This window comes from Triticum dicoccoides, chromosome 6B (assembly GCF_002162155.2).
Source record: "Triticum dicoccoides isolate Atlit2015 ecotype Zavitan chromosome 6B, WEW_v2.0, whole genome shotgun sequence".
In the NCBI taxonomy this organism is placed as follows: domain Eukaryota; kingdom Viridiplantae; phylum Streptophyta; class Magnoliopsida; order Poales; family Poaceae; genus Triticum; species Triticum dicoccoides.
Genome location: NC_041391.1, coordinates 669,633,938 through 669,704,427, shown reverse-complemented (window position 1 = coordinate 669,704,427; position 70,490 = coordinate 669,633,938). Strand labels below are relative to the sequence as shown.

Genomic DNA, 70,490 nt, shown 5'->3' with positions numbered 1-70,490 from the left:
CCGATGGAGGCCTTTTTTGTAGGGTCCGTTGGATGGACTTGGAATTTGACTATTTCGTCTGCCGGTTTAAAGGAGGTGGACTTGGATCTTTTGTCGAGTATAACGTCATCCCTGTTCACCGTGGAGCGCAGCGCAGTCAGTTCCTCGGCCGCTAGGGCTTCGGATAATGCCTCAAGGGCCAGTGCGGCTGTCTTGTTTTTGGCGCAGAGTGGTATGTCCGGGTCACTAGCAAGAGTGATGATTCCGTTGGGTCCGGGCATTTTGAGCTTCATGTACCCGTAATGGGGTATAACTTGAAAAATTGTGAATGCCTCTCTCCCTAACAGAGCGTGGTATCCGCTGCTGAACGGGGCCACTTGAAATGTGACCTCCTCGGACCTGTAATTATCCGACGTGCCGAACACCACATCTAGTGTGATTTTTCCTGTACAGCACACTTCTCGACTGGGGATTATTCCTTTAAAGGTTGTGTTGCTTCGCTCAATGCGGCTCCAGTCTATTTCATTTTTCGAAGGGTTTCCTCATAAATGAGGTTCAATCCGCTGCCACCGTCCATGAGTACCTTGGTAAGTCGAAAGCCGTCCACTATTGGACTGAGGACCAATGCGGCTGGTGCTCGGGCTGTTCGGAATTTAGGTTCATCACTGGCGTTAAAGGTAATAGCCGTGTCACTCCATGGGTTTATTGTTGCTACCTGGTAGACTTCGGTAAGGCTGCGGAGTGTTCGTTTCCGCATATTGTTTGATGCGAAAGTCTCGAAGACTGTTGATACCATACTGGTATTCCTGGGCTGGTGCTCTGCGGATTCTGGGGTTAAAAGCTCCTCGCCACTTATGGCCACCTGCCAGAGTATCCAACATGCTCTAAGGCTATGAGTTGGTGTGACGCCCTCTGTACTATGAATTTTACAGGGTCCGTTGAGCCATCCCTCCAGAATGGTTCCATACCCTATAGAGGGTTTTTGCTTTTTGGTGTTTAACCCAGGTGCCTGGCAATAATGCGCCCTTTTATTTCGGATTGGGGTTGTATTCAGGGCCGGATCGTCCTAGAATTTTATTTCGGTTTTCCGGACGCTTTCCATCACACAATTTTTTCGTACCATGGATGCCAAGTCAGCGAAGCGTGTAATATCACGGCGACTTATGGCGTTGAGGATTCTGATGTCCGTGCAATTATTGCAGAAGAATGAAATTGCATCCTCCTCGCGGCAGTCCTCTATCCTGTTCATAACCAGGAGGAATCTGGCCCAGTAATGATGTACTGTTTCCGTGGGCTCTTGCCGAATTTGGGATAGATCCCTTATGTTAGGGTGGGCGGGTGGAGTTAAATCCGGAACCTCGCCCAATCTGAGGCTCAGGGGCCAAGGAGTTTCCGAATTCGGAAGCTTGGGTTCTTGGATGTTGCCCAATGAATCTGGCCCGCTGCCTGACTTTAGGTTCAGGGCTTGAGTGGCGTCCTCCCCTCCGCGGGTACCCGGCTTGGAGGGATCAGGAATCCGAACATATTTGGTCCTTAAGATGGGTATAGATTCGCCGCATTGTTCCTCCACCACTGCGACGTGGTGGGTGACCTAGGGAGAGTCAATTTCTCTCTGATCAGGTTTAAGCCCAATCTGATCATAGTCTATAGCGACTCCTAGGGCGGCGATGCGATCCAAGAGCTCGTTTAAGGAAGAGAGCTCCATCGGATCTAACTGCTCGGCGAGTTCCGAGTTGACGTGGAGATTGCTTTCGATGACCTGAGAAGTCATCATCAGCGCGACGGCCGAACAGGCGGTCATAAGAAAACCGCCTAGCCGGAGAGTTTGGCCGATAGCAAAAGCTCCTTTAGCAACAACGCCGTCTTTAAGGACGGGATGCGGCATCCTTCCTGATGGCGACGGCACAGCGGAACTCTCAATGACAACACCAATGTCGGTGTCAAAACCGGCGGATCTCGGGTAGGGGGTCCTGAACTGTGCGTCTAGGCGGATGGTAACAGGAGACAAGGGACACGATGTTTTTACCCAGGTTCGGGCCCTCTCGATGGAGGTTAAACCCTAATCCTGCTTGATTAATATTGATGATATAGGTAGTACAAGAGTAGATGTACCACGAGATCAGAGAGGCTAAACCCTAGAAGCTAGCCTATGGTATGATTGTTGTTCGTCCTACGGACTAAATCCCTCTGGTTTATATAGACACCGGAGAGGGCTAGGGTTACACAGAGTCGGTTACAATGGGAGGAGATCTACATATCCGTATCGCCAAGCTTGCCTTCCACGCCAAGGAAAGTCCCATCCGGACATGGGACAAAGTCTTCAATATTGTATCTTCATAGTCCAGGAGTCCGGCCAGATGTCATAGTCCGGTCATCCGGACACCCCCTAATCCAGGACTCCCTCAGTGGCCATTGGGGTAATATTTTTCCTTCAAAACCTTAGCACACAAAGAATCTGGGTTCACCAATAGACGCCACGCCTGTTTGGCCAAGAGAGATTGATTAAATAACCTAAGATCTCGGAAGCCCATGCCTCCCTGTCTTTTTGGATTAGTGAGTTTATCCCAAGCTAACCAATGAATTTTCCTCCTATCTTCTTCGTCTCCCCACCAGAAATTCCTTATAATCTGAGCCAACTCATCACATAATGAGGCTAGAAATTTGAAGATGCCCATGGCGTACACTGGGAGCGCTTGCAACACTGCCTTGATTTGATTTTTCTTAATACCACTTGAAGCATATCTTTGGTCGATTGGAAGTTACCAACCTTCATTCTACCCTCAGGTACCGGTAAACCAAGGTACTTATCCTCAAAACCTTCTGCAGTAATATTGAGAATGACCATCGTGGCCACCTGATCTTCCATACTACACTTTTTTTGCCAAATTTAATCGAACACTTATCAGGGCTCAGAAGCTGACCAGTTCCCCCCTCATAGGTCGATAGGATATTTTTAATGATTAAGGCTTGATCAATGGATCCCCTAAAGAAAAGGAGGCTGTCATCCGCAAACAATGGATGAGATATACCTGGAGCTTGTCTGTTCACATGAAACTCTTTTAGAGCATCTTTTTCACATGCATCTTTTAACAGCAAAGAGAGGGCCTCAGCCACAAACAAGAACAAATACGGGGATAAGGGATCCCTTGCCTGAGACCATAAGATGGATAAAAAGGTTGCAACAACTGGCCATTAAACCGAACTAAGAATCTCACTGATGTAACACACGACATAATCCAATTAATCCAAATTGGCGCAAAACCAAAAGCCCCCAACATGCTCTTTAAAAATTTCCAATCCACTCGACCATACGCTTTTGCCAGGTCCAACTTATATGCACAAAACTCTCCACACTGTTCCTTTAACGTACTCAACAAGTGCATACATTCGAAGGCCATAAGTGCATTATCAGAAATTAACCTTCCTGGAATGAAGGCACTCTGAGTGGGAGAAATCATACCATCCAAAAGAGGTCTCAATCTATTCACCAGGCACTTCCAAATAATTTTGTAGATGACATTACACAGGCTGATGGGTCTGAACTTTTTGATGGATTGTGGGTTCTTCACCTTGGTTGCTGATAAATGAATTTTAAGCTTGAAGGTAGGTGGACTTGTTTTCCCATAAATACAAAGTATAGTCCTCTATCAACTTAAAAAAATGTAACCCTATATTAAATAAATATTGACATGGGTACATAACACGAGAGATATCTAAGATCGATAAGATATATTTTCAAAAATATATAGTTCATGAAGGAGTTCCATATGTTCCGCTATGTTAATTTGAGCTATTGGTGTGAAAACCGAGTAGCTGGTGTTGTCTCAATGGCGTCTCGTTTTAAACTGAGCTACAAAGAGGCTCGACATTTTCATTTCAATGCACTATTGAGTCAAGCCAGTGAAACGATTTGATCTCAAATGAATCATGAGCTCAACCTTTTATTGCAACCCTACCTACACCAACTCGAGCTCACCACCACTGCCTCTACACAAGAGGAGAGGAGGGGGAGGGGAGGGGTCTCGACTCTGCTGGTTGTCGGATTTGGTGGATATGTGAAAGATCGAGAAGAGGCACTACAAAAAAAAGACACATTTGTGACATTTAGGGCCGAACAAATTTTCTTCTGTCATGCTTATGACACTTCTATGATGATAATTGTGACAAAACCCGGTATCATCATAGATGTGGTGGGCTCCTACTTCTATGAAAAAAAATCATGACATAAAATGGGATTTTCGTCCTGGGCGGGCCGGAGACGCAACTGCATGACATTCTTTGGGCCGTCCATGACGGAAAAAACCGTGGTAGAAGCGAGGGCGAGGAAAATATCGGGGAGTTCCCGGTTACGGTGGGTGGTCGGGGGCTGAGCAATGCGCGTTTCTCTCATACACGTACGCGCGTGGGTGCGAGGCGTTGGGCTCTAACTGAATCCGAGTGAGGCATTCGCCTAACTGAACCCGAGTGATTGCACTGCAGGCTACGCATTACTGAACCCGAGCGATAGATCGATGACTATTAACTGAACCTGATCGAGCGATTCCTTCGTTCGCTACTGCTGCTAGCTGAAACCGATCGAACCTGCTCCCTCCTTCCCTTGATGAATAGTGAGCATTGTTGGGGGGGTGAATAGTTCCTGGTGGGGGGTTGGATGAACAAGACCCCGTGGTGTTGCCGCTAGATGAACATGACCCCGATCGATCGAGCCGGTTGGGCGTGGATGAACAGGACCCCATGGAGGGCTGGATGAACAAGACCCCGTGGAGGGAAGGTTGAACAGTAGTCGGTGGAGGGCTAGTTGAACAGTAGCTGGTGGAGGGCTGGATCAATAGTAGCCCGTGGAGGGGTGGTTGAAGAGGACCCCATGGAGAGGGCTGGTTGAACAGTAGCTGGTGGAGGAGCGGTGGAGGCTGGATGAACAGGAGCCCATGGATGAACAGTCGCATGCGGAGGCTGGAGGAGGTCGACGGTGGATGAACAGTAGCCCGTGGAGGCTGGAGTAGGTCAACAGTGGAGATGAACAGTATCCCATGGAGACCCGTTTTACGGTACGCCACACTCTTCGCGATGAACATGACCCCCGTTTCGACCGTAGTGCTCCAACACAAGTCCATTTCTGTCGGATTACGGGTTCCACAAACCCTTGAAAGGTTCGAACTTTGGGGTACGTGTGGAGATCTCAACCTACCCACCTGCCTACTCGCAATCCTCCTAAGCCTAGCGTGGCGGTTTACAACTATGGGTCCTAATCCGCCTTTGGGCTCTGGGCCTCTAAGCTTCATCAGTAAAGCGCCATCTTCTTGGTCTTCATGGGCTTCAATATAGTTGAGGGTGAACCGGCCCCTCTTGGGCGGTTTACACTCAGTAGTTATATCCCCAACAGTAACCCAAGATAAAATTGAGTCCCTTAGGAAAGCCAATACTATTAAAAGGGGGTGGGGTATTGTTGATCAGGTTGTTGCTCAAAGTGCTCAGTGATATAGCTCCAAAAACCCTCTGTCACTTTCCCAGATCACATGTGTCCAAAACCCTAATTCATCATTTCGGTCCCATCGATACATTCCATTCCGGACCCACCAAGATGAACCTTCTACCACCACAGCCAAAACCCTAACATTTCAGTCTGACTGAAACGGCTCTCGGTCCCACCAGATGGCCTGGCCAAGTTTCTGTGATGAAATCACTTCATTTCGGAATCACCGATTGAACCAGATCAAAATTACCGAAACAAGGCTTTGCCTTTGCCATTGCACTTCGGTCCCACCGAGATGGTATAATCAGTCTCACCAAAAATGCTAATGGTCAGTCTTTTGCACTAGTCGGTCTCACCGAGTTTATCACCGCGGTCCCACCGAGTTAGGTCAAAAGCTTGTAGCGGTTGGATTTTTGGTGTTGCCTATTTATATCCCTTCACCACCACTTACTCTCTAAGAGAGCCATTAGAATGAAACACAACTTCCACCATTCATTTTCTGAGAGAGAACCACTTACTCATGTGTTGAGATCAAAAGATTCCATTCCTACCACTTGAACCTTGATTCCTAGCCTCTTCAAGTTGCTTTACACTCCAATCCTTCTCCTACCAAACCAAATTTGTGAGAGGGAGACTGAGTGTTGAGGAGACTATCATTTGAAGAACAAGAGGAAGGAGTTCATCACCAACACAACATCTATTACCTTTTGGAGAGTGGTGTCTCCTAGATTGGTTAGGTGTCACTTGGGAGCCTCCAATATCATGTGGAGTTGAACCAAGGAGTTTGTAAGGGCAAGGAAATTGCCTACTTCATGAAGATCTACGGAGTGAGGCTAGTCCTTCGTCTACGTAAGCCATGGTGGAATTGTTGGGGAATGTTCCATGGAAAACAAAAAATTCTATGCACACGCAAGATCTATCCATGGAGATGTATATCTATGAGAGGGGAAGAGCATCTACATACCCTTGTAGATTGCTAAGCGGAAGCGTTCATCAACGCGGTTGATGTAGTCGTACACCTTCGCGATCCATCCCGATCAAGTACCGAATGTACGGCACCTCCGTGTTCAGCACACGTTCAGCTTGATGACGTCCTCGCCATCTTGATCCAGCAAGAGGGGCGAAGTAGTAGATGAGTCCCTGCAGCACGACGGCGGGGCGACGGTGGTTGTTGGTGTCAAAACCGGCGGATCTCGGGTAGGGGGTCCCGAACTATGCGTCTAGGCGGATGATAACAGGAGACGAGGGACACGATGTTTTTTCCCAGGTTCGGGCCCTCTTGATGGAGGTAAAACCCTACGTCCTGCTTGATTAATATTGATGATGTGGGTTACAAGAGTAGATCTACCACGAGATCAAGGAGGCTAAACCCTAGAAGCTAGCCTATGGTATGATTGTTGTTCGTCCTATGGACTAAGGCCATCCGGTTTATATAGACACCGGAGAGGGCTAGGGTTACACAAAGTCGGTTACAAAGGTAGGAGATCTACATATCCGTATCGCCAAGCTTGCCTTCCACGCCAAGGAAAGTCCCATCCGGACACGGGACGAAGTCTTCAATCTTGTATCTTCATAGTCTTGGAGTCCGGCCGATGATGATAGTTCGGCTATCCGGACATCCCCTAGTCCGGGACTCCCTCAGTAGCCCCCGAACCAGGCTTCAATAACAACGAATCCGGCGCGTATGTTGTCTTCGGCGTTTGCAAGGCGGGTTCTTCTTCACGCTCCATGTGTTTGCCGGATAGTGTCCGGTTGCTTCATAAATGCTGCGCTCCTTGGCTTCCGCGTCCAATAATGGTCTTCTTCCACGTGTCGCACGAATGCGAAAAGCCAGGGTATTTTTATGTTTTACCCCCTAGCTGCGCAAATAAGCTGCCTATAAGAGAGGCGAGGATCCAGATCCAAATCACATCATCCTCCTTCCGCAAGTACTCATCGAGGCGCATCTGACACCAAACCCATTCCAACATGGACAGTCGACGCGGCTCCTCTTCTCGCGCTCCCAACCCTAAGCCAGGAGATTGGAGGAGATGCTCAGTCCCGCACAGCGAGTTAGTGACGCTCCAAGCAGAGGGATATCTTCCCCCGGCCTTCATGGTTCTGGTTCGAGCCGGACTGGCCACCTACAAAGGTGGGAAGCAGGCGGAGAGCGCCCCCAATCCCTCCAAAGGAGAGCGGGTGTGCTTCGTCTCCTACTTAATAAGGGGACTCGGATTTCCTATACATCCGTTTCTCCGGGGGCTCCTGGAGTTCTACGGACTCCAGCTTCATCACCTTACACTTGCCTCCATTTTGCACATCGCGGGCTTCGTAGCTCTGTGTGAGCTGTTCTTGGGCATTGAGCCCCATTTTGCGCTGTGGAAGAGGCTGTTTTGCCTCGTACCCCGCTCTCACGAGGGGTCGATATATCAAGTGGGCGGAGCCGAAATATGGCGCATCGCCGGGACCGGATACCTGTCCGGGACCCTGAAGAAGACGTCCGAAGATTGGCCTTCGGAGTGGTTTTATATGGAGGACGCTCCGCTGCCGGATCCAGTCCGGATCGGCCTTCCGGAGTTCAGCAACGCTCCCCTGGAGAAATGCCTAAGTTGGCGCCCACGGAGCCCTCGACGAGAAGATGATAGTAGCGTCCATTACTTGATGGGCCGGATACGGCTGCTAGCCCATTCCGGATTAACCATAGTCGGAGTCATGGCCACATGCATTATGCGTGGGGTGCAGCCGCTCCAATATAGGGGCCACCCCATGTGGGACTTCAACGGAGACGACGACGCCACCCGTCACGGCCGCAAGGGACCTGGTTCGGCCGACGATCTAGTGAAGATCCTGTCCGGCTTGTACAAGGGGGAGAAGGAGGACTTCCTCCGCACGAATCCTCTGAACGGATTTTCCATGAACAACCCTCGGAGCTGGGTAAGCGGTCGCATGCATATCTGAACCGTGCCTTTAAAGGTAATTGTCTTATTGTATGATTTTGACACAGGAACTGCGTCGGGATGTGGAGGGCATAAAAAGCCCAGCCCCACAACCCGAAGACCCAGAAAGGTCCCTTGATCCGGCCTCCGAAGAGGATCCGAACTTAGCGGTGGAACTGATCGACGGGGTGTACCACCAGCTCAGCATAGATAATGCTTTAGTCGCCATTATGACTGACTACCCCGGTTTGTGTCCGGCTTCCCCGGTGAGTACGACCGAAGTCCTGGCGCCGTTACTTCTTTAATGCTTAGTTCTGACCACTTGCACCAATGGTGTTCGACAGGAAGCGCCTTTACGGCAGGAAGTCGAGCCTGCGGCGACCGGCCAACAAGGGTCAGTCTGGCCCAGCAGGCGGAAGAGGAGTGCGACGCGAACTGAAACATCGCCGCAACGGTACGGAGCATCGCTATTTTTTAAGGGAAGGATTCCTAGGAGGTATATTAATGCTCATAACTTTTCCAGAAAGAGCGCTCGCCGGACAGTGTCCGGTGAGGTTGCCAATCAAACCTCCGCCAGCCATGCTCCAACGCATGGCCCGGAAGGGGAGGCGAATACAAGGGATGAGTCGGACGCTCCTCCGACGGAGGATGCCGACAGGCTGTCCGCCACCCGGTCTGAGGTGGAGAGCGCCATGAATCACAGGCGCCGCCGGACAGTTCTTCGTGACGCGTGTTTCTCCCCGGAGGCGTTAAATGCCTTTGTTGCGGGAAACGCGCACCTCCGTGCCGCTCAAGATGGGTTAACCAGAGCCATGGAGCAGTATGTGAAAGACATACGTGTAAGTAATTTTAATAGTTATATATGCCAGTAGCCCCCGAGACTTAAAATGGTTAAAATAACTGATTTAAGGATCAATTTTTATGCAGGATCTTACGGAGAAGAATACCCATCTGTCCCAGGAGCTCCAAGAGTGCAAGGCCCAACTTGAGGCCGCACTGGCCGCCACAGGGGGAGCCACAGAGACCCCCGCTGGTAAGACGTACTTTGAAAAGATAATTAATTAACAAAGTGCGGCGTGAATCTGACTATAATAGTGCGGAGGGCGCCGGACTAGATCCGGACAAGCAACAGCTACTGCGTCAGCTAAAGGTTGGCGAGAGGGTGCTTATGAAGGTGTAGCAGGAGAGAAACAAGCTCCAAGATGCCCACACCCAGCTAGGAGAAGAGCTGAAAGGTGTTCGGGCCCAGCTGTCTGGCTCCTTGAAGGAGAATCAGCGACTGCGTCGCGGCATTTATAGTAAGTGCTTGAGCAAATTCCTTTGAAAAGAAGAATTCGGCGAGGAAGTCGTTTGACAGAAATATGTCTTTAGGTGTGCTCATAGGTCGCCCTGCGGAGGAAATGCCTGGGTCAACAGGTGACCAACTTCCCGAGCTGGCGCAATTGTTCGAACGTGTTCGGCAGGCGATGAGTGGCGTCGTTCAGGCTTTATGGCCATCCGTCTCCCTACCCGAGGGCCTTGGTGAGCTTGCTGAGAACCTCCAGGGAGCACGGCGGCGCCTCCGTTTGTGGAAGATATCGGCCTGCCGTCAGGGCGCCAGGGAGGCCTGGGCCATGGTGAAGACGCGCTATCCGAAGGCTGACCCAAACCACATGGCCGAGGTCGGACCTGCGGGGCCTGATGGGAAGGAGATCCCTGTGAGCTTGATGTATGGCCAAGTAGAACTGGCCGTGAAATATTCCCAACAGGACTGTAAATTAGACAACCTGTTAGATGGGATTGAGGAGGAGTACAATTAGTCGGTTTGACGATGTAATTTGAAATGACATGTAAGATGCCTTCTAGCCGAATTGTAGATCGTTTGTCTTTGCAGACCGTTCCGCTTCAACCTCGGGACCCAACAGTCCGGAGTGTGTCCGAATACCCCTACGGTTATAAAAGAACCGGGGCATGCATGGAGACAAGGCGTCGGGGTCATAATTGCTTTATCAGACAAGTGCCCAACTAGTTATGTTATATTACATGGTTAGTAAGAAACATCTTCCAGGGAGAATAGTTCCGTTAAGGGTTCCTTTCCCTGGGAGGCATGCCCTAAGGTGCAATGCCGGACTACGAAAAGAGCAGAAAAAGCATCTGGGGGCTTATAAATAAGTAAGTAATAAATCATCTTTCAAGTCACCGACCGAATATTCTCTTAAGAACGCTAGCTTTCGGCTTCACCCAGTCTGAGGTACACATCCGGCTGACCCAACAGTAACAATCGCAGAGGTGCTCCCTTTACCTCCTAGCCGAACAATCGGGAACGTAGGGGTAAGCACAGGAGCCAGGCAACCCAGCTTGGCCAAAACTTAAGTCATATCGATGCATATAATGGTGAATAAAAGGTACATGCGGAAGTATGACACATGTATTGGGCATGATGCCCATATGAATAAGCTTCTGGTAAAGAAGCCCCCGGGTATAATGAGCTCTAGGAGCACATCAAGTGTGTGCGAACAAAGCACAAATCAGCCTATAAAAGGTATTGAAAAAAAAGTGGGAATAAGGAGGGGGACAAGAGACAGTAAAAAATATAAAAAGGTGGACGGGGGAGTGAGACGAACTCTGAGTCCGGTGTTTAGGCGTAGAATCTTCGGAGACGGGCTGCGTTCCATGGGTTTGGCTCGAGTCGGTTGTCAGATGCTTTACGAAGACGATATGCTCCGCCGGTCAGGACTTGGTCGATGATGAAGGGACCTTCCCACTTGGGCTTAAGTTTGTCCTTTTTCTTGTCCGGCAGGCGTAGAACGAGTTTGCCGACATTATAAGTTTTGGCCCGTACTTCTCTGCTTTGATATCGTCGAGCCTGCTGCTGATAGAATGCGGAACGAGCCTTTGCCACGTCCCGCTCCTCCTCTAAGGCGTCCAAATTGTCCTGCCGATCCAACTCGGCTTCTCTTTCTTTGTACATGCGCACACGAGGTGAGTCATGAATTATGTCGCAAGGCAGAACTGCCTCTGCGCCATACACCATGAAAAATGGTGTGAATCCAGTAGTTCGGTTTGGCATGGTCCGCAGCCCCCAGAGTACGGAGTCGAGCTCCTCTACCCAGTGCGTGTTAGATTCCTTGAGGGACCGCACTAGTCTGGGTTTGATGCCGCTCATGATTAGACCATTTGCTCGCTCGACTTGACCGTTAGTTTGGGGGTGATAGACTGAAGCGTAATCGAGCTTGATGCCCATGTTTTTGCACCAGAGTTTAACCTCATCGGCAGTGAAGTTCGTGCCATTATCAGTGATGATGCTGTGGGGGACGCCAAAACGGTGTACTACCCCGGATAGGAAGTCTATCACTAGTCCCGATTCTGCCGTTTTAACCGGCTTGGCCTCAATCCATTTGGTGAATTTGTCCACCATGACCAATAAGTATTTGTGCTTGTGGGTTCCCCCTTTAAGGGGTCCAACCATGTCAAGCCCCCAGACCGTGAACGACCAGGTAATGGGTATAGTTTTGAGGGCGGTGGGTGGCATGTGGCTCTGATTAGCAAAGAGCTGGCAACCGACGCATCGTTGGACTAAGTCCTGAGCATCTGCCTGGGCTGTCGGCCAATAAAATCCTGTACGGAAGGCCTTGCCTATGAGTGCCCCGGCTGCAACGTGGTGCCCGCCGAGTTCGGCGTCAATTTCAGTCAGGAGATTCCGCCCCTCCTCTTCGGAGATACACCTTTGAAGGACTCCGGTTATGCTTTTCTTATAAAGTTCTCCCTCATGGACCTTGTAGGCTTTAGATCACCGAACTATGCAGCGGGCCTCATTTTGGTCTTTGGGAAGTTCCTGCCGAATTAAGTAGGCTAGGAATGGTTCTGTCCACGGGGCAATTACTGCCATTATTTCGTGAGCTGAAGGTGTTATTTGGTTGGCTGAGCCGCCGATTATGTTAGAATGGTCTGAGTTCGGTGATGCAGCTGGCTCCGGATTGTTATTTCCGGACTCCTCTTCCCATAACACGGATGGCTTGAAGAGCCGTTCCAGGAAGATGTTTGGAGGGACGATGTCTCGTTTCGCGCCGATGCGTGCTAACACGTCTGCTGCCTGGTTATTATCCCGGGCTACATGGTGGAATTCGAGTCCTTCGAACCGAGCTGACATTTTTAGGACGGTGTTGCGGTAAGCTGCCATTTTTGGATCTTTGGCATCAAAGTCTCCATTTACTTGGGATATTGCAAGGTTTGAATCCCCGCGCACCTCTTGGCGTTGAATGCCCATGGAGGTTGCCATCTGGAGGCCATGTAGAAGGGCCTCGTATTCGGCTGCGTTATTGGAGTCCATGTACATTATTTGAAGTACGTATTGGATTGTGTCTCCAGTTGGGGACGTCAGGACGACGCCAGCCCCCAAGCCAGCCAACATTTTGGATCCGTCGAAATGCATGATCCAATTGGAGTATGCACCGTACTCTTTAGGGAGTTCGGCTTCGGTCCATTCGGCAACGAAGTCGGCCAGAACCTGCGACTTTATAGCTCGCCGTGGTTTATAGGTTATGTCAAATGGTAAGAGCTCAATAGCCCATTTTGCAATCCCACCCGTTGCGTCGCAATTGTTTATAACATCGTTGAGAGGTACTTCGGAGGCCACCGTTATGGAACACTCTTGAAAGTAGTGTCGCAGCTTCCGGGATGCCATGAACACCGCATATGCTATCTTTTGATAATGTGGGTACTGGGACTTGCATGGAGTTAGAACACTGGATACGTAGTACACTGGTTTTTGAAGAGGGAATCTGTGCCCTTCTGTCTCTCGCTCGACGACGAGTACCGCGCTGACAACTTGATGTGTTGCTGCGATATATAATAACATAGGTTCGCCCAGGTTGGGCGCGGCCAGGACCGGATTTTTTGCCAGTATGGCCTTTATTTCTTCGAGTCCGGCTGTGGCAGCATCCGTCCATTCGAAATGTTCGGTGCGCCGGAGGAGGCGGTAGAGGGGCAGAGCCTTTTCTCCCAAACGGGAGATGAAGCGACTTAAGGCCGCTACGCATCCGGTTAGTTTTTGTATTTGCTTGAGGTCTTTTGGAATATCCAATTGTGACAGAGCTCGGATTTTGGCCGGGTTTGCTTCAATTCCTCTACCGGATACGATGAAGCCCAAGAGCTTTCCGGCTGGTACGCCGAAGACGCATTTTTCCGGATTGAGCTTAATGTCATATGCTCGGAGGTTGTCGAATGTCACCCTCAAGTCTTCTACTAGAGTTTCGACGTGTTCGGTCTTGACGACCACATCGTCTATGTATGCCTCTACTGTTTTGCCTATCTGGGTAGCCAGACATGTTTGAATCATGCGCTGATATGTTGCGCCGGCGTTTTTGAGTCCGAAGGGCATTGTGTTGAAGCAGAATGGCCCATATGGAGTAATGAATGCTGTTGCGGCCTGGTCTTTCTCCGCCATCTTGATTTGATGGTATCCGGAGTATGCATCGAGGAAGCACAATGAATCGTGCCCTGCGGTAGCATCGATGATTTGGTCGATGCGAGGGAGGGGGAAAGGGTCCTTTGGACAGGCCTTGTTAAGGTCTTTAAAATCGACGCAGAGGCGTCAGGATTTTTACTTTTTTGTTACCATTACTAGATTGGCTAGCCAGTCCAGATGTTTTATATCTCTGATGAATCCGGCTTCTAAGAGTTTGGCTAGCTCTTCTCCCATTGCCTGTCTTTTGGGTTCGGAAAATCGCCGGAGAGCTTGTTTGACCGGCTTGAATCCTTTTAGGATGTTTAGGCTGTGCTCTGCCAGCCTGCATGGGATTCCTGGCATGTCTGAAGGGTGCCAGGCAAAAATGTCCCAATTTTCCCGAAGGAATTCTCGTAGTGCGGCTTCGACATCAGGACTTAATTGTGCCCCGATGGAGACCGTCTTTGTAGGGTCCGTTGGATGGACCTGAAATTTGACTATTTCGTCTGCTGGTTTAAAAGAGGTGGCCTAAATGCCCCTCAATGATATGACCGTTAGGTGGATAAGATATTTTGGGACAGCTGGCGTGCAGCACAGCAACGGTCGGAAATTTGACTCTCAAATTCCTCAGGGCTATCATGTTCCTCACTGTGTAGGCAATCCGCACTGGCGAATTCCTAACTCCTCAGTCAGAGCAAATTCATCAGCGACCAGAAGAATTTCGTCTCTGTCACTGAAGAAAGTGACTGAACTGTATGAGATTTCCAAAGGCTTCACTCGAAGGGATTGGTAGGTGTAGGATTTTGAGTTGAGCATCACATGGAAATTTTTCCTTAGTATTTCCTCGACCCCCTTTAACAGTACGGTGTTTCCTATGACTCAAAAAAGAGAAAATGAAACTACGAAAACAAAAGTCTTCACGCTTCATGTTCCACAAATGAATACCAAGTCTTCAAGGTCATACCAATTTCTTCACTTTCAAAGTCTTCAGAAAGTCTTCAGAATATCAAAGTCTTCAGTTGAAGAACTTCATTTTTAGGGATCGACTTTCTCTGTAAATATCAAACTCCTCATAGACTTATAGACTTGTGTATACTCACAAACGCATTAGTCCCTTAACCTATAAGTCTTCAATACACCAAAATCACTAAGGGGCACTAGATGCACTTACAATCTCCCCCTTTTTGGTGATTGATGACAACATAGGTTAAGTTTTCAACGGGGATAAACATATGAAGTGTATACACTGATATTGAGGAATTTGATTACAAGATATAGTAGAACTCCCCCTGAAGATGTGCATAGTGAGGAATTTGCTTTTGAAGCAATGCACACTTGAAGAGTTAAATCATGGAGGTCTCCCCCTATATCTTGTAATTCATACACGCATTTGATATATAATATGAAGAATTTGAAATGCATGATGAAATATGGTGCCTGATGAGATTCAGCATGCGTGCAATGTCATTAACGAGGAATAAGCATGCAAAGCATAATGCAACAAAAGTATCAGCGCACCATCGGGTTTAAGATTACAACTCGATCCAAATAAAAGTTTCTGAAGAACGAGAGTTGTAACTTAAAAAATGCCCTTAATATAAACTCGCTTGAAGACTAACTCAGATTTCTCCCCTTTGTCATCAAATGACCAAAAGGATTTAAACTGAGGACTAACGCCCCTGAAGAATATCAAGTTGATGGAGGAGCGCCAGCGTTGTTGGGGTTGTTTGTTGTAGTAGGGCCTGCCGCAGTGTCGTCCAAATCTTCATACTCATTAGTCTCGCGTGATGAAGAATAGGAGCTGGCCACCAAGGAAGGAACTTTGACTTTCTTGAATTTCTTCGGTGGAGGTGCAGACCAGTCAAATTCTTCGTTGAGACCCATTTTCTTCAGATCTGCAGCGCTGTAGACATGAGAGAGAACAGCCCAGGTACGGTTGAAGGTTTCATGGAGGTAGTATTGGTTTTTCTTCACTGCATTGTGTGTTGAAGTCATGTTGTGAAGAATTGAACCAAACTGACGCTTTACCCAGTTATGATTGTGATCAACCTTCTGATGAAGACTGAGGAGTAACTCACGATCAGTCATCACCCTGGGAGCTGTGGCTTGAGGATTTTGCTTGGCTGAGGTATTTGCGGCAGAGTCATGTGTGGCAGAATCATCATTGGTAGAGTAAGATGCAGCCTTGCGAAATTGACCATCCAATGTACGAATGCCTTCATCGATCACAGCAGCGGCCTTGCCTTTTGCATCAGCTGATGAAACTGTCCGTTTGAGGACTTCAATGGGAGGCAAGTAGCTACCGTGGTTCAGAGTGTCAGCTTTGTAATTCAGTGAAGATCTTGCCCTGATGAATCTCATAATCCAAGGAGCATAGGGCTTCAGCTCGAATGGTGACATAGCAATATTGGCCAGAGTCCTCATGAAGAAATCATGGAAGTTGACGGGAACGCCATGAATGATGTTGAAAAGCATATTCTTCATGATGCCAACGACTTCTTCATCATTTGAGTCGTGGCCTTTGATAGGACTCATTGTCTTCGTCAGAATTCAATAGATAGTCCGAGGCACATAGAGTAATTCCTTGACGAGGAATTTGGTTCGTGGAGCCTGCCTTGGCTTCAAAGGCTTCATCAGTACTTGCATATAGTGATCTGACAGTTCTGGTTCGTTGTAGATGCAACGAGCACCATCAAGTGGAGGACTGAGAGGAAGGACACGAAGCAATTCAGTTGCTGGTGCCTTGTAGTGAGTGTTTTCAGACATCCAGTCCAACACCCATGAGTTCACGTCATCAGCGTCTCCGGTGATGTGCAAAGTTGCATAGAATTGAAGATTGAGTTCTTCATTCCAGTCACAGATATCAATGCAGAAATTCAGAAGTCTTGCGTCGTGAAGAACACTGAGGACTGGCTCAAAACCGGGCAGAGATTCCATGTCCACATGAGGAATATGTGCATGATCGAAGACTTTGTCTTTGGCGAAAAGCACTGAGGAATAGAAATTGGCTTGGCTGGCAGTCCAGAAACGCCTCTTCCTTATGCGAGCAGAATCATATGGATTATAGTCTGTGAAGAATACGTGCTCGGCAAAGAAAGCTTCAGCCTTGAACTTTTGTTTGCTTGAGAACGGATCCGTTGGCTTTGGCAGAGGGGTGTCAGTGAGTTGCATTACTACCTCAGGAATCGCGAGCTCAGGTTCTTCAAGCTGAGGAATTTCTTGTTCCTCAATAGGTGTAGTCTGGGGATCAGCAGCAGCAGGTTCATCAGCACTAGTGGCTGGAATTTCTTCATGGACAGATGTCGTGGGATGAGTTTCTTCAGAGACCATTTGAACTGTTGGTGCAGGGGACTGACGTATCTGTTGGAGTGGGGTGAAGAGTGGAGAATTTGGATGCTGACTTTCCCAAAAGTCATCGTTCATCACAGGTGTGGTGCAGCCAATATCCACATCTTCATCTTCAATTTCCTCAACACCAGCCTCTTCAGCTGTGAACTGAGGCATAGGTGAGGAAATGATTGGCGTTGAAGGGATTGCGTCCACTTCAATTTCTTCATCAATCTGCTCTGACGAAGCAGCAGAATGATTTTCTTCATCAGATCCGCTTGGGATCTTATAGTCTTCTCCAAAAGGAACAAGGTCCTTTGATGGCATGGAGGAAATCGGAACAGCATCAATTGGATTTTCGAGTGAGCTGGTCATTGGCTTCATTTTCTTTGCAGCCGAAGAATTTGACGCAGCTGATGCCTTCCTTTTCTTCACTGCAGCTCACTCTGCAGCCTTGGTCTTCTTCACATCGAATGCACATGGAAGAATTGGAGTTGGTGTAGGCGCAGATGGAGCTGAGGAATCTGGTTGATTTTCTTCAGGCGCAACTGATGCAGTTGCCCTGATCACTTCAGTTTCTTCAGGCGCACCACTAGTGGATGCCCTGGCAATTTCTTCAGCGGCTTGAATTTCTTCACCAGCCCTGGAACGAGCTTGTTCATCAGCAGGCTGAAAGTCATCAGCGGTGCTGGCATGTTCTTCAGCAGGCTGAGCAGAGTCTGCAGCCTGAAGATTTTCTTGTTGCGATGGGGCTGCAACATTCGTGAATTTCTTCGTCAGATTGACGAATCTCACTTTAGCTCCTTGCCAATCAGCATAGTAGGCATCAAAGTCTTTGCTGAGGGCTTGAATTTCAGACTGAGCCTGGAGAAGTTCCTCAGGTGTCATTCTGACAACGTTTTTCTTCAGGAGCTTCTCCTTTCTGTATTGAGATTTCGTGATCTCTCTTGCCTTCTCAAACTTCCATTTCTCTTCAGTGATGAAATGGGACAACATATGATTCTGTCCAGGAGTCAGATGAAAATCAGGCATTGGTGTGTTCGGATCCTTGTGCCAGAGATCAATGTAATCGAGGATTTTCCTCGGATCCAACAGCAATGGCACAGATGTGCCTTTGGCTCTAGCGGCCTTCACCTGTCTGTCTCTGATGATTTCTGTGAGTTCTTCATCAGACGCTTCATCATCAGAAGGCACATGGAATACAACCTGTTTCTTCTTTGGACTTGGCCGAGGACCTTGTCCAGCTGTTGCTTTGGTCTTCATCAGTGTCGGGCCAGATGATGAAATTGGTGCAGCTGAGGAACTTGCTGAGACACCAGATGCAATCGAGAAACCAGCAGTCCTTTGACATGTAGCCAGATGCACAGGAGCTGAGGACTTTGAAGGAGCTGTTGAGGACTTTGGTGGAGCTGTGGCAGTGTGAGGAATTTGCCGTGAGGGCATTGCTGAGGAACTGGGCCGTGAGGGCGCTGTTGGTGAAGCACTTGGCTTACGAGCAGGCTTCTTTGGCATGGATTTCCTCGGTTTGACCGAGGCCTCAGCAGCAGCAGCAGTGGCAGAATCCTCATTGAATTTCTTCACTGCCTCCTTGGCCAGTCTTGCCAATTTTGCTTGGCGCTTAGCCCATTCTTCAGGAAAGTCCTCACCACGTTTGATGCTTGTGAGGTCAGCTACTTGGCCAGGTGCCAATGGAGCTCTTGGGCATGGAGGATTGAGGGCGAATTTCTTCATGTACTTTGGAGTCACATATCTGTATTCCCTCCATTCCCTTGCCCATCTCCGTTCAATCTTCTGAATGCGCACCTTGCACTGATTTTTATTTTCTTTGCCAAATTTTGCTTCATCAGGTGTGCAATAGTCAGCATAAATTTCCTCAGGGATTTCAAAAGCAGTCATAACCTCAGGTTTCTTTCCTCCTTTCTGCGGCTTCTTACCGTCTGCCATATTCTTCGGTTGAGGAATTTGAACAATCGAGTTTTCTGAAGAAGTATGCCGTTTTTCTTCGAGGAATGCTGCAAATGAGTTAAGTTGATGAGAACCTAGTGATTCAGCAGCAGACATGAGTACCTGTGAACAGAGTACAGGTGCGAGGAATTTGGAGAGGTCATATGTGTTCTCAGAAGATTTTTCGAAAAGAACAAGTTTTGAGGAATTTGACCAGATGAGCCTTGAGGAATTTCACTAAGCGTTCTTTGTCTTAGGTTCCAGAGTTGTACAGATTGAAAATCCACACAATTGAGGAATTTGAAGAAAAATGATGCTTAGAAAAACTAATCAAGAGCATATAACGTGTGAGGTGTTCATGTGTGTGAAGATTTGAAGAATAAACACCTTTGAAGATTTTCAGGAAAGCTTGAGAATCAAGGCGAGTAATAAAAGTAACTTTTAATTACCCGAAGTGAAGAACACGACGAACTGATAAGAACAGACGGGAAGTTCGTCAGGTTAGATCTCCCACGCCCTAACTTGGCAGAGGAAGACAGCTACGGCGGCGGCGGAGTGAAGATTTCCGCGGTCGGTGTGAGTACGACGGCGACGAGGTCGAGGCAGCGAAGCTCTTCCTCACCGGCGACGATGGATTAGCGGCGGCGCTAGGGTTTGAGGAGCTCGAGCGAGAGAGAGAACAGTCGAGCAGAGTAAATGAAGTGAGGAAGGGAAGAGGGGTATTTATAGACACGGTGAAAAACTGTTCGCTCGAAGATTTAGGACGAACGTGCCCCTGCCCTTTCTCCTTCACGCGACAGGTGTCACCCATGTACTGTGTAGTGTAGATCGTGTACGATCGTGGATGAATAGAATAATGCATCGTGGGATGCGGAACAGTTTGTGCGGCAAAACCGAAAATTTGGATAAGATTTGTTTTAAAGTTTCGTTCGCAATTTCTTCAGCTGACAAGGACACAGTGAAGATTTTGAACGAGTTTCAAATAGAACGCACATGAAGAATTTGTGAATAGATTGGGTTGAGTATAGCATAGAGGGGGAAGGGTCCGATCACATTCACTTAGCAGAAGAAGCAACTTGAAGAATTAGTTATAAGTGAATGCTGTAGAGGACATAAACTTATATATATATATAGCCAATGAAGAAAAACGATGGAAACAGTGAAGATTTTGTGGTGGCGTGACCCACCGTATAAGAATGATGATTTCAGACACCGCGTACAATTGTCGTAGGGTTCTGAGAATCAAATTCTTCATTAATTTCTTCACACTTAGAGTGTTATTCTTCATTGATTGAAGAAAAACGTTTCTTCATGTGTTGCACATCTAAGTCATCAATTTTGCATAAGTGTTAGGATGTGTGTCCTTTTCAAAGAACATTCGAAGATTCGAAGATATTTAGCTCACACCGCAACTTGCTAAATCTCTTCTCATCCAAGGGCTTAGTGAAGATATCAGCTAGCTGTTCTTCAGTCTTCACGTGCTCGATGGAGATGTCGCCCTTCAACACATGATCACGAAGAAAATGATGACGAATCTGAATGTGCTTTGTCTTCGAGTGCTGAACTGGGTTGTGAGCAATCTTGATGGCACTCTCATTGTCGCAGAGGAGAGGCACATTCTTCACGTTGATGCCATAGTCCTTGAGTGTTTGCTTCATCCAAAGCAGTTGAGCACAGCAAGAGCCAGCAGCAATGTATTCAGCTTCCGCAGTGGACAGTGATACGCAGTTCTGTTTCTTCGAGGACCAACAAACCAAAGATCGTCCGAGGAAATGACAGGTGCCAGTAGTTGACTTGCGGTCCACATGATCACCAGCATAGTCAGAGTCAGAATATCCAATGAGATCAAAAACAGAGCCCTTGGGGTACCATAGTCCTAGTGTTGGTGTGTGAGCTAGATATCGAAGAATATGCTTCACAGCCTTATGGTGTGATTCCTTCGGTGCAGCTTGAAATCGAGCACACATGCAAACACTAAGCATTATATCTGGCCTAGATGCACATAAGTACAATAAAGAACCAATCATGGAGCGGTATACCTTGTGATCAAAGTCAATACCATTTTCATCAGTGCCTAGATGGCCATTTGTGGGCATAGGAATTTTGACGCCTTTGCAATCTTGCATGCCGAATTTCCTCAGAACATCTTTGAGGTATTTCTCCTGAGATATGAATATGCCATTGCGCTGTTGACGAATTTGAAGACCTAAGAAGAATTTCAACTCTACCATCATAGACATTTGATATTCTTCACTCATCATATATGCAAATTCATCACTATAACGTTGGTTAGTACAGCCAAAGATAATATCATCAACATATATTTGGCACACAAACAGTTCACCATCATAAGTTTTAGTAAAGAGAGTAGGGTCGAGTGAACCAGGTGTGAAGCCATTCTTCACGAAGAATTCCTTCAATGTATCATACCACGCCCGAGGGGCTTGCTTGAGGCCATAGAGGGCCTTATTAAGTCTGAAGACTTTGTCAGGATTCTTTGGATCTTCAAAACCTGGGGGTTGAGCAACATATACTTCTTCCTCAAGCTTACCATTGAGGAATGCACTTTTCACATCCATTTGATATAAGATGATATCATGATGGTTAGCATAAGCAAGTAATATGCGAATAGCCTCAAGTCTAGCAACAGGTGCAAAAGTTTCATCGAAATCAATTCCTTCAACCTGTGTGTAGCCTTGAGCTACCAGTCGTGCCTTATTCCTCACCACAAGGCCATTTTCATCTTGCTTGTTGCGGTAGATCCACTTTGTGCCAATGATATTATGCTTGCAAGGATCTGGACGTTTGACCAGTTCCTAGACATTGTTGAGCTCGAACTGATGTAATTCTTCTTGCATAGCCTGAATCCACTCCAGCTCCAGAAATGCTTCATCTACCTTAGTGGGCTCTGTGATAGAGACAAAAGCATAGTGCCCACATAAGTTAGATAAATGTGAAGCTTTTGAGCGTGTGAGAGGACCTGGCGCTTCAATGTCATCGATGATCTTGTCAACTTGTACTTCTTTTGCAACGCGGGGATGAGCTGGCTGTCGCTGAGGAATTTGATCAGCATTTTCTTCAGCACCATTTTCTTCAGCATTATCTTCAGGTGCATCAGCTCGACGTTCTTCACGTACTGGAATGAATTCTTCAGCAAGTTCTTCAGTAGGAATGACATTCTCAGTTGCCTTGAACTTGATAGAATCCTCAGGTGCTGGTTCATCTAACACAGAAGGTAGGTGCTCTCTTTGCGAGCCATTAGTTTCATCGAACCGCACATCTACAGTTTCAACAACCTTGTGAAGAGCATTGTTGAAGACTTTGTAGGTGTGCGAGTCCTTTCCGTAACCAAGCATAAAACCTTCATGTGCTTTCGGTGCAAATTTAGAATTGTGGTGAGGATCTCTAATCCAACATTTTGCACCGAAGACTTTGAAATAACTCACATTGGGTTTCTTGTCAGTGAGGAGTTCATAGGCCGTCTTCTTGAAGAATTTGTGAAGATATACTCTGTTGATGATGTGGCACGCAGTATCAATTGCATCAATCCAAAAATGATGAGGCGTTTTGTACTCATCAAGCATAGTGCGAGCCATCTCAACAAGAGTTCTGTTCTTGCGCTCCACGACGCCATTCTGTTGTGGAGTATAGGGAGCAGATAACTCATGAGTAATACCAAGTTCATCAAGATAGCCATCAAGACCGGAATTCTTGAACTCAGTTCCATTGTCACTCCTGATGTGCTTGATCTTCACACCAAAGTTGGTTGAAGCCCTCGAGGAAAATCGTTTGAAGACTTCCTGCACTTCATGTTTGTAAGTAACAATGTGTACCCATGTATATCGAGAGTAATCATCAACAATGACAAAACCATATAGAGATGCAGCATTAGTGACTGCTGAGTAATGATTAGGTCCGAAGAGGTCCATGTGAAGCAATTCGAATGGACGAGTAGTGGTCATGATAGTCTTTGCTGGATGCTTGGCCTTGGTCATTTTTCCAGCTTCACAGGCTCCGCATAAGTGATCCTTGAGGAATTTGACATTCTCAATGCCAATGACATGCTTCTTCTTCGCAAGCATGTGCAAATTCCTCATGCCTGCATGACCAAGTCGTCGATGCCATAGCCAGCCTTCTGAAGCTTTTCCATGTAGACACACGGCTGGTTGTGGTCCTGTAGAGAAATCAACAATATACAAGTCTCCTCTCCTAAAGCCTTCGAAGACTTTGGAATTGTCAGCTTCCATAATCACAACACAGCGATACTTGCCAAAGACAACAACCATATCAAGATCACAAAGCATTGAGACTGACATGAGGTTGTATCCTAAGGACTCAACAAGCATGACTTTGTCCATGTGTTTATCCTTAGAGATTGCAACATTACCAAGACTTAATACCTGACTTTTGCCTTTGTCAGCAAAGATGATGTGCTTCAGATGAGATGGTGATAAGGGAGCATCCATCAAAAGATTCTTGTCACCAGTCATGTGATTTGTACATCCACTATCGAGGACCCACTCAGTGGTTTTGGGTTGATCGTCCTGCAGATGAATTAGTGTAACTTACAATCTCATATGCTTCATCAATGAAGAATATGATATCAAGTTCATCAGATGAATTTCATCAAGCAGTAAACAGATATAGCAGTATGAGGACGTGTGAAATGAAAGTTCATTTCATCATGATTAGCCTGCGTCCTTTCAGGCAATTTTGTCAGGTCCCCAGCAAATTCTTCAGACGTTAAAGCACGTCTGGAGACCTGACCCTGCAGAAGAGATTAGTTCTTTTTCTTCACCACCCACATCTGAAGGGGTGGCAAAGAGTTCATCACTCTGCGAGCACCATATGAGAACGGTGGCATAGAGGCCAAACCATTTCGTTTCACATAAGAGGGGTTAGAGTAAGCATATGAATAAGCAGAGAAATTCTTCGAGGACTTATGAACATAATGTTTTGAAGAATAATGTGCATATTCATAGCCCTTAGCTCTACCCTGCGAAACAGAGTTGTTAGCACGATGATAATCATATGAGGACTTTGATCCATTTGAGGAATTTGATCCACGTGAGGAATTTGGTCCATATGAGGATTTGAATCCATATGAAGAATTAGGTCCATATGAAGAGTTTGATGTGGGGTTCCTATTCTTCACAGGTGGTGTCATGAGGACATTCACCTGAAGACTTTCAACATAACTTTTGGGAACCCAGATTTTCTTCATAGGGGAACCGTTCCTGCAGTTAGTCCCAACATATCTAGCAAATACTTCACCATTCTGATTCTTGAACAGTTTATAGTTGGAGTCAAATGACTCATCAGAAGAATGAGAAGATTCACATGTAAAGCCAGATAAGTTAGATGGATCAACTGGAGGTCCCTTTGCAGCAAACCATGAGGTTTTGGGGTACTGCTCAGGCTTCCAATATGTTCCATCAGCATTGAGTTTCCTCTCAAAAGCAATACCCTCTTTCCTCGGGTTTCTGTTGAGGATCTGCTTTTTGAGTACATCACAAAGAATCTGATGCCCTTTGAGGCTTTTGTACATGCCTGTTGTGTACAATTCCTTCAGCCCTGCATCGTCAGTGATACTAGCAATGTCCTCAGATGAGGAATTAGTGATAGCAGAGGCAGGTGAAGAATTTGTAACAGTTGAAGCATTTGAACATTCAGGTGAGGAATTAGCAGATTCACGTTCAATGCACTTTAAGCATGGAGGAACAAATTCTTCCTGAGAAGCGCTGATTTGTTGAGCTAGTAATGAATCGCGCTCCTTCTGAAGATCTTCATAACTCACTCTTAGCTTCTCAAGGTCTTGCTTTCTTTGAAGAAATTCATAAGAAAGTTTCTCATGATCAGATAAGAGAGTGTTATGATGACTTTGAATGTTATCAAACCTAGACTGAAGTCTCTGAAGATTTTCAGTCAGGGCTTTAGTGCGATCCATTTCTTCACCCAACATATCATCACTTTTGTCTAGCATGTTTTGAACCTTTTCAAAAGCCCTTTGTTGTTTTACAGCAATCTTAGCAAGTTTAGAGTAGCTGGGCTTGAGATTATCATCAGATTCATTTTCACTGGATTCAGAGGAGGTGTATTTGAGTACCTTTGCACCTTTTGCCATGAAGCAATAGGTGGGAGCGTAGTCATCATTATCTTCATCAGGCTTGTCGGTGGGATCAGTTTCTTCAGTGTTGAAGATGGACTTGCTAACAAAAGAAGTAGAGAAGGCCAGACTCGCCACACCGGATTCAGATTCTTCAGACTCCTCCTCTTCCTCATTTTCCTCAGATTCAGCCTCAGAGTCTATTTCCTTGCCAATGAATGCCCGAGCCTTCTTGGAGATGCTCTTCTTGTGAGATGAAGACTTTGAGGATTTTGATGATGAAGATTTTGACGATTTCTTCTTCTTCTTCGCATCATCAGAACTGTAATCCTTGTATTTCTTCTTCTTCAATTCCTTTTCCCACTGAGGACAATCTTGAATATAATGACCAGGTTTCTTGCATTTGTGGCACAGCCTTCTCTTATAGTCACTTGATGAGGAATCACTGCTTCTTGAGGATTTTCCAAAGCGACCACGCCTTGAGAACTTCTAGAATTTCTTCACGAGCAGTGCTAGCTCCTGGCTCAATTCTTCAGGATCACCAAGGCTACTACCAGAATCCTCACATTCAGACTCAGACACAGCCTTGGCCTTCAGGGCACGTGGTTTGCCATAGCATGAACCATAGAGATCTCTCTTTTCAGCAAGCTGGAACTCGTGAGTATTTAGCCTTTCGAGGATATCGGCAGGATCAAGAGATTTGTAGTCAGCCCGTTCTTGTATCATCAGACCCAGAGTATCAAATGAGGAATCAAGTGATCTCAACAGTTTCTTCACCACCTCATGGTCAGTGATGTCAGTGGCACCGAGGGCTTGAAGCTCATTTGAGATGTCAGTGAGGCGATCAAAGGTTTGTTGGACATTCTCATTGTCGAGTCTTTTGAAGCGGTTGAAGAGATTCCGAAGAACATCAACTCGAGAGTCGCGCTAAGTTGAGACTCCTTCATTCACTTTGGACAGCCTATCCCAGATAAGCTTAGCAGTTTCCAAAGCACTCACTCTTCCATACTGTCCTTTACTCAGATGGCCACATATGATATTCTTCGCTTGAGAATCGAGTTGCTTGAATCTCTTCACATCGGTAGCGTTCAGTGAGGGTGTGACAGAGGGAACACCATTTTCCACAACATACCAGAGATCGTTGTCAATTGCCTCGAGATGCATTCTCATCTTGTTTTTCCAGTAGGGGTAGTCTGTTCCATCAAAGGTAGGACACCCAGCCGAGACCTTGATCATACCTGCGGTCGACATAACTAAAACTCCAGGCGGTTAAACCAAAATCACATAGAACAAGGGAGTACCTTGCTCTGATACCAATTGAAAGTGCGTTATGTCGACTAGAGGGGGGGTGAATAGGCGATTTTTATGAATTCTTCACTGAGGAATTTGCCGGTGAGGAAATTCCTAAGCGAAGAACTATTAGCAGCGGAATAAGTACTCAGAAGTAAGCATAACAGAATACAAGCATGGTCATCATGATGAAATGAAGACTAGCACAGAGTACAGAAAGCGTAATCACAGGATAACACAAGATGAAGACAAACAGACTGAAGAAATTGAACTCAGGAAATTGAGAAAGTCTTCAGTCAAAGTCTTCAAACACAGATATGAACAAACACTCAACACAGTAATGAGGAAATGAAAGGGTTGAGGAAATAGAACCAGTTAGGTTGGTGAAGACAATGATTTGGTAGACCAGTTCCAACTGCTGTCTCAGTTGTACGTCTGGTTGGAGCGGCTGAGTATTTAAACTCGAGGACACGCAGTCCCGGACACCCAGTCTCTGAGCATGCAGCTCAGGACACCCAGTCGTCACCGTATTCTCCTTGAACTAAGATCACGCAGATCTCGTCCAATCACTCGTGGTAAGTCTTCAGGCGACTTCCAAACCTTCACAGACTTGGTCACTTGGCAATCCACAATTCCTCTTGGATGCTCTAGACCTTGACGCCTAACCATCTGGAAGAAGCACAGTCTTCAAAGGTAACAAGCGTCGGATCCACGCAGGATCAATTTCTTCAGTGATGCTCAATCACTTTGGGTTTGGAGGTGTTTGGGTTTTTGGGATTTTCCTCACTCGATGATTTTCGCTCAAAGTCCTCGGAGGATGGGTTGCTCTCAAATGACAAGTGTCAAGTTCTCTTGGAGCAGCCAACCAGCTAGTGGTTGTAGGGGGCGGCTATTTATAGCCTAAGGAGCAGCCCGACATGATAAGAGATAAATGCCCCTCAATGATATGACCGTTAGGTGGATAAGATATTTTGGGACAGCTGGCGTGCAGCACAGCAACGGTCGGAAATTTGACTCTCAAATTCCTCAGGGCTATCATGTTCCTCACTGTGTAGGCAATCCGCACTGGCGAATTCCTAACTCCTCAGTCAGAGCAAATTCATCAGCGACCAGAAGAACTTCGTCTCTGTCACTGAAGAAAGTGACTGAACTGTATGAGATTTCCAAAGGCTTCACTCGAAGGGATTGGTAGGTGTAGGATTTTGAGTTGAGCATCACATGGAAATTTTTCCTTAGTATTTCCTCGACCCCCTTTAACAGTACGGTGTTTCCTATGACTCAAAAAAGAGAAAATGAAACTACGAAAACAAAAGTCTTCACGCTTCATGTTCCACAAATGAATACCAAGTCTTCAAGGTCACACCAATTTCTTCACTTTCAAAGTCTTCAGAAAGTCTTCAGAATATCAAAGTCTTCAGTTGAAGAACTTCATTTTTAGGGGTCGACTTTCTCTGTAAATATCAAACTCCTCATAGACTTATAGACCTGTGTATACTCACAAACGCATTAGTCCCTTAACCTATAAGTCTTCAATACACCAAAATCACTAAGGGGCACTAGATGCACTTACAGGTCCCGAACTGTGCGTCTAGGCGGATGATAATAGGAGACGAGGGACACGATGTTTTTACCCAGGTTCGGGCCCTCTTGATGGAGGTAAAACCCTACGTCCTGCTTGATTAATATTGATGATGTGGGTTACAAGAGTAGATCTACCATGAGATCAAGGAGGCTAAACCCTAGAAGCTAGCCTATGGTATGATTGTTGTTCGTCCTATGGACTGAGGCCATCCGGTTTATATAGACACCGGAGAGGGCTAGGGTTACACAGAGTCGGTTACAAAGGTAGGAGATCTACATATCCGTATCGCCAAGCTTGCCTTCCACGCCAAGGAAAGTCCCATCCGGACACGGGACGAAGTCTTCAATCTTGTATCTTCATAGTCTTGGAGTCCGGCCGATGATGATAGTTCGGCTATCCGGACACCCCCTAGTCCGGGACTCCCTCAGTGGTGGTGAAGAACAATCTCTACAGGGCTTCGCCAAGCACAACGAAAACTATGACGGAGGATAAACTAGAGGGTGCGGGGTTGCCGGCACACGACTTGGTGAATCTTGATGTGTTCTTGGTGCTAGCCCTGCCCCTCTATTTATATGTTGAGCCCTCGATTCGTTTCTTGGAGAAAGAGCCTCCTCAAAGCCGGTTTAGCCCGCAAGGCAAGAGTCCTTCTCGAACTCCAGGACCAAACACCAGGGTCCCTGGCATCTGGCCCCTGGCCTCCGCAAAACTTCCTTTTGCACCTTCCTTAAACCCCGTGCGAGAACACTTTACCCCTTGGCCCAAATAAAGTGTTCTCGCACCACAACATTTCAGGAATCAACATGGCAATGGGTACCCGCTACCCGCGAACCCGATGGGTAAAAACCCTATTAGGGTAAGGGTATGGGAAATAATAATACCCATGGGTTTCTAAATGGGAAAAATTTATACCCATCGGATAAGGTGGGTATGGGTACGGGAAGGAAATACCCATACCCGAGAACCTGCAAACCTGTATACTAGTACACCATGTCAAGTAGGTCTCATGTGTCATTAACTAGATTGAGAAAAAAAACCTAAGCTACCAGGCGCTAAGTACAACTTGTCAAGTATATTTGTTGTTATCTCCCTCCTCGCACCTCCATCCACATTCTAAAGGGAAAATGCATGTGCGCCGCGATGACTACAAGGTGGGGCATGGTGGTGGTCATGGCTGCCCAATGCAACATCTGGCTACTCCTACAAGGAACACATGTGCTCCACCAATAAAAAGGGTGAAGCATCAGAAGCGTCCAATTTGGTGAATAATTTTGCACTCCACACTTCACACTTTTTTTAGTTTCTATGATGCATGAATGTGTTGATGAATGTGTATGATATATGAATGGGTTGTTTGAATGTCTTGATGATTGTTAGTCAACTTTGAACATGTTGAAATATCAATGCTGAGATGGGTATTTTTACCTGCGGGTATTACCCGTATGGGAACAATTTAAAACCCGAGGTGTGGGTACGGGTACGGGTTTGGCCAAAAAAAATTGAGACGGGTGCCACTTATGAAATACATGAATATAATGGAATCACATGTGGAAAACAAAGGATTATGAAACACACAAAACGAATATACACAATCAGGTGTTTGATCAGCAGCAAGAGGAAAACCACAAGAGTCCTAAAAACACGTTGAAATGAAATATATTCAAAGATAAGATGAAGTTTATATTATGCCACTTACCGCCCTTGCTTCGCCCTTTGTGAACAAAAATGTGAAAAACTGGTTTGGGTGCACTATAAAAATTGTTTGTTTTTCCTGCGAAACTTAGTCTGAACGGAAAAATCCTCCATCTCTTTATGGTCCATTCTTTTGAATAATATAAAGAAGGTGCATAGTGTCACCATAGAAAATTTTCTACTCCCTCCATCCCGAATTAAGTGACGCGGCGGTGTATTTGCAAAAACAACCCCACCGTTTTAATTAACCACAAATGAGGCCCCCACCCCTGCAGTCACTCATCTCCTCCCCTGCGTCACTCGTCTTCCCCTGCGTCACTCGTCTCCCCCCGCGTCCTCTTCCCGTCCTCCTCGCCGCCGCCCTCCTGCCCGCCGTCCTCCCATCCTCCTCCTCGCCTCCACTCCTCATGGCTCTAGGGAGCTGCACCTTGCCCCCACCTCACCTCACCTTGCCTCGTGCTCCACCTCCAGCACTCGGTGGCTGAAAAAGCTTCAATTTTTTGACACATCCGGTGGCGGAAGTGCCAGATCCTGTGGCGGCGTTGTAGATCCGGTGGCAGCGAAGCTCGATCCGGTGGCGTGTCCTGGTGCTCCTCCTCACCGTGCAGGGACGGCGGTGGCGCTAGTGTTGCTGCCGATCTGTGTTCTACATTGGCTACAGCCACTGTTAGTAAGTTCTTCCTCCCACTTCTCTGTCCTATGATTCAAACTCATGCGTTGTTGCTCCTGTTGATGCACTGCTTCTTCTACTGAGCACAATCAAGCTAGTCTAGCAGCATACAACGAGAAGAGAAGCTACATGCATACGTCCACACTTCCCTAAAAGTGAAACTGAAGAAATCAGCAACATTCAGTTTCAAAACCTCAAACTGACCTGCCAGTTTTCATTAGATTTTGCCTCCATTCATTTGCACAAGGAAGAAAGATTACATGGGGGATAATATAGGGGGAATGGGGGTCAACTGGGCGCAGAGGGAGTTCACTCGAAATGGGAGTTAATAGGCCATTTGTTAGGAAAATGGAACATGGCTCTGCCTTTTTCATTTCAGTAGGATGGTTGGCTGGGTCAAGCACACAAGAACATGGAACTTGTCAATTTAGCATTTAGTTTATGGTTTGTGTGTACTGCTATGATGGCCCTGTGTGGTGGATGTTCTGTTTACTCCTAGATGAGTACAATTACTCCTGGAGTACTAGGCTAATTACTATGTGCAATCCTGCTGCTCCTGGATGCTCTGTTTACATGAGTAAGTTCCATGGAGTAGCACTATCCATGAGTAGATAATCATCAATATCCAATACTCCAAATTCTAATAAATTCCAACAAATTTAAATAAACAAGACAAGACATGCACAATACTCCACATTTCTCCAATTATCTGAATATAACAATACACAAGATAAAACTCCTCTCTCTCTCCTTCCCTCACTCCTCTCAATCTCTCCTTCCCTCACTCCTCTCTCTCTCTCCTTCCTCTATAAGGGCCTTGGTCTTAGCAACTAGCCGAGCATCACAAGATAGAAAGATTGCTGGCCTTCCTTCATTTTGATGGTGATCTTTATGCAAATGCGGGAGCGTATACTCATTGCCTCCTTCATTTTTCATAACCTCAATCATAACTGCCTGGAGTGCCACAAAGCTTATAAACAACTTATGAACCTCATAGTTCTCGAACTGTTCCTCCACACCTTCTACCAATTCCTGAATATTTTTAGGTGATAAGCAATCAGTTAGGGATTGAAGAGAATTGTGCGAGCATAGGTCTAAAACATTCATATTGGGGTTGTTGGGTGGCTGTTGTAACAACCGAATATCAAGATCCGTTTGTGCTACAGCCTCTTGAAAACCCACGTCATTAGGCAGGACATGTGGCTTGGCATTATCCTATTGTATATAGATGGTTCTTCCAATATATTCGTCAGGCCATTTGTCTTGTATAGCAGGGATCACCTTGTTGCATAGATAATCCCTCATCACATTTCTGTTCACTTTCACATTTTTCAGTTCTTTAGTTCCCCTAACTCTGTTTTGACTCGTTCTGACTGCCGCCTTCTCTTCGACGAAGGCCCAAGTCTCGATCTTGCCATCAAATATGACCTCCCCATCATCACTATATCTTGTCTTGGCCACGGCTGTCAGGAACATGACCTTGCCAATGTAGTTCGTATTCGGCACGGGGCGCTTAGGTGTATGTTCTTCTGGGAGTAGATAGTACGTATTATTCACTCGTGTCATATCATACCATTTTTCATCTATATGGACCATGTCTGTCATTGGCTTGAAAAGAGGACATGGAGTTGAGATCCAAAGCTCATCGAGCATGGACATGCAAAATTTCAGTCTTGCAAGCTTATTCTTTGGCTTGAGGGTAGGCTTCACGGTGCTAGTGACACGCTTCAGCTCACCTAACTTGAACCTCCTGTGTAGGGTTGAGCGGGGAATACCAAGAGACTTTGCTAGAGCTCGAACTGTTCTCCTTCTGTTGAGTGGGATTGTCGATGCCCTTGACAGATCCAAGTTCTTTCTCTTTCTTCCAACTCTACCTGGTCTTTTGCTTGCGACAACCACTTCTTGGCCTTCTGCAATTTGTTTATTTGCATCTTTCCATATTCTTTCAACAGTTCGTATGCCTGTATTCAATAGGCTTGCAATGAGTATCTTGTCCTCTGGCTGAATAGCTCCATCTCTGCTCTTGATCACTTTCAAAGCAAAATAAACAACAAATCTTTCCTTATGTGACAGGTTCACTGAGTCTTATTGCTTCCCGATGAATTTCTTCTTCCTCATCCAGCAACATCTCGTCTCCTGTTAAATAAGGAGCAAATGGTAAGTCATCTAGCTATTGCAAAGGGTAAATCATGCAAAGAGTCATCTAGCTATTTCAGCAAGGTATTGTTAAGCAATAAATTTACTCAAATTAGTAAATTTAACTAAATGTTCGCTGAATTTTGACAGTAAATCTAACTGAATATTTTGAAAAACTACCTACAGGTATGTGCTGGTTACTGCTGCTGCTGGTGTAGCTGTTGCTGCTGGTGGTGATGTTCATGGGTGCTGCTGCTATTTCTGGAGTGCTGCTGCTGCTGCTTCAAACTTTTGGAGTAAACTGCTGCTGCTTCTTCAAACTGTTGGAGTATATTGGGTCATCTAGATTAACAAACCTCCCTGCAAATAAATTTAGCCATGCCTGCTCCCATTCGCCTAGTGATTTATTCAATAGCCTTTTGGTATCTAAAAACAAAAGAAAGATGATTATATTCTGCAAGTTTCAAAAGAACTTGATGGACAAACCGTGTCTGATGGAAAAACAAATGCGGAAAAGAGGGAGTAGATGCTCAATGTGGTTACTTCACGAGTTTGTTATGTTTTATTGAATCGCTTGGGAATGTCATGTCCTTCTGGACATTGACCATCTGTTTATCCATTCTCACATTCTGGCATTCTAACTAGTACTGTTAGGACATGCTTATCGTTGCAGCATTTCGAGCTCATGCAGTACTACTGTTTATATCTAATCAAGAGCTTGTGATTCAGAGCTCATGCCATACCACTTCTTATCTCTAATCAAATGATTGCTCTGATGAAAATTATCTGACGATCCAACATGAACAGGATGCTGCGATCGACGGCCTGAACAACAAGACCCACATGAAGATCCTGCTCAAGTGGATGTGGGCGAAGAGGATCATCAAGCTCTCCTGCACGCAGCTCGGCAACACCAAGAAATCCTTTAACTGTAACTATGAGCATTTTACTTCACCCTTACAAACCTGACTGACATGAGCATTAGCTAGGTTATAAAATACTCTTGCATCTCTGTTTTCATATTACCACCTTATAAGTGGCATTGGGGTTTACTTGCAATTATTATTCGACTATTTTCATATTTCTAGTTTTTGTATCCTTGAAAATTGTTGTAGCAAATCCACTTTTTGATTGCCGAGCACACATAAATTTGACTATCACTGTACTAGCCACCTGTCTTGTTAGTCCATCTGAAATTATGCATGCAGTCATTTTTTTATCTCAGGGAAAGTTACCTCTAAAATTGAGTTGCTGCTGGAATCACCAAATTCTGTCTAAATTTGCAAAAGGTGAACTGCAGGTGCTGTGGAGGAGAAGCACCATGAGCCTAGAGCCTCGGCCCTGGAGTGCAGTGAATTGCAGGGGCCGTGGGGCAGGGCGAGCAGGAGCTCCACTGACGGCAGGGGTAGAAGGAGCTCCGGCGAGCAGAGCCTGGAGTTCGAGCAGGAGGCAGGCGGGGAGGTGATCCGGCGAGCAGAGCCTCCAGCTCGAGCGGGACCTTGAGGACGCATGGGGGCAGGAGCTCCACCGGCGGCAGGGGGAGAAGGATCTCTGGCAAGCAGATCCTGGAGTGCAAGCAGAGTCTCGAGCTCGAGCAGCTTCAGGAGGGAGATTTGAGGGGCGCCAGTAGGAGCTTGAGGGAAGCGAGCAGGAAGAGGATGTGTCGGCGAGATCCTGCCCCGGCGAGGTGCTAAGGATCGTTGAGGTGGAGGGAGCTTGAAGACAAAGTTTGAAATGTACTAGACTATAGTGTAAAACTGACATTAGTGCAAAAAAATTCTCTCCCGCGTCACTTAATTCGGGACGGAGGGAGTATTATGAACCAAAGAGGGCATACAATACACGTTTCTTAAATTTGGACGAGAGAAATCACAAACATTTCTCAAACCGGCAGAAAAAGTTTTCATTGTATTTCCGTACTGTGTACGTCGACTCCCGTACAGGCCGGAGAGTAGGATCTCTCGTTGTCTCCCACCTGCATTTCTCCCCGCATTTACACGCGCCCGTCCAAGAGAAGGAGAAACGGAAGTGGACTGGTAGAAAGCAGCAGCAGCATGGCATCCAAACCCAACCTTCCCATCCATCCTCCCTCCCCTCCCTCGACACGCCACACAACCAGACCAGACCAAACCAAACCAGACCGAAAGCAGAGCCAGCGAGCGAGAGAGAGGAGGCCCGGCCAAAAGGAGCGGGGCGCCTCCCTCATAAGCGGAGGCGCGGAGCGCTAGCTGGCCGGCTCTCACGTTGCGGAATTCCGAGGCCCCCAGGAATAGCCAGCCAGCCGTTCCCGGAGGGCGGAGGGCGGAGGCGGAGGCGGAGTCCCGAGGGGATGGGGAACGTGACGTCGTCGGTGGCGGCGCGGCTGGCCTTCTTCCCGCCGGAGCCGGCGACGTACGAGGTGGCGGCGGCGGAGGGCGGGGCCGGGCTGCGGATGACGGGGGTGCTCCCCGACGCCAACGTCGACGTGCACGCGCTGCCCACCAGGGCCGGCACCCGCGTCGTCGCCGCCTTCTGGCGCTACCCCTCCGCGCGCCTCACGCTGCTCTACTCCCACGGCAACGCCGCCGACCTCGGCCAGATGCTCGGCCTCTTCATGGAGCTCCGCTCCCACCTCCGCGTCAACATCATGTGGTCAGCCACCCCACCCCACCCCGTCCCGTCTCCCCCTCTCCCTCCCCCTCCTCCGTAGCCTCCAGTTTCCCTCAACATCATGTGGGTTATGCTCCTGCATTCACCTGCGACCTGCGCAACCGATGTTCAGGTTCATCTTCTGCGTTCGTCAATATCTCGCAGCTCCTCCGCACAGCCTCCTTCCGACTGGATTTTGGCAGGCTGTTGCTGGTCGTATTCCTCGTAATATTCCGTATCTGGAGTTGTTTTCTGGCATCAACGCATGCTGATCCGGTTCGAGGAGGATTTAATCGGAGCTTCATCTTTGTCGTCTGCTAGTCAGCCAACCGGGAATAAACAATGAATTAGGTGGCGTTCGGAATTTTCTGATTGACCTGGCGAAGATCTGTTTCTCTGTTTCATCACTCCTCTGCTGAATATACAGCCTGCTTCCATTTTTTTTTCTTAAAGTTTGATTCAGACACAATTTGGGTTTTGCTTCTTCGTGGAGATAATCTGCTCCAACGATATCCTATCCTAGTCACAATTCCGGGGTAGAAACAAACGGCCAGTCGCCTGCCTTTGATTAGTACTAGGTCCGGGGTTATAATTAATCCGGAGAGAAGACCCCAGGTTTTTCAACGGCTTCAATTATTGTAGTACCAGTCTGTACTATATCATCAGGTTCTGCTCTGATGCTGACGATTTCTCCTATCCTACGGGTGCTATTCTGCTGTTGTTGCTTTCAGCAATGTCAGTCGGTCAGTCTTGTTAGTGGCCATCGATCTGCCAATGACTATGAGCGTTCAAACGTCACTTCGTATGTGGCATATAGATTTGTCCATTTGGTGCTGTGTTTTACTACAAGGAATCGAAGATTTGAGAGTGCTGAGTATTGTAGTAGTATACCATTGTTTCCTTGTGGTGGTTGGACTGCAGATGACAACCTGCATGTTCCCTTTGGTGGGCACTCCAATAGATCTTCAAATTTGCGTTTTCTATGGGATATTGGCAGATCTCATATTCGTGAGATTTCGTGTCTGGTGGATCTTGTTGATGTCTACTGCTTGACTTTTGAGACTTTTGAGTATTTTACACCAATTGAAAAGTAGTTTCTATCTGAATCTGATGGGACTGCAGATTTCTTGCCTGGTGGATCTTGCTGACGGGATTTTACTCCGACGAATCTACTAAATCTGTTTACTTGGTTTTCCTGTGCAGCTATGACTATTCAGGATATGGGGCCTCTACAGGAAAAGTAAGAATCTGAATTCCCAAGTAATTATAACAACTCGAACGCGATTTTCCTGTTGCTTAAATCTGCAGTTAAGCTGTCTTTTTTGTCACGTCGCATTCCTACATAAACTCTCAAATTTTGTGATCATGATGTCTCCTGTATATATGATAGTGCCACAGTTTCATCAATTACTGACAACTATTGGATTGCATCGCTCCCTATCCTTTTCCCATAATCAACTTTGTGTTCTTCGATAGGTGTGTGGGCACCCTTTCTTAAAAGCAAATAATAATTATGAGCCACTCCTATCTTTGTTGGCCTCATCTATAAAAGGACATCGGCAAATGGTTGGTCATGCTTTTTCATTCATATGCACTACAAACACCCCAAAAGTCATACTCGCTTTCTGCTATTCTAGTCCATGATGTTACCTTTGTTCTGGTTGTCATCCTTTTGACAAAGTTGCTAAAGTAAGGGACCAACAGCCCCAACACTCATCGGTTATCGGTCCCTACTCAAAACCTTCCTTTGGCCAATCAGATAATGAACTATAGCACGTGTGCTTGTTCCCATATGCAATACATAGCTTTGTGAACTGTTGTACACTGACATGGGAGACAATTGGAGTTATAACAGAGTAAATGATAGTAGACACGTTCATGTGTATGCACTTAGATTAGGTAGCTGAGTGCTACATTTTTCCTTGTGTGGAATATACATAAACCTAACTACGCTCCTTTTCTCGATCTTGTTTTCCGCTTTGACAGCCATCGGAGTATAACACGTACTACGACATAGAGGCTGTCTATGACTGTTTGAAAAAGGAGTATGGGATAGGGCAAGAGGATCTGATCCTGTATGGGCAATCAGTTGGAAGCGGACCGACGTTGCACTTGGCCTCACGTTTGGAGAAACTAAGAGGGGTCGTCCTTCACAGCGGTATTCTGTCAGGCATACGCGTTTTGTATCCAGTGAAAGTGACACTTTGGTTTGATATCTTCAAGGTAAGTCTGGGTTACACGCTTTTTCACTTTGGTTCTGAAATGCCGGTCGTTTATTCTCCCAATCATCACCTTACTGCCAATGTTTGCAGAACATCGACAAAATAAAGCAGGTCGAATGTCCAGTGCTGGTTATACATGTGAGTAGGGACTCACTTACCTTTTGCATTGATGTCCAGTCATCTTTTTCTCATAGCAAGTCTATCTCATTGATCTGTGTGTTCTGATGGAACTCCTATGATTTTGTTCCTTTCCATAAAGGAAGCTTATCTTCTCCGCCTTTGAAACTATTACAAAAATAGATAAAAGAAAAACATATGATAGTCCTTCCCACCACAAGAACTTGTTGGTGGTGGTGTCCTGAACTCCTGATGCATATGGAACATCTGTGGTTATTGATGTCCCCCATGAAACCTGCTCAGAATGCAGACGTAAATATTTTATTTAAACGTCTAATTAACTGAAATTCAAAATGTTTATGGTTACACTATCTTTGTGCCAAGACTCAAGATTATGATATGCTTTACGGTCACTCCCAGCTGGGTTTTTGTTTGATCTGGACCTGCTGAATCACATGTCAGGGAACGGCGGACGACATCGTCGACTTCTCGCACGGCAAGCGCCTATGGGAGCTAGCGAAGGAGAAGTACGAGCCGCTGTGGGTGAAAGGCGGCGGCCACTGCAACCTGGAGACGTACCCCGAGTACATCCGGCACCTGCGGAAGTTCGTGAACGCGATGGAGAAGCTGGCGAAGGAGCGAGCGACAAAGGCGCCCCAGGTACCGCCATCGAGCATGGGCGAAGTGAAACACAACAAGTGCTTGAGATTTGGGAAGTGATCGATGACCCTTGACCATGTATGCCAGCTCTCGCTAACCGTGTCGTTGCTCGCGTTATAGACACTGATGATCTGACGGAAGAACGGAAGAAGCCAGCCGCGGCGGACGGCTGTCTCCTCCCCGCCGGGCTCCGATGACATGACACCGTGGGGGTGGGGGGAGGGAAGTGCAACGGCGTCGTCGTCGCTTATCGCCGGTCCGGTCGCGGGTTCGGGATTTTAGACAGGCTCCATGGCTGGAATGTGCTGGGGATGACTGAAGAGAAACAGAAGCCTAGTGGAGGAAGCATGCGGGAAATCATATATAGCCTGTTGTTGTTGGGTAGTGTTGAGTTGGGGCTCTCTCTCCTTTTTCTTTTTTATCCAGCCTGTGTATTAGTTGATGTGCAAAGAAGTATCCCATCTCTCCTAATTGATTGCAATGTGCATTGCGTGCTGTCAGGCAGCGTGGCATTTAGGTGTCTGGGTTCACAGTTTCAGTTTGCTTCTTGTCTGGGTTGCTGTGCTTACTTCATAGCAGAGCTAAACAGGAGGCCGGGCCTTAACCTTAACCTGCCTGCACGACCAATTCTTGGTCTACAACAATGTGATATGACATAATTAACTACTCCCTCTGCCCCATAATATAAGATCGTCTTATCACATGAGAAGCTTGGTCAGTAAAGCAAGGCCTTTTGGCCGAACCATGGTAAATCGAACGTTTTCAGTGGCAATTTTAATGACGCGAGGATGGGAAGTTTAGTTGACACGCACGCCTGGCGTTGCTAAAATTGCTGTCGAGAACATTTGATTTGCCATGGTCAGATTCCGAACTTTCGGGGCGTTATTGGGGTCGTTATCTTTTATGATGAACGAATCCATTTCATATAAGTATCACATATGCACATGACTTGTGTTTGTTGTTTTACAGCAGAGCATTCCTTCAGATTCTCTCAACTGGTCGCAACAAACAAACAAACTATTGGAGGTCCCTGAGAGTTGTGGTGGAAGGTGTCCTGGCACTGGCAGCCTTCTTCTTCCCCTGGAGAAAAACAGGTCAAAACGTAGTACATCAATCTGAACTCCGTATGACTCAAGCAACTATATGTTGTAAATAAAGGCAAGCTTAGTCTTCATACCTGGCGGTGGTTCCTTCGGCCCGGGGTGGCGATGTGCACCGGCCGGCCGTGCTCGTCGTAGAGCAGGAGGCCGCTGAAGCGCGGCAGCTCGCACCGCATCCCCATCAGTATCCTCCTCTGCCACACCGGCCGCCCCGGCGTCATCGCCGCCGACGCCGGCGTCCCTGGCACTATGAGCGGCGAGGCCGTTGTCGTCGGTGGTGCCGTCGACGGCGTCCCGTACCGACCCTGCGTCATCGGGTTCCCTCGGCCGGCCGTCGCCGTCGTCGTCTTGAGCGTGGACGGCTGTGCACTTGGCTCGACCCCTGCGGCGCTTCTGGTAGTACCCAGCCGAGGAGCATGAGCGCAGGAGACCATCCTGTCCGGCGCGTCCGCGCCTTGCTGCCGGCTGCATCTCTCGTGCCTTCTGGGCGCCACATTGGCAGGCGGTTTCTGGAGCTGCGTTCGGCCGGAGTCCTGCACCCGGAGCACCAGCGGCTCCGGTCGGCGGTCGCCCTCGCCTCTGACGACGTACATCGCCGTCGGCGTGCCGCGCCTCGGCTCCGGATGCCGGTTCCTCGCCCTCCGCCGCAGCACCGACGAGCACAGCCCCATGGTGCCTCCGGCCACTCTGCTAGCTTCGGGTCAGGGGTTTTAGATGGATGGATTCACGCCGGGGCGGCCGGTCATCTGCTTATCCATCTGCATTGCTTTCTTTAAGGTGGCAAGCAAACGGGTGGAGTGAGCCAGGCCGGGAAGTAAACCAAGCAAAGGAAGGTTTCGTTGCTAGTCATCTTTTTTTGCGTTGCTTCACCAACGGAGTAAGGCAAAGCATTGCTCGTTGCTTCTCTAGGTGACGGCCTATGCGTGTAGCCTAGTCGGCCGGTGTTTCGCTCACGGCCGCCGATCGACCCGCCGTCGTCCTCCCGACTTCGGTTGCATCCCTTCCTTGCGCCTTTCTTGCATGGACTCCCAAGTTTGGTAGCGTTTTGCACGGAAGTGGTACGGCGGCTTGCGTTTCCTTGACTTCGCAGGGGCGCCGTCACTTCTCCTCACACAGAGGGAAGTCCATATTACAACCTAAAGAGATAAATACACTTATGGTCACTATAGTTGCGACTGAAGAACGATACGGTCACTGAACTTGGGAATACGCTCGATACGGTCACTGAATATGATGTGACGTGAAAATGCGGTCACTGTAGCACGTACACAGTGGGTATAGCGCTGTTGACCACGTGTTGACCAGTCGTCCAAGCCAGGTGGCGAACCGCGGAGGCGTCGCCGTCGCTCTTTTGCATTTAGCCTCCTGGCCACAACGGAATCCATCCATTCACCCCTCCTCCAGTCACGTCGCCTCTTCGTCTTCGATTAGAAACAGGGGAGCGCCTGCTGCATAGGCGACGCCGCCGCCCCCGGCAATCGTCGACGGTGCAGGCGAGTTGAGGCATGGAGCTCGTCAGCGGTTGCACGGACGGCGCCGCCGAGCGTGCTCTTCTCGTCGGAGGCGTCGGGGATGGGCCCCGTTCGCCGCGCAGAAGGGCGCCACCCCCTGTGTACAGCAAGTATCCGCCCCCAATGGAACCCGAGCCTCTTTGTGCGTTTTGATCGTCAAAAGACCTCCTTTTAGGGCCGCATTTCCATCATAGATGTGTTCTAGTTGCATGGTAGGACCGATTGTTCTAGGGTTTTCAGTCAGGAATTGGGGGTTAAGGGAATTGGGGCTTAGGGTTTTTGAGAGGTTACCAAATTGAAGATATCATCGATTGTGATGCATATACTGCTGTTGTTGTTCTGTCAGGTCGTCGAAGCAGCAATTTTTCGGTGCAGATCAACCATGGTGGATTTTTTGTTGGCCAAGGCAGTAACCGTTCTTATGTAGATGGACGTGCCATTTGGTATGATCAAGTTGAAAGGGTCACCTGGTCTCCTATTATGATTGAAAATCTTGTGGAAGAACTAGGTTATGAGATGGCAGGGAGGGTTAAGGTTTTCTGTTGTGTCCCCATCCTCACACTTAGCAGAAATGGTCTCAGGGCAATTACTAATGATGAACAGGCATCCAGAATGCTAATGTTTCTTGATATTGGTCACCACTTTTTCAGTCTCTTTTTGGATCATGATGATAGCTTCTGTGCAAACCTTAGTGAGGATGATGTTGTGAATCATCCAAGAGCTACTCTGCCACCAATTTTCAGCCCAACAAGAAGAGTTCATAGCAATGCAGAGAATGTAGAGAATGCTGAGGCAGAAGCAAAGCATGGAGAAGGTGAGGCAGAAGCAGAGCATGGAGAAGTTCAACTAGAAGCAGAGGCGGGAAAAGGAGAGGAAGCAGAGACACATGTGGCACATATTCCTATTCAAGTTGCGTATCCTGATTGTGATGAGGAGGAGGATGTCAACCAGTTTGAGTTTGTTAAGAGGGCATCATTTGAGATAGAGGATGGTAATCAAAGAGATGAAGAACATGCAGAGCTAGAAGGTGATGCAGGTGGAAATCTGAGAGTGAGGAGGAGTGCCAGGCAAAACCAGGTGAACTATGCAATGGAAGAAGAGGATGGAGCAAGTAGTGATGATGAAGATTATGAACCTGATATGCTTGTGGACAGTGACAATGAGGTAGGACATGATGATGATGATTTATATGCAGATAATGTAGATGAGGATGAACCTAAGCAGAGAGATGAAAAGAAATCAAACGAGAAAGCAAGGCAAAAAGGGAAAGATAGAGTAGTTCCTACCAAACAACAGAAAGGAAAACAAGCATACCACTCTGATGAAGACATGTCAAAGAATGATGATTTGTGGGCTCCTGATTCAGATGATGAAGAGCTCAATTTGAAGTTCAAATCCTTCAGAGAAGAGGATCTTCATAAGCCAAAGTTTCATGTTGGGAAGGTGTTTGAGAGTGTAGAGCTGTTAAGGACTGCCACCAAAGAGTACTTATGTCAGAACAGAGTTGATATCAAGTTGCCTGTGAATGACAGGAAGAGGTTGAAAGCAAAGTGTGATGAAGACTGCACATGGTACTTGTGGGCATCATATGACAAAAGGACTATTGCTTTCATGGTGAAAAGATATGTGAGTGAGCACACATGCAACAAGAAGTGGAATATTAGGGCTTTCACAGCTAAATTCCTAGCACATAAGTACCTAGAGATGTTCAGGGCTGATCAAGACATGAACCTTATGAATTTTTCTAGGGTTGTTCAGAAAGAATGGCATATGACACCAGGCAGGATGAAGTTGTAGAGAGCTAGAAGGATGGCAATGAAAATAGTATATGGTGATGAAGAAGGGCAGTACAAGCTTCTTTGGAATTATGCTAATGAAGTTAGGAGAAGCAACCCTGGCTCATCATTTTATGTCTCACTTGATGAGAATGCAAGGTTCAACAAGCTATATATGTGCCTGGATGCTTGCAAGAGAGGATTCCTTTTGGGTTGCAGGCCAGTGATCTTCCTTGATGGCTGCCACATAAAAACAAGGTACAGAGGTCAACTACTTGCAGCTGTTGGTGTAGATCCAAATAATTGCAACTTTCCAATAGCAATTGTTGTTGTTGAAGTGGAGGACAACCCTAATTGGGTGTGGTTCTTTTAGTGGATGATCATGTATGGTCTTCTTCTCATGCCAAATTTAGTCCAATTGAGCAGTTTAATGCCATTTTCTCTTCTATTATGCTGATCACATATTGGGACTTCACATTCGAAGCTGGTACTGCTTATTGTACCAAGAAACTGTTGATGATCATTAGCAATATGATGACTGGCACTTCACATTCAAAGAAACTGCTTATTGTACAAAGAAACTACTTAACATTACCGCTTAACTTTGCCGGTTAGAACATCACATGAACAATCATCTACATTGCCACTTAACAATCATCTACTGCAACATTGCCACTTGATAAAGGATCACCAACACACTGAACTATTGACAATATCATGGTTCATAATGGAAAGAAACTAGACTGATCAATTGACAATATCATGCATTGATCATACATAGAATAACACAAAGTATTGACATTGCCACTTAACTTTCCATTGCATCATGCTGAAACCATTACAAGATAGGACACACACTAACATCAGGGTTCACCACGATTCAACACAACATTACAAGACATGACACAAAATAACTAACACCAGAACCTAGCAACACCAGAACATCATCTTCTTCACTTCTTCAGCATGATCACCACCAGTGCTGCAACACCTAGCACCACCACAACACCAACCATCATCTTCATGACCATCACCAGCTCTCTCCCAAGCATCATTAGTGCAACAGCTTGCTGACTGGTCATCAGATTGGCAGTTCCATCTACTGCCTGCTCATTCTTCTTCAAAACCTTCTTAACATTGCTGACAAATCCATTCATATAGAATAGTTCTTGTGCTTTCAGCAGTATCTCCTTGCGTTCCTCAGCTGCACCAATAGCATCCACTGCCGCATCGCCAGTGAGATACTGCTTCTCAACTAGGTGCTCAACATACTCCAACTCCCACCTCCAGAAATCACATGTGACCTATCCAAACCACAGACGAATGTGGTGAAAAAATCTTCAATCTTTGGATCCAGAACACAAACCAAATCACATCAAGAATGTAAATCGAACAACATAACTTACCCCATGCTTCTGGCACTTGTAGAAGACCCATCCGTCGTGCTTCTCTGTTGTGGAGATGTACATGCACCTTCTCCTTGCAGGTCGGGCAGCGGGCCAGCGGCAGCGCCAGTGCACGGCGGCGAACAGCAGCAGAGGAGGAGCTGGCGGCAGACATGAGCACCAGAGGGCAAGTAACTACCCTCCTCGACGGCGGCGGCGAGGTGAGGCGGAGCAGAGCGACGGGAGGGAGTCGGAGCAAGGGATTTGACGGGAGGAGCTGCAGGTTAGGGATTTGAGGACGGGGAATTTTGCGCTTTTACAAAAAAACCCTCCATGCAAGATTGGCCGAATCGAAACGAACTACGTGGCGGCGAACAGTTGGTCAAACCCACCGTGTACGTGCTACGTGCTATAGTGACCATATTTTCACGTCACATCGTATTCAGTGACCGTATCGAGCGTATTTCTAAATTTAGTGACCATATCGTGCTTCAGTCGCAACTACAGTAGCCATGTGTGTATTTATCTCCAACCTAAAACTACGACCAAAATCTAAATTACATTCCTGAACTACGAAACCGTGTAAATGTTCGACTTCCAAAACTGGACAAAGACAACCCAGGGTATTTTTTGACTATTTTTAACCGGGTTTGACCAGTCAACTTCCCAGTTAGCGCCAACTCATACGCCACATCACCATGCTCCTGAATTTAAAATATGCTTGTATTTTTTCTATCCACTTGGAAAAACTTCTTGGAACTTTCACAGATTGAATATATGGGTTCTGTGGAATTTTGAGATTTTTTCAAAATTTTCTGAAAACTTTTTTTAAAAGGGTTGTGCGAAAAAATTCTCAACAATTTCAAAAATTTCTGGGCACTTAAAATATGTTTTCAGAATTTAAAAAAATCTTCAAAAATCTACACAACCCTTCCCTTAAATCTTGGAAAGTTCCAACAAGTTCTGCCAAGTATAAAAACAATTAGAGCGAAACTTCATTATGAAGTACTCCTAAACGAGTATAAATTTCATAATGAAATATATTAACACGCTAGCTAAAAAGGGCAAAATCATGTTTAAAACAATGAACAGTATGTGGTCACCGATTCTATCTTTCCTGTGTAGCTCGCATGTTTAATATATCCCATGAAAATTACAAAAATACAGTATACATCCATATGAACATGTAAGATTATTTTCAGATTTATTTAAAACTTCTAAATGCGCTTTTAAATTTTAAAAATAATAATGAGTTCACTGGAGCTCGAGCAGACAAATGCCGCACTCCAGGGAAAGCGGAAACCAAAGAAATATACAGCTGGTTGACACTTTGTTATGGCAACGTGCCGATGACAACGGAGAACCTACGGGTAAGTCCTTGATAGAAAAGATTTCCAGTTTAAAACTTCATATCATGGTAAGCGTAGAGATGCATTAGTTTTATTTACAGTTTTCTTTCTGGAAATGCACAAGTGTACCGTGTTCTCAAGAACCAGTTTCTCTTGCACGCCTCTTGTTATCATCTTCTACTCTTTTGATTCCGACCTCTCGGTAGATTCGCCATCATCACCCTTGTCCTTCACCCTTGTTTCAACTTCCACCTCCGCATCGACCGCAACAGCCTCACCGTCGTCCACCACATTCTCGGTGACATGCTCCTCCACCTCGACGTCGGGTTCCTTCTTGTCCCCCGGCTTCAGCGACACATGATGGAAGGTCTCCTGGATCTTCCCGACGCCTTTCTCCACGGGCTCCATCGCCTGTGAGATGGTCAGGGCCACATCCTTGACAACCTACCGAAGAAGAAGCAAGTAATCTGTCAGAGAACCAAGGATTCAGGTTCTTCAACCTTGAGATTCCAATGCGTGTCGCGGGCACTTTACATGATGGCCACCGCCCAGAACGACATCCTCGACGCTCTCCCTGATGCTTGTTCCAGGAGTCTTGACATTCGTCTCTTTCTGCTCCACGGTGGCCGGCACCGCATTGCTGCCGTCATCGACATCCACCCTCACCTCCATTTTGCTCTCCTCATGGGTCACCTCCCCATGCTCCCTGTCCTGGACCGGGATGTGCTGGTACAGCTCCACGCCGAAGACAAACGCATGCGCAATGGCCGCGATAGCCATCTAAGAGAAAGCAATTTCAATTTACTGCAGCAACAGAAGATCAAGAATGGTTCTCAATCAAACTCACAAGATTTGCCTATTTACCTCGATACAAATCAGAAAGTCTTGAATCCCATTTTGCACCTTGCCCTCCTTCGGCAGGAGCCCCGTATGGCAGATGATTGTGATTCCGATTCCCTGCCACCAAGTGGCGAATACAATGGCCTTGAAACTTATGAACTTTGCTAGCGGCCTTATTGCCTGAAGCCTTTCATGTGTCGCATTGTAAAATTTCACCAGACAGTACAGTGCCCATGTCTGGCTGAAATTTATGACAAGAGCGATGTAAGGGTATCTGCGTATTACAGCATGACATGCTTTTAGTGAAAAAGAGTTGACCTCCTCTCTCATTTTGTAAATTCAGACATCTCACCATTTTAAATAACAAAATGAGAAAGAAAGATATGAGATAGTTACCCATAGTTCCACTTGAATTCACCATCTCCATATGCTCCAAAAAGCTCCAAGATGAATGCCAAGAAAGCACATAATGTCTTCAAAATCATCTGAAAATGATGTTCAGGAAGGAGATACCATCCGGATCGTTATTGACCAGTTTCAGGTGAGAACATTACTAATATGTACTACTTACATATTGCACAAGGCCGAATTTTATAATCGTGTATAAGCTCTCCCCCAGTGCATTAGGATCGCAAAAGAAGTCTCGCAGTCTACTTCGATTACGATATTTTGCCTTCTCTTGACTCTCAAGCAACTGTTCACTTAGCTCCTCCATTCTTTCTTTTTCAAGCAGGCCAACAACCTGCCGTTCTCCCCCTGAAAGAGTCAAGCTTTCAACTTCCCAAATACTTAATACAGTAAGGTATCATGAATTTGGGCAACTGAATCAGAGAGGTGCTGCAGTTAATTTTTGAATATATTTAATAAACCAAAATTTGCTCCATAACCTGCAAACATGTAAAAATTTGAAAATAGGATGCAATGTCCATGCAATTTACTGCTGTTTATTATGGAAAATTTACAATGATTTCTAACATATTATTTGGGTCCATTCCTGTGGTCACATAGAAGAAAATAAGATTACCCAGGCATGCTACCAAGTATCGTCCAAAGGCATACAAAGCAAATGCTTCATAACAATTCCGCAATATATCACAGGCCAAGGAGAATTCCGAATGCCACAGCGATATTATCTGGGGAAAAGAAATCAAATATCAAAAAGTGGGATAACCATACAGGTCAACAGTTCAATATAAAAATGGAATAGAATCTTCAGGAGGCAAAGATCAAATGCTCAAACCATGACAAGGTAGTTTTTCTTACAAGTTCATGATTCTATTATATAACTGATCTTTTTTAACACTTCCAACATTTTGATATGAAAATAAGAGTAGCTATTTTTCTCAAGCCAGCAATACAATAGCACATTCAGCATTCCAGTATTCACGTTTTGCTTGCATTTACATATCTACTGGTGGCTGCATTGTACCCCAAGAGTTATTCAACCAATTCACAAGTTTGAGCTCAAACTTACAGATTCAGACGCGTATACAGGCACCATAAACAGGACAGCTATGATCCACTTCTGCTCCTGCAGAACTCTCATCGAGATAAATTTGTTCAGTCAGAAGAACAATGGCAAAACTATAAATATCGGCCACAACGGAGACCTGTCATCCACCAACAGAAAGAGGGGATACTGCGACATGAACCTGCCGCACTCACCGAAGGGTTTCTGTACGACCTAAGGTGCTGCAGTATGAGGCAGAGCGAGATGAGCAGCGCGACGAGCACGAACCCGGCCCCGATGAGCACCGCGGGGGTGTGGAGGTTCCTGTAGAACCCCTGGAAGCTAGAGGATTCATTCGATGTCATCGGCTCATCGCACATGCACTGATCCCTGAAACAAAGTTCAATTTGATCGGACACTCTGTTCTCAGATGAAGAATTTGTTATCCAAAAATGCATGAGTGGTGAGTGGAAACTTTAAACTGATTCTGACAGCCCCATTGCCGTCGTCGTTGTCTCTGTCAAATTAGATTTGCTGAACGAACGGATAGGTGGCTTTGTGCCAAATTGCTTGCGAGTCAATTAATCACTAATATATGTATATCGATATGAGACTTCGGTCCAGAAGAAATGAAAAATGACATCGCAATGAGATGCAGAGTATGACATTCGGAGAAGCAAAAACAGAGCACATGAGGAAGCGAGGAAGAACCTGGCGCACTGCGACCAGTCGACCACGATGTGATCAGTAGGAGTAAGGAACTCGCGGCCGGTACCGCCGCAAGACTAGCCCCGGCTTGCCGTCGAAGTCACCCCACCGACGGCCGCGCCCCCTCAGTCCACCGTCCCCGCACTCCCTCAAGCGGCCGCCGTACGTCCCACTGTCCCAGGAGAGAGATGGCGCAGGCTCAGGGTGAGAGATGAAGTAGGTACCTCACGTCCGGCGCATCCCGCCTGATCTGCCGCCGCCGCCGCCACCCCGCCGCGAGAGGAGAGGAGAGACGAGATGGGAAGTTTGCTCGGGGGAGAAGGGGTCAGCGAGGGACCCCCCTCTGTCCCCGGCTGGAGATGCAGCCATGCAGCGGGTGGCGTCGCCCGCCTTCCACGTGTCCGGGGCGCAGCGCACGCGGCGGCTTCCCGTGGGCTCCAGGCCAATGGAGAACCATCTGATTCATCCGCCCAGCCGATCCGGCGCCCGGCGTCGTCGGACGCCTCCGCCTCCAACCACGTGCCCCCCCTGCTCCATGTGCTTCCGTTTCTCCCCTTTACCGTGCTCGACTCGTCATATCCGCTTTACGTTCTCCCCTTTCCGTCTCCTTTTGCTTATTCGGTCTCGGATAGTTCGGTATGCTGTGGTTTAAAACAACTGAGACTATAATATTTCCGTTAAGCAATTAATAGAAAGGGGTGTAAGTCCGGTTGGAAAAATCTCCGCCGCTTCCCTCTTCCCTTCGCCAGTCAAAACCTTTTCTCATTTTGTTTTTATCATGGATGTGTTGGAATAGTTAGAGATAGAGTTGTATAGGGATAGATATCTTGTTTAAACCTTGTACCCTTCTCTATCTCTTCTTATATTATCTCTCCCTCCTTATCTCCTGTAACGATCGTTCTGTATAAAGAACGATCTCTCTCTCGATCTCGTCTTGTAAGCCACAACATTGTTTCTATATATACAAGTGCGGCTCGAGCAAAGGGTTCAATGCTTCCTATATCGTTTCACATGATAACAGAGTCTTTTCCTCATTAGATCGAAAAGAGATTGCATCAAGCTACCTCCGCGACCGAGATCATGTCCACCACCACCGCTGCCATGACGCCAAGCACCATGGGTGCACTCACCACCGCCTCATCTTCCACCTTTGCCTCGCCTTCCACCTCCACCAACACCACCTTCCTCGGATCGCCACCACATAAGAAGCTTAGAGGGGCAACTTCCTCCTCTAGAAGGCCATCGTGCTGCCTCAGATAAGAGGCGCCCAGATGGAGCACCACCTCGACGAGAAGAGCGCGCCACCGCCGGCCACTCTCACCATCACCAAGGACGACAAAGAAGAACAAATCACCAACTTTGCAAGACCCCACTGGTATGCACAGCAGCAACAACTTCAAGGATACTTGCTGGGTTCCTTTTCCCGTGAGATTCTTGCACAGGTCGCCACGCTTCAAACGCCGATCGAGGTGTGGCGCACCATCCACGCCATGTTCGCTGCTCAAAGCCAAGCTCAAGTGATCAATACTCGCATCGAGCTCACCAATCTCAAGAAAGGTAACATGTCCATGTCTGACTATCTTGGCAAGATCAAAAGCCTCACCGATGAAGTCGCAAGCACTGCTGCAGCGCTCTCTGATCCGGAGATCGTCTCCAAAATCTTCGCCGGCCTGGAAATGGAGTACAACCTGGTGGTCTCTGCGCTCGCCGCCAGGATGGAGCCCATCACCGTCCAAGAGCTCTATAGCCAGCTACTCAGCTTCGACGCCCGCCTCACCCTCCTGCATGGCGGCAATCATCCGCAATCCTCCGTCAACTCTGCCTCCCGTGGCTGCGGTCACCAGGGGCAACGCGGCGGCGGGCGCGGACGCGGCACTCGCTCTGGTGGGGGATCTGGCTCCAGCGGCGGGGGCGGCTACAACACCAGCGGCGGCGACAGCTTCAACAACAACAACGGTCGTCGTCCTTCTCCGCGTGGACGTCCTCGCTGCCAGCTTTGCAAAAAGTCTGGCCACGAGGTGATCGACTGCTGGCATCGATACGACGAGGACTACGTGCCTGACTCCTGCCACATTGCTGCTGCCATGCATGAACAGGGGTGAGGGGGTCTGGTACGTTGACTCCGGCGCGACAGACCACGTGACCAATGAGCTCGAACAGCTTGCCCTTCGAATGCGCTACCACGGCAACGACCAGATTCACACCGCAAGCGGTGGAGGTATGGATATTTGTCACATGGGTCGTCAAGGTTCTATTAATTCCCCTACACTTAAACATGATCTACTAAAGATGTGCTTCATGTTCCACAAGCTGACAAGAACCTTGCCTCCATGTCTCGTTTAGCCATCGATAATAATATCTTCTTTGAAACTCACCCTCGTTATTTTTTCAATAAGGATCGGGCAACGAGGGAACTCCATCACGGTAGATGCGTTGGAGGGCTCTACCCAATTCCATCCGGAGCACTAGGTCGCAAGCGTCAAGTCTACTCCATCATCAAGCCTTCTTTGGCACAGTGGCATCAACGATTAGGGCATCCATCTTCGGTCGTCGTCAAACAAATAGTCAATAAAGACAAACTTCTTTTGTCTCATAGTCCACATAATGAGTCTGGGTGTGAAGCTTGTCAATGTGCCAAGAGCCATCATCTTCCTTATCCCAAGTCAACTAGTGTGTCTCATGCTCCATTAGAACTTATTTTCAGTGATGTATGGGGTCATGCCAGAGATTCTTTTGGTAGAAAAAAATTATTATGTCAGTTTTATTGATGATTATAGCAAATTCACTTGGATATATTTGCTTACATACAAGTCTGAAGTTTTCTCTATCTTCCAAGAATTTCAGAAACTTGTTGAGCGACAATTTGATAGGAAAATTCTTTCAGTCCAAAGTGACTGGGGAGGGGAGTATGAGAAACTCAACTCTTTTTTCGTAGCATTGGGATAGCCCATCATGTATCTTGTCCTCATGCTCATCAACAGAATGGCTCTGCGGAGCGTAAACATCGCCACATAGTTGAAGTTGGCCTCTCTCTGTTAGCTCATGCATCCATGCCTCTCAAATATTGGGATGAAGCTTTTATCACCACCACTTATCTTATTAATCACCTTCCCAGTAGAGTCATTGGCAACTCCACCCCTTTAGAGCGATTGTACAAGCAAAAACCTGATTATAACTATCTCAAAACTTTTGGATGTGCTTGCTATCCTAATTTGCGCCCTTACAATCGCCACAAACTTGAGTTTCGATCCACACAATGTGTCTTCCTTGGCTATAGCAATCTTCACAAAGGCTATAAGTGTCTTGAAATTGCTACTGGACACATCTATATATCTCGAGATGTTGTTTTTGATGAAACTATCTTTCCGTTTTCCAAACTTCATCCCAACGCCGGCGCCTTGCTTCGTGCTAAAATTGCACTTCTACCAGACTATGATCACGGGGGCGCATTAACTGAACCTGATCATGTACTAAAATCCAACAAAAATTCCGATTTTGCTGATACATATGCTAATTTAGGGTGTCATTTTATGTGTGAGGGAACAAACAAGGCAGGCACGAAATCTCATGCTGATCCGACTGACAGCGGCGGATCCCAGGCAGATTCGCCCGCCAGGCCTGCCTCCGCTGACGGCGCAACATCCCAGGCGGCTTCTCCACCCGTGCACGTGGCCACATGTAGGCTGGTGGCTGACAGCTCCGACCGGGTGGAGCCCAGGTGCAGGAGAGACGGCCCAGTCGCCCGCTGCCACGTCTCGGCGGGTCCAGGCGGATCACGGGTGCACGGCCAAGTCGCCCACCACCACGTCTCTACGGGCCCAGGCGGATCGCGCAACTGAGGCCGGATCTGCCTTGGATCAGGAGCCGGCTGGCCCGCTGATTGCCTTGGATCGCGAGAGGACTGAATCTTCTGTGACTGATTCTGCCTCATCTGGATCGCATGTGCCATCTACCACAGCAGCTGCTCCTATGTCTCCTACACCCTTTCTCCGAAATACAAGGTCTCGGTCAGGTATTGTTAAGGAAAAACAGTACAATGACGGTACAATAAGGTATGACAAACTCAAACGTGCTTTTCTTACCACTACCGGAGAACCAATTCACTTGCATGCTGCTCTTGCTACTAAGGAGTGGAAGGAAGCTATTGATAATGAGTATAATGCACTTATGAAAAATAAGACTTGGCATTTAGTACCACCAAAAAATGGGTATACAAGATAAAAAAAAGTCGGATGGAAGCATAGACAGGTATAAGGCAAGATTAGTTGCAAAAGGCTTTAAACAAAGGTTTGGAATTGATTATGAAGATACCTTTAGTCCTGTTGTTAAGTCAGCTACTATTTGACTTGTCTTGTCTATGGCAATTTCCAGAGGTTGGAGTTTAAGACAGCTAGATGTTCAGAACGCGTTTCTTCATGGTATTCTTGAGGAAGAAGTGTTCATGCGGCAACCACCAGAATATGAGAATAAAAGCAAACCACAATATGTATGTAAGTTGAATAAAGCTCTGTATGGTTTGAAACAAGCCCCAAGAGCTTGGTATTCCAGGTTAAGCATGCAGTTACAGAATCTTGGGTTCACACCATCTAAGGCAGATACTTCTTTATTCTTTTATCACAAAGGAAATGCCACTATCTTTGTACTTGTCTATGTTGATGATATAATTGTTGCCAGCTCAAGCTCAGATGCCACTACCTGTTTACTTAAGGATCTGAAGCTACAGTTTGCTCTCAAGGACTTGGGTGATCTTCACTATTTTCTGGGTATAGAGGTAAAAGAAATTAAAGATGGTATACTTCTTTCTCAAGAAAAATATACTACTGATATTCTCAGAAGAGTAGGATTGGAACATTGCAAGCCAGTAAGTACACCAATAACTCTACCCCAGAGAAGCTTACAGTTGAAAGTGGAGAAGCACTTGGGTCAGAAGATGCAACAAATTATAGAAGTGTTATAGGTGCTCTACAGTATTTAACACTTACACGTCCTAATATTTCCTATTCAGTAAATAAGGTCTGCCAATACTTGCATGCGCCCAAAACCACTCATTGGACTACAGTGAAGAGAATTCTTAGATATCTCAAGTTTTCAGAAGGGCTTGGGCTTCAGATTACTAAGTCTTCATCCATGCTTGTTACTACTTATTCTAATGCTGACTGGGCAGGGTGTGCCGATGACAGAAGGTCTACAGGTGGATTTGCTGTTTTCCTAGGAACAAATCTTGTGTCTTGAAGTGCAAGAAAGCAAGCAACCGTTTCTAGTCAAGTACAGAAGCTGAATACAAGGCCATAACAAATGCTACAGCTGAAGTAATGTGGATACAAACATTACTCTATGAGCTTGGAATTAAAGCTCCACAGGCTACGAGGTTATGGTGTGACAATATTGGTGCAACCTATCTCTCAGCCAATCCGGTCTTTCATGCACGCACAAAACACATTGAAGTTGATTTTCATTTTGTCAGAGAAAGAGTAGCTCGAAAGCTACTGGACATTCGGTTTATACCTACTAGAGATCAACTTGCTGATGGGTTTACAAAGCCTCTCACCATGAGAAGGTTGGACGAGTTCAAGTACAATCTCAACCTTAGCAAAGTTTCATAAGGTTCAGATTGAGGGGGAGTGTTGGAATAGTTAGATATAGAGTTGTATAGGGATATATATCTTGTTTAAACCTTGTACCCTTCTCTATCTCTTCTTCTGTTATCTCTCCCTCCTTATCTCCTGTAATGATCGTTCTGTATAACGAACGATCTCTCTCTCTCTCTCTCTCTCTCTCTCTCTCTCGATCTCGTCTTGTAAGCCACGGCATTGTTTCTATATATACAAGTGCGGCCCGAGCAAAGGGTTCAACGCTTCCTATATCGTTTCATAGGATGGAGGTGTACTTTTTCTCTTGTTGGAAATATGCCCTAGAGGCAATAATAAAAGGATTATTATTATATTTCCTTGTTCATGATAATTGTCTTTTATTCATGATATAATTGTATTATCCAGAAATCGTAATACACGTGTGAATACATAGACCACAACATGTCCCTAGTGAGCATCTAGTTGACTAGCTCGTTGATCAACAGATAGTCATGGTTTCCTGACTATGGACATTGGATGTCATTGATAATGAGATCACATCATTAGGAGAATGATGTGATGGACAAGACCTAATCCTAAGCATAGCACAAGATCGTGTAGTTCGTTTGCTAGAGCTTTTCCAATGTCAAGTATCTTTTCCTTAGACCATGAGATCGTGTAACTCCCGGATACCGTAGGAGTGCTTTGGGTGTACCAAATGTCACAACGTAACTGGGTGACTATAAAGGTATACTACGGGTATCTCCGAAAGTATCTGTTGGGTTGACACGGATCGAGACTGGGATTTGTCACTCCGTATGACGGAGAGGTATCTCTGGGCCCACTCGGTAATGCATCATCATAATGAGCTCAAAGTGACCAAGTGTCTGGTCACGGGATCATGCATTACAGTACGAGTAAAGTGACTTGCTAGTAACGAGATTGAACGAGGTATTGGGATACCGACGATCGAATCTCGGGCAAGTAACATACCGATTGACAAAGGGAATTGTATACGGGGTTGCTTGAATCCTCGACATCGTGGTTCATCCGATGAGATCATCGAGGAGCATGTGGGAGCCAACATGGGTATCCAGATCCTGCTGTTGGTTATTGGCCGGAGAGCCATCTCGGTCATGTCTACGTGTCTCCCGAACCCGTAGGGTCTACACACTTAAGGTTCGGTGACGCTAGGGTTGTAGAGATATTAGTATGCAGCAAACCGAAAGTTGTTCGGAGTCCCGGATGAGATCCTGGACGTCACGAGGAGTTCCGGAATGGTCCGGAGGTAAAGAATTATATATGGGAAGTCGAGTTTCGGCCATCGGGAAAGTTTCGGGGGTCACCGGTATTGTACCGGGACCACCGGAAGGGTCCCGAGGGTCCAACGGGTGGGGCCACCTATCCCGGAGGGTCCCATGGGCTGAAGTGGGAGGGGAACCAGCCCTTGGTGGGATGGTGCGCCCCCCCTTGGCCCCCCTACGCCTAGGGTTGGGAACCCTAGGGGAGGGGACGCCTCCATTTGCCTTGGGGGGCAAGGCACCCCCCTTGGCCGCCGCCCCCTAGGAGATCCCATCTCCTAGGTCCGGCGCCCCCCTAGGGACCCTATATATAGAGGGGGGAGGGAGGGCAGACACACCATTGCACTTGGCGCCTCCCTTCCCCCTTGCTACACCTCTCCCTCCCGCAGACGCTTGGCGAAGCCCTGCCGGGATCCCTGCTGCATCCACCACCACGCTGTCGTGCTGCTAGATCTTCATCAACCTCTCGTTCCCCCTTGCTGGATCAAGAAGGAGGAGACGTCACGCTGACCGTACGTGTGTTGAACGCGGAGGTGCCGTCCGTTCGGCACTAGGATCTCCGGTGATTTGGATCACGGCGAGTACGACTCCCTGAACCCCGTTCTCGAACGCTTCCGCTCGTGATCTACAAGGGTATGTAGATGGACTCCTCTCTCTAGTTGCTAGATGAACTCATAGATTGATCTTGGTGAACGTAGATTTTTTTTATTTTATGGAACGTTCCCCAACAGTGGCATCATGAGCTAGGTCTATGCGTAGTTCTCTTTGCACGAGTAGAACACAAATCTGTTGTGGGCGTAGATGTTGTCAACTTTCTTGCCACTACTAGTCTTATTTTGCTTCAGCGGTATTGTGGGATGAAGCGGCCCGGACCGACCTTACACGTACGCTTACGTGAGACAGGTTCCACCGACTGACATGCACTAGTTGCATAAGGTGGCTAGCGGGTGTCTGTCTCTCCCACTTTAGTTGGAGCGGATTCGACGAAAAGGGTCCTTATGAAGGGTAAATAGAAGTTGACAAATCACGTTGTGGCTTTTTCATAGGTAAGAAAACGTTCTTGCTAGAACCCTATTGTAGCCACGTAAAAGATGCAACAACAATTAGAGGACGTCTAACTTGTTTTTGCAGCAATTGCTTTGTGATGTGATATGGCCAAAAGTTGTGATGAATGATGAATGATATATTGTGATGTATGAGATCATGTTCTTGTAATAGGAATCACGGCTTGCATGTCGATGAGTATGAAAACCGGCAGGAGCCATAGGAGTTGTCTTAATTATTGTATGACCTGCGTGTCAATGATTTAACGCCATGTAATTACTTTACTTTATTGCTAAACCGTTAGCTATAGTAGTAGAAGTAATAGTTGGCGAGCAACTTCATGGAGACACGATGATGGAGATCATGGTGTCATGCCAGTGACGAAGATGATCATGGAGCCCCGAAGATGGAGATCAAAGGAGCTATATGATATTGGCCATATCATGTCACTACTATTTGATTGCATGTGATGTTTATCATATTTTTGCATCTTGTATATTTAGAACGTCGGTAGTAAATAAGATGATCCCTCATAATAATTTCAAGAAAGTGTTCCCCCTAACTGTGCGCCATTGCGATAGTTCGTTGTTTCGAAGCACCACGTTATGATCGGGTGTGATAGATTCTAACATTTACATACAATGGGTGTAAGACAGATTTAGACATGCAAAACACTTAGGTTAACTTGACGAGCCTAGCATGTACAGACATGGCCTCGGAACACAGAGACCGAAAGGTCGAACATGAGTCGTATGGAAGATACGATCAACATGGATATGTTCACCGATGATGACTAGTCCGTCTCACGTGATGATCGGACACGGCCTAGTCGACTCGGATCATGTATCACTTAGATGACTAGAGGGATGTCTAATTTGAGTGGGAGTTCATTAAATAATTTGATTAGATGAACTTAATTATCATGAACTTAGTCTAAAATCTTTGCAAAAATGTCTTGTAGATCAAATGGCAACGCTCACGTCAACATGAACTTCAATGCGTTCCTAGAGAAAACCAAGCTGAAAGATGATGGCAGCAACTATACGGACTGGGTCCGGAACCTGAGGATCATCCTCATAGCTGCCAAGAAAGCATATGTCCTAGAAGGACCGCTAGGTGAAGCACCCATCCTAGAGAACCAAGACGTTATGAACGCTTGGGAGTCACGTGCTGATGATTACTCCCTCGTTTAGTGCGGCATGCTTTACAACTTAGAACCGGGGCTCCAAAAGCGTTTTGAGCAACACAGAGCATATGAGATGTTCGAGGAGCTGAAAATGGTTTTCCAAGCTCACGCCCGGGTCGAGAGATATGAAGTCTCCGACAAGTTCTATAGTTGTAAGATGGAGGAAAATAGTTCTGTCAGTGAGCACATACTCAAAATGTCTGGGTTGCACAACCGCCTGTCCCAGTTGGGCATTAACCTCCCGGACGAGGCGGTCATTGATAGAATCCTTCAGTCGCTTCCACCGAGCTATAAGAGCTTTGTGATGAACTACAATATGCAGTGGATGGTGAAAACTATTCCTGAAGTATTGTCAATGCTGAAGTCAGAAGCGGTAGAAATCAAAAAGGAACATCAAGTGTTGATCGTCAATAAAACCACCAAGTTCAAGAAAGGCAAGGGTAAGAAGAACTTCAAGAAGGACGGCAAGGATGTTGCCGTGCCCGGTAAGCCAGTTGCCGGGAAGAAGTCAAAGAATGGACCCAAGCCTGAGACTGAGTGCTTTTATTGCAAAGGGAAGGGTCACTGGAAGCGGAACTGCCCCAAATATTTAGCGGACAAGAAGGCCGGCAACACTAAAGGTATATGTGATATACATGTAATTGATGTGTACCTTACCAGTGCTCGTAGTAGCTCCTAGGTATTTGATACCGGTGCCGTTGCTCATATTTGTAACTCAAAGCAGGAGCTGCAGAATAAGCGGAGACTGGCGAAGGACGAGGTGACGATGCGCGTCGGGAATGGTTCCAAGGTCGATGTGATCGCCGTCGGCACGCTACCTCTACATTTACCTACGGGATTAGTTTTAAACCTCAATAATTGTTATTTAGTGCCAAGTTTGAGCATGAACATTGTATCTGGATCTCGTTTAATGCGAGATGGCTACTCATTTAAATCCAAGAATAATGGTTGTTCTATTTATATGAGAGATATGTTTTATGGTCATGCCCCGATGGTCAATGGTTTATTCTTAATGAATCTCAAACATAGTGTTACACATATTCATAGTGTGAATACCAAAAGATGTAAAGTTGATAACGATAGTCCGACATACTTGTGGCACGGCCGCCTTGGTCACATTGGTGTCAAGCGCATGAAGAAGCTCCATGCTGATGGACTTTTAGAGTCTCTCGATTATGAAACATTTGACACATGCGAACCATGCCTCATGAGCAAAATGACCAAGACTCCGTTCTCCAGAACAATGGAGCGAGCAACCAACTTATTGGAAATCATACATACCGATGTGTGCGGTCCAATGAGCATTGAGGCTCGCGGAGGATATCGTTATGTTCTCACTCTCACTGATGACTTGAGTAGATATGGGTATGTCTACTTGATGAAACACAAGTCTGAGACCTTTGAAAAGTTCAAGGAATTTCAGAATGAGGTAGACAATCAACGTGACCGAAAGATAAAGTTCTTACGATCAGATCATGGAGGAGAATATTTAAGTCACAAATTTGGTACGCACTTAAGGAAATGTGGAATCGTTTCACAACTCACGCCGCCTGGAACACCTCAGTGTAACGGTGTGTCCGAATGTCGTAATCGCACTCTATTGGATATGGTGCGATCTATGATGTCTCTTACCGATTTACCGCTATCATTTTGGGGATACGCTCTAGAGACAACTACATTCACTTTAAATAGGGCTCCGTCTAAATCCGCTGAGATGACACCGTATGAATTATGGTTTGGGAAGAAACCTAAGCTGTCGTTTCTAAAAGTTTGGGGATGCGATGCTTATGTCAAGAAACTTCAACCTGAAAAGCTCAAACCCAAGTCGGAAAAATGCATCTTCATAGGATACCCTAAGGAAACCATTGGGTATACCTTCTACTTAAGATCCTAGGGCAAGATCTTTGTTGCCAAGAACGGATCCTTTCTGGAAAAAGAGTTTCTCTCGAAAGGAGTAAGTGGGAGGAAAGTAGAACTTGATGAAGTACTACCTCTTGAACCGGAAAGTAGTGCAGCTCAGGAAAATGTTCCTGTGGTGCCTACACCGACTGGAGAGGAAATTAATGATGATGATCAAGGTACTTCGGATCAAGTTGCTACTGAACTTCGTAGGTCCACAAGGACACGTTCCACATCAGAGTGGTATGGCAAACCTATCCTGGAAATCATGTTGTTAGACAACGGTGAACCTTCGAACTATGAAGAAACGATGGCGGGCCCAGATTCCAACAAATGGCTTGAAGCCATGCAATCCGAGATAGAATCCATGTATGAAACAAATTATGGACTTTGACAGACTTGCCCGATGATCGGCGAGTGATAGAAAATAAATGGATCTTTAAGAAGAAGACGAACGCGGATGGTAATGTTACCATCTATAAAGCTCGACTTGTCGCTAAAGGTTATCGACAAGTTCAAGGGGTTGACTACGATGAGACTTTATCTCCCGTAGCGAAGCTGAAGTCCGTCCGAATCATGTTAGCAATTGCCGCATACTATGATTATGATATATGGCAGATGGACGTCAAAACGGCATTCCTTAACGGCTATCTTAAGGAAGAACTATATATGATGCAGCTGGAAGGTTTTGTCGACCCTAAGAATGCTAACAAGGTATGCAAGCTCCAACGATCCATTTATGGGCTGGTGCAAGCATCTCGGAGTTGGAACATTCGCTTTGATGAGATGATCAAAGCGTTTGGGTTTATGCAGACTTATGGAGAAGCCTGCGTTTACAAGAAAGTGAGTGGGAGCTCTGTAGCATTTCTCATATTATATGTAGATGACATACTTCTGATGGGAAATGATATAGAACTTTTGGACAGCACTAAGGCCTACTTGAATAAGTGTTTTTCAATGAAGGACCTTGGAGAAGCTGCTTACATATTAGGCATCAAGATCTATAGGGATAGATCAAGACGCCTCATAGGTCTTTCACAAAGCACATACCTTGACAAGATATTGAAGAAGTTCAATATGGATCAGTCCAAGAAAGGGTTCTTGCCTGTATTGCAAGGTGTGAGATTGAGCTCGGCTCAATGCCCGACCACGGCAGAAGATAAAGAAGAGATGAGTGTCATCCCCTATGCCTCAGCCATAGGATCTATTATGTATGCCATGCTGTGTACCAGACCTGATGTAAACCTTGCCGTAAGTTTGGTAGGAAGGTACCAAAGTAATCCCAGCAAGGAACACTTGACAACGGTCAAGAATATCCTGAAGTACCTGAAAAGGACAAAGGACATGTTTCTCGTTTATGGAGGTGATGAAGAGCTCGTCGTAAAGGGTTACGTCGATGCTAGCTTCGACACAGATTTGGATGACTCTAAGTCACAAACCGGATACGTGTATATGTTGAATCGTGGAGCAGTAAGCTGGTGCAGTTGCAAGCAGAGCGTCGTGGCGGGATCTACATGTGAAGCGGAGTACATGGCAGCCTCGGAGGCAGCACATGAAGCAATATGGATGAAGGAGTTCATCACCGACCTAGGAGTCATACCCAATGCGTCGGGGACGATCACCCTCTTCTGTGACAACACTGGAGCTATTGCCCTTGCCAAGGAGCCCAGGTTTCACAAGAAGACCAGGCACATCAAGCGTCGTTTCAACTCCATCCGTGAAAATGTTCAAGATGGAGACATAGATATTTGCATAGTACATACGGATCTGAATGTGGCAGATCCGTTGACTAAACCTCTTTCGCGAGCAAAACATGATCAACTCCAAAACTCTATGTGTGTTCGATTCATCACAATGTAACTAGATTATTGACTCTAGTGCAAGTGGGAGACTGTTGGAAATATGCCCTAGAGGCAATAATAAAAGGATTATTATTATATTTCCTTGTTCATGATAATTGTCTTTTATTCATGCTATAATTGTATTATCCGGAAATCGTGATACATGTGTGAATACATAGACCACAACATGTCCCTAGTGAGCCTCTAGTTGACTAGCTCGTTGATCAACAGATAGTCATGGTTTCCTGACTATGGACATTGGATGTCATTGATAACAAGATCACATCATTAGGAGAATGATGTGATGGACAAGACCCAATCCTAAGCATAGCACAAGATCGTGTAGTTCGTTTGCTAGAGATTTTCCAATGTCAAGTATCTTTTCCTTAGACCATGAGATCGTGTAACTCCCGGATACCGTAGGAGTGCTTTGGGTGTACCAAACGTCACAAGGTAACTGGGTGACTATAAAGGTATACTATGGGTATCTCCGAAAGTATCTGTTGGGTTGACACGGATCGAGACTGGGATTTGTCACTCCGTATGATGGAGAGGTATCTCTGGGCCCACTCGGTAATGCATCATAATAATGAGCTCAAAGTGACCAAGTGTCTCGTCACGGGATCATGCATTACGGTACGAGTAAAGTGACTTGCCGGTAACGAGATTGAACGAGGTATTGGGATACCGACGATCGAATCTTGGGCAAGTAACATACCGATTGACAAAGGGAATTGTATACGGGGTTGCTTGAATCCTCGACATCGTGGTTCATCCGATGAGATCATCGAGGAGCATGTGGGAGCCAACATGGGTATCCAGATCCCGCTGTTGGTTATTGGCCGGAGAGCCGTCTCGGTCATGTCTACATGTCTCCCGAACCCGTAGGATCTACACACTTAAGGTTCGGTGACGCTAGGGTTGTAGAGATATTAGTATGCAGCAAACTGAAAGATGTTCGGAGTCCCGGATGAGATCCCGGACGTCACAAGGAGTTCCGGAATGGTCTGGAGGTAAAGAAATATATATATGGGAAGTCGAGTTTCGGCCATCGGGAAAGTTTTGGGGGTCAGCGGTATTGTACCGGGACCACCGGAAGGGTCCCGGGGGTCCACTGGGTGGGGCCACCTATCCCGGAGGGCCCCATGGGCTGAAGTGGGAGGGGAACCAGCCCCTGGTGGGCTGGTGCGCCCCCCTTGGCCCCTCCCCGCGCCTAGGGTTGGGAACCCTAGGGGAGGGGGTGCCTCCACTTGACTCGGGGGGCAAGGCACCCCCCTTGGCCGCCGCCCCCCTAGGAGATCCCATCTCCTAGGGTCGGCGCCCCCCTGGGGACCCTATATATAGAGGGGGGGAGGGAAGGCAGCCACACCCTTGCACTTAGCGCCTCCCTTCCCCCTTGCTACACCTCTCCCTCCCGCAGACGCTTGGCGAAGCCCTGCCGGGATCCCTGCTGCATCCACCACCACGCCGTCGTGCTGCTGGATCTTCATCAACCTCTCCTCCCCCCTTGATGGATCAAGAAGGAGGAGACGTCACGCTGACCATACGTGTGTTGCATGCGGAGGTGCCGTCCGTTCGGCACTAGGATCTCCGGTGATTTGGATCACGACGAGTACGACTCCCTCAACCCCGTTCTCTTGAACGCTTCCGCTCGTGATCTACAAGGGTATGTAGATGCACTCCTCTTTCTCGTTGCTAGATGAACTCATAGATTAATCTTGGTGAACGTAGAATAATTTTTATTTTATGCAACGTTCCCCAACATCTCTAACATAGTACAGACGTGGACGCTCGTATATACGCGCAGGTAGCTGATACGTCTCCGTCGTATCCATAATTTTTTATTGTTCCATGCCAATATTATTCAACTTTTATATACTTTTGGCAACTTTTTATACTATTATTTTGGGACTAACATATTGATCCAGTGCCCAGTGCCAGTTCCTGTCTGTTGCATGATTTTTGTTTCGCAGAAACCCAATGTCAAACGGAGTCCAAACGGGATAAAAACGGACGGAGATTTTTTTGGAATATTTATGATTTTTGGGAACTAAAATCAACGCGAAACAGTGTCCGGGGTGGCCACGAGATAGGGGGCCGCGCCCCAGGGAGGCAGGCATGCCCTGGGTTCTCGTGGGCCACCCATAAGGCGGTTGACGCTCTTCTTTTGGCGCAAGAAAGCTAATTTTATGAGAAAGATCTGGGCAAAAGATTCACCCCAATCGGAGTTACGGATCTCCGGATATAAAAGAAACGGTGAAGGGGAAGAATCAAAGAACGCAGAAACAGAGAGATAGATCCAATCTCGGAGGGGCTCTCGCCCCTCCCAAGCCATGGGAGCCCAGGACCAGAGGGGAAACCCTTCTCCCATCTAGGGAGGTGGTCAAGGAAGAAGAAGAAGAAGGGTGCCTCTCTCCCCCTTGCTTCCGGTGGCGCCGGAGCGCTGCCGGGGGCCATCATCATCACCGCGATCTTCACTAACACCACCATCATCTTCACCAACATCTCCATCACCTTCCCCCTTCTATATTCAGCGGTCCACTTTCCTGCATCCCGCTGTACCCTCTACTTGAACATGGTGCTTTATGCTTCATATTATTATCCAATGATGTGTTGCCATCCTATGATGTCTGAGTAGATTTTTGTTGTCCTATCGATGATTGAAGAATTGCTATGATTGGTTTGAGTTGCATGTTTTATTATTGGTGCTGTCCTATGGTGCCCTCCGTGTCGCGCAAGCGTGAGGGATTCCCGCTGTAGGGTGTTGCAATGCGTTCATGATTCGCTTATAATGGGTTGCGTGAGTGACTGAAACACAAACCCGAGTAAGGGGATTGTTGCGTATGGGATAAAGGGGACTTGATACTTTAATGCTATGGTTGGGTTTTACCTTAATGAATCTTTAGTAGTTGCGGATGCTTTCTAGAGTTCCAATCATAAGTGCATATGATCCAAGAAGAGAAAGTATGTTAGCTTATGCCTCTCCCTCAAATAGAATTGCAATAGTGATTACCGGTCTAGTAACATAGTCAATTGCTTAGGGACAATTTCACAACTCCTACCAACACTTTTCCATACTCGCTATATTTACTTTATTGCATCTTTATCTAAACAGCCCCTACTTTTTATTTACGCGTCCTTTTTTATCTTGCAAACCTATCCTATCATACCTACAAAGTACTTCTAGTTTCATACTTGTTCTAGGTAAAGCGAACGTCAAGCGTGCGTAGAGTCGTATCAGTGGCCGATAGGACTTGAGAGAGTATTTGTTCTACCTTTAGCTCCTCGTTGGGTTCGACACTCTTACTTATCGAAAGAGGCTACAACTATCCCGTATACTTGCGGGTCATCAAGACCTTTTTCTGGCGCCGTTGCCGGGGAGTCATAGCGTGGGGTGAGTATTCTCGTGTGTGCTTGTTTGCTTTATCACTAAGTAATTTTTATTCTCTGTTCTTAGTTGTTTTCTATCTTTAGTTATGGATAGGAAACGCAAAATAGCAAAAAAATTAGTTGTACCTACTGCTCCAATGGTTGAAGAACCACTCAAAATCTATCACACTACTGAAGCTTTTTACTTGGATCATCTTTGATCCCTATGTGCTCGTGCTGAATGAAGTAAATATGCCCTAGAGGCAATAATAAAGTTATTATTTATTTCCTTATTTCATGATAAATGTTTATTATTCATGCTAGAATTGTATTAACCGGAAACATGATACATGTGTGAATACATAGACAAACATATAGTCACTAGTATGCCTCTAGTTGACTAGCTCATTAATCAAAGATGGTTATGTTTCCTAACCATAGACATGTGTTGTCATTTGATTAATGGGATCACATCATTAGGAGAATGATGTGATTGACATGACCCATTCCGTTAGCCTAACACTTGATCGTTAAGTATGTTGCTATTGCTTTCTTCATGACTTATACATGTTCCTGTAAATATGAGATTATGCAACTCCCGTTTACCGGAGGAACACTTTGGGTGCTACCAAACGTCACAACGTAACTGGGTGATTATAAAGGAGTACCACAGGTGTCTCCAAAGGTACATGTTGGGTTGGCGTATTTTGAGATTAGGTTTTGTCACTCCGATTGTCGGAGAGGTATCTCTGGGCCCTCTCGGTAATGCACATCACTATAAGCCTTGCAAGCAATGTAGCTAATGAGTTAGTTACAGAATGATGCATTACGTAACGAGTAAAGAGACTTGCTGGTAACGAGATTGAACTAGGTATTGGATATCGACGATCGAATCTCGGGCAAGTAACATACCGATGACAAAGGGAACAACGTATGTTGTTATGCGGTTTGACCGATAAAGATCTTCGTAGAATATGTAGGAACCAATATGGGCATCCAGGTTCCGCTATTGGTTATTGACCGAGAATAGTTCTAGGTCATGTCTACATAGTTCTCGAACCCGTAGGGTCCGCACGCTTAAAGTTACGATGACAGTTTTATTATGAGTTTATAAGTTTTGATGTACCGAAGGAGTTCGGAGTCCCGGATGAGATCGGGGACATGACGAGGAGTCTCGAAATGGTCGAGACGTAAAGATCGATATATTGTACGACTATATTCGGAGTTCGGAAAGGTTCTGAGTGATTCGGGTATGTTTTGGAGTACCGGGGAGTTACGGGAATACGGGGAAGAGTATTGGGCCATAATGGGCCTTAGTGGGAAGGAGCCAGGAGGTGGCGCGCGCCCCTCCCAAGCCCAGTCCAAATTGGACAAAGGGTTTGGGGCGCGGCCCCCCTCTCCCTTCCTTCTCCACTTCCCTCCTTTCCCCCCTTCTCCTAGTTGGACTAGGAAAGAAGGAGTCCTACTCCCGGTGGGAGTAGGACTCCCCTTGGCGCGCCCCCTCCTAGGCCGGCCGCACCCCCCTCCCTCCTTTATATACGGGGGCAGGGGACACCCCATGACAACACAAGTTGATCTACGGATCGTTCCTTAGCCGTGTGCGGTGCGCCCCTCCACCATATTCCACCTCGGTCATATCGTCGCGGAGTTTAGGCGAAGCCCTGCGCCGGTAGAACATCATCATCGTCACCACGCCATCGTGCTGACGGAACTCATCCCCGAAGCTTTGCTGGATCGGAGCCCGGGGATCGTCATCGAGCTGAACGTGTGCTGAAATCGGAGGTGTCATACGTTCGGTGCTTGGATCGGTCGGATCGTGAAGACGTACGACTACATCAACCACGTTGTGCTAACGCTTCCGGTTACGGTCTACGAGGGTACATGGACAACACTCTCCCCTCTCGTTGCTATGCCATCACCATGATCTTGCGTGTGCGTAGGAATTTTTTTGAAATTAGTACGTTCCCCAACAGTGGTATCAGAGCCAGGTTTTATGCGTTGATGTTATATGCACGAGTAGAACACAAGTGAGTTGTGGGCGATACAAGTCATACTGCTTACCAGCATGTCATACTTTGGTTCGGCGGTATTGTTGGATGAAGCGGCCCGGACCGACATTACGCGTACGCTTACGTGAGACTGGTTTTACCGCCGTGCTTTGCACATAGGTGACTAGCGGGTGTCAGTTTCTCCAACTTTAGTTGAACCGAGTGTGGCTACGCCCGGTCCTTGCGAAGGTTAAAACAACACCAACTTGACGAACTATCGTTGTGGTTTTGATGCGTAGGTAAGAATGGTTCTTGCTCAGCCCGTAGCAGCCACGTAAAAATTTGCAACAACAAAGTAGAGGACGTCTAACTTGTTTTTGTAGGGCATGTTGTGATGTGATATGGTCAAGACGTGATGCTATATTTTATTGTATGAGATGATCATGTTTTGTAACCGAAGTTATCGGCAACTGGCAGGAGCCATATGGTGGTCGCTTTATTGTATGAAATGCAAACGCCCTGTAATTGCTTTACTTTATCTCTAAGCGGTAGCGATAGTCGTAGAAGCAATAGATGGCATAACGACAACGATGCTACGATGGAGATCAAGGTGTCGCGCCGGTGACGATGGTGATCACGACGGTGCTTCAAAGATGGAGATCACAAGCACAAGATGATGATGGCCATATCATATCACTTATATTGATTGCATGTGATGTTTATCCTTTATGCATCTTATCTTGCTTTGATTGACGGTAGCATTTTAAGATGATCTCTCACTAATTATCAAGAAGTGTTCTCCTTGAGTATGCACCATTGCGAAAGTTCTTCGTGCTGAGACACCACGTGATGATCGGGTGTGATAGGCTCTACGTTCAAATACAACGGGTGCAAAACAGTTGCACACGCGGAATACTCAGGTTAAACTTGACGAGCCTAGCATATACAGATATGGCCTCGGAACACGGAGACCGAAAAGTCGAGCGTGAATCATATAGTAGATATGATCAACATAATGATGTTCACCATTGAAACTACTCCATCTCACGTGATGATCGGACATGGTTTAGTTGATTTGGATCACGTGATCACTTAGATGACTAGAGAGATGTCTGTCTAAGTGGGAGTTCTTAAGTAATATGATTAATTGAACTTAAATTTATCATGAACTTAGTCCTGGTAGTATTTTGCAAATTATATTGTAGAACAATAGCTCGCGTTGTTGCTTTCATATGTTTATTTTGATATGTTCCTAGAGAAAATTGTGTTGAAAAATGTTAGTAGCAATGATGCGGATTGGATCCGTGATCTGAGGTTTATCCTCATTGCTGCACAGAAGAATTATGTCCTTAATGCACCACTAGGTGACAGACCTATTGCAGGACCAACGCAGACATTATGAACGTTTGGCTAGCTCAATATGATGACTATTTGATAGTTTAGTGCACCATGCTTAACGGCTTAGAATCGGGACTTCAAAGATGTTTTAAACGTCATGGACCATATGAGATGTTCCAGGAATTGAAGTTAATATTTCAAGCAAATACTCGAGTTGAGAGATATGAAGTCTCCAACAAGTTCTATAGCTAAAAGATGGAGGAGAGTCGCTCAACTAGTGAGCAGGTGCTCAGATTGTCTGGGTACTACAATCGCTTGAATCAAGTGGGAGTTAATCTTCCAGATAAGATAGTGATTGACAGAATTCTCTAGTCACCATCACCAAGTTAGTAGAACTTCGTGATGAACTATAGTATGCAAGGGATGACGAAAACGATTCCCAAGCTCTTCGTGATGTTGAAATCAACGAAGGTAGAAATCAAGAAAGAGCATCAAGTGTTGATGGTTGACAAGATCACTAGTTTCAAGAAAAGGGCAAAGGAAAAGAAAGGGAAACTTCAAGTAGAATGGCAAACAAGTTGTCACTCCCGCGAAGAAGCCCAAAGATGGACCAAAGCCTGAAACTGAGTGATTACACTGCAAAGGAAATGGTCACTGGAAGCGGAAATGCCCTGAATATTTGGTGGATAAGAAGGATGGCAAAGTAAACAAGGGTATATTTGATATACAGGTTATTGATGTGTACCTTACTAGTGTTTATAGTAGCCCCTGAGTATTTGATACTTGTTCAGTTGCTAAAAATTAGTAACTCGAAACAGGAGTTACAGAATAAACAGAGACTAGTTGAAGGGGAAGTGACGATGAGTGTTGGAAGTAGTTCCAAGATTGATATGATCATCATCGCACACTCCCTATACTTTCGGGATTAGTGTTAAACCTAAATAAATGTTATTTGGCATTTGCGTTGAGCATGAACATGATTTGATCGTGTTTATTGCGATACGGTTATTCATTTAAAGTTAGAGAATAATTGTTATTCTGTTTACATGAATAAAACCTTTGATGGTTATACACCCAATGAAAATAGTTTGTTGGATCTCGATCATAGTGATACACATATTCATAATATTAATGCCAAAAGATGCAAAGTTAATAATGATAGTGCAACTTATTTGTGGCACTGCCGTTTGGGTCATATCGGTGTAAAGCGCATGAAGAAACTCCATAAAGATGGATTTTTGGAATCACTTGGTTATGAATCATTTGATGCTTGCGAACCGTGCCTTTTGGGCAAGATGACTAAAACTCCGTTCTCCGGAACAATGGAACGAGCTAGTGACTTGATGGAAATAATACATACCGATGTATACGGTCCAATGAGTGTTGATGCTCGTGGCGGGTATCGTTATTTTCTGACCTTCACAAAGATGAATTGAGCAGATATGAGTATATCTACTTGATGAAACATAAGTCTGAAATAGTTGAAAGGTTCAAAGAATTTCAGAGTGAAGTGGAAAAATCATCGTAATAAGAAAATAAAGTTTCTGCGATCTGATCGCGGAGATGAATATTTGAGTTACGAGTTTGGTCTTCAGTTAAAACAATGTGGAATAGTTTCACACCTCACGCCACCTGGAACACCACAACGTTATGGTGTGTCCGAACGTCGTAACCGCACTTTATTGGATATGGTGCGATCTATGATGTCTCTTATCGGTTTTACCACTATCGTTTTGGGTTGTGCATTAGAGACAGCTGCATTCACGTTTAAAAAAGGGCACCATCTAAATTCGTTGAGAAGACACCGTATGAACTATGGTTTAGCAGTAAACCTAAGCTGTCATTTCTTAAAGCTTAGAGTTGCGATGCTTATATGAAAAAGGTTTTCAACCTGATAAGCTCGAACCCAAATCAGAGAAGTGCGTCTTCATAGAATACCCAAAGGAAACTGTTGGGTACTCCTTCTATCACAAATCCAAAGGCAAAACATTCGTTGCTAAGAATGAATCCTTTCTAGAGAAGGAGTTTCTCTCGAAAGAAGTGAGTGGGAGGAAAGTAGAACTTGATGAGGTAACTGTACCTGCTCCCAAATTGGAAAGTAGTTCATCACAGAAATCAGTTCCAGTGATGCCTACACCAATTAGTGAGGAAGTTAATGGTGATGATCATGAAACTTCAGATCAAGTTGCTACCAAACCTCGTAGGTCTTCCAGAGTAAGATCCGCACCAGTGTGGTACGGTAATCATGTTCTAGAAGTCATGTTACTAGACCATGATGAACCTATGAACTATGAGGAAGCGATGATGAGCCCAGATTCCACGAAATGGCTTGAGGCCATAAAATCTGAGATATGATCCATGTATGAGAACAAAGTATGGACTTTGATTGACTTGCTCGATGATCAGCAAGCCATGTTAAATAAATGGATCTTCAAGAGGAAGACGGACACTGATAGTAGTGTTACTATCTACTAAGATCGACTTGTTGTGAAAGGTTTTTGACAAGTTCAAGGTGTTGAATACTATGAGATTTTCTCACTCGTATCAATGCTTAAAGTCTGTCCAAATCATGTTAGCAATTGCTGCATTTTATGAAATCTGGCAAATGGATGTCAAAACTGCATTCCTTAATGGATTTATTAAACAAGAGTTGTATATGATGCAACCAGGAAG

The 70,490-nt window shown here is 46.3% G+C and overlaps 4 protein-coding genes across 8 annotated transcripts; 2 read left to right on the top strand and 2 right to left on the bottom strand.

Annotated features, from left to right (window-relative positions):
- The first annotated feature begins 30,022 nt into the window (after positions 1–30,022).
- On the top strand, positions 30,023–34,328 carry LOC119326056. 3 transcript variants are annotated; one of them, XM_037599760.1, is made up of 5 exons: positions 30,023–30,400; positions 32,474–32,557; positions 32,723–32,832; positions 33,344–33,467; positions 33,837–34,328. In XM_037599760.1, the coding sequence occupies exons 3-5, from the start codon at positions 32,773–32,775 to the stop codon at positions 34,037–34,039; spliced, it is 387 nt and encodes a 128-aa protein (XP_037455657.1). In that variant the 5' UTR covers positions 30,023–30,400; positions 32,474–32,557; positions 32,723–32,772; the 3' UTR covers positions 34,040–34,328. The 3 variants fall into 3 exon arrangements, 2 of the variants coding, with proteins under 2 accessions (XP_037455657.1, XP_037455658.1); XR_005157794.1 differs by having other exon boundaries at positions 32,723–33,467; positions 33,826–34,328; XM_037599761.1 differs by lacking the exon at positions 32,474–32,557.
- Positions 34,329–34,611: 283 nt separating this feature from the next.
- On the top strand, positions 34,612–38,679 carry LOC119323457 (alpha/beta hydrolase domain-containing protein 17C-like). 2 transcript variants are annotated; one of them, XM_037597125.1, is made up of 6 exons: positions 34,614–35,167; positions 36,368–36,404; positions 37,151–37,387; positions 37,477–37,524; positions 37,966–38,163; positions 38,284–38,679. In XM_037597125.1, the coding sequence occupies exons 1-6, from the start codon at positions 34,866–34,868 to the stop codon at positions 38,296–38,298; spliced, it is 837 nt and encodes a 278-aa protein (XP_037453022.1). In that variant the 5' UTR covers positions 34,614–34,865; the 3' UTR covers positions 38,299–38,679. The 2 variants fall into 2 exon arrangements, with proteins under 2 accessions (XP_037453021.1, XP_037453022.1); XM_037597124.1 differs by having other exon boundaries at positions 34,612–35,167; positions 37,966–38,679.
- Positions 38,680–38,923: 244 nt separating this feature from the next.
- LOC119326805 lies at positions 38,924–39,967 on the bottom strand. The gene is made up of 2 exons (XM_037600407.1): positions 39,341–39,967; positions 38,924–39,243 (listed from the first exon to the last, which is right to left on the bottom strand). The coding sequence occupies exons 1-2, from the start codon at positions 39,932–39,934 to the stop codon at positions 39,181–39,183; spliced, it is 657 nt and encodes a 218-aa protein (XP_037456304.1). The 5' UTR covers positions 39,935–39,967; the 3' UTR covers positions 38,924–39,180.
- Positions 39,968–45,312: 5,345 nt separating this feature from the next.
- On the bottom strand, positions 45,313–48,609 carry LOC119320056 (protein LAZ1 homolog 2-like). 2 transcript variants are annotated; one of them, XM_037594198.1, is made up of 9 exons: positions 48,285–48,609; positions 47,789–47,963; positions 47,598–47,654; positions 47,148–47,256; positions 46,695–46,879; positions 46,520–46,608; positions 46,148–46,364; positions 45,818–46,063; positions 45,313–45,727 (listed from the first exon to the last, which is right to left on the bottom strand). In XM_037594198.1, exons 2-9 carry the CDS (start codon positions 47,951–47,953, stop codon positions 45,461–45,463), a joined length of 1,335 nt encoding a protein of 444 aa, XP_037450095.1. In that variant the 5' UTR covers positions 47,954–47,963; positions 48,285–48,609; the 3' UTR covers positions 45,313–45,460. The 2 variants fall into 2 exon arrangements, with proteins under 2 accessions (XP_037450095.1, XP_037450094.1); XM_037594197.1 differs by having other exon boundaries at positions 46,148–46,397; positions 48,285–48,608.
- Positions 48,610–70,490: the final 21,881 nt, after the last annotated feature.

Excerpts from the sequence above, each read along its gene's own strand:
- LOC119326056 (XM_037599761.1), top strand. The coding sequence starts at position 32,773 with ATGTTCATGGGTGCTGCTGCTATTTCTGGAGTGCTGCTGCTGCTGCTT. Across the intron at positions 32,833-33,343 it reads TGCTGCTTCAAACTTTTGGA|GATGCTGCGATCGACGGCCT; the intron begins GTAAACTGCTGC and ends CAACATGAACAG. Across the intron at positions 33,468-33,836 it reads CACCAAGAAATCCTTTAACT|GTGCTGTGGAGGAGAAGCAC; the intron begins GTAACTATGAGC and ends GGTGAACTGCAG.
- LOC119320056 (XM_037594197.1), bottom strand. The coding sequence starts at position 47,953 with ATGTGCGATGAGCCGATGACATCGAATGAATCCTCTAGCTTCCAGGGG. Across the intron at positions 47,655-47,788 it reads GGTCGTACAGAAACCCTTCG|GAGCAGAAGTGGATCATAGC; the intron begins GTGAGTGCGGCA and ends AGAGTTCTGCAG. Across the intron at positions 46,880-47,147 it reads ATACTTGGTAGCATGCCTGG|GGGGAGAACGGCAGGTTGTT; the intron begins GTAATCTTATTT and ends TGACTCTTTCAG.
- LOC119326805 (XM_037600407.1), bottom strand. The coding sequence starts at position 39,934 with ATGGGGCTGTGCTCGTCGGTGCTGCGGCGGAGGGCGAGGAACCGGCAT. Across the intron at positions 39,244-39,340 it reads GCCGAAGGAACCACCGCCAG|GGGAAGAAGAAGGCTGCCAG; the intron begins GTATGAAGACTA and ends GTTTTTCTCCAG.
- LOC119323457 (XM_037597124.1), top strand. The coding sequence starts at position 34,866 with ATGGGGAACGTGACGTCGTCGGTGGCGGCGCGGCTGGCCTTCTTCCCG. Across the intron at positions 37,388-37,476 it reads TTTGGTTTGATATCTTCAAG|AACATCGACAAAATAAAGCA; the intron begins GTAAGTCTGGGT and ends CAATGTTTGCAG. Across the intron at positions 37,525-37,965 it reads GTCCAGTGCTGGTTATACAT|GGAACGGCGGACGACATCGT; the intron begins GTGAGTAGGGAC and ends ATCACATGTCAG.